The sequence below is a fragment of the Coptis chinensis genome, chromosome 4, assembly GCF_015680905.1.
Source record: "Coptis chinensis isolate HL-2020 chromosome 4, ASM1568090v1, whole genome shotgun sequence".
Taxonomy (NCBI): Eukaryota; Viridiplantae; Streptophyta; class Magnoliopsida; order Ranunculales; family Ranunculaceae; genus Coptis; species Coptis chinensis.
The window spans coordinates 89,711,949-89,784,037 of NC_141459.1; the positions used below are offsets into that span (position 1 = coordinate 89,711,949).

The 72,089-nt window shown below is 38.2% G+C and overlaps 4 protein-coding genes and 3 pseudogenes across 4 annotated transcripts; 2 read left to right on the top strand and 5 right to left on the bottom strand.

Moving 5' to 3' along the window:
- Nucleotides 1–6,228: 6,228 nt before the first annotated feature.
- Nucleotides 6,229–8,179, top strand: LOC147505524 (uncharacterized). The gene is made up of 2 exons (XM_086605574.1): nt 6,229–7,226; nt 7,494–8,179. The coding sequence occupies exons 1-2, from the start codon at nt 6,254–6,256 to the stop codon at nt 8,177–8,179; spliced, it is 1,659 nt and encodes a 552-aa protein (XP_086461700.1). The 5' UTR covers nt 6,229–6,253.
- Nucleotides 8,180–12,347: 4,168 nt separating this feature from the next.
- On the bottom strand, nt 12,348–13,358 carry LOC147505525 (uncharacterized). The gene has a single exon (XM_086605575.1). The coding sequence runs from the start codon at nt 13,356–13,358 to the stop codon at nt 12,348–12,350; it is 1,011 nt and encodes a 336-aa protein (XP_086461701.1).
- A 3,978-nt stretch (nt 13,359–17,336) lies between these two features.
- Nucleotides 17,337–18,428, bottom strand: LOC147505526 (phospholipase A1-II 1-like). Its single transcript, XM_086605576.1, has 4 exons — nt 18,141–18,428; nt 18,005–18,035; nt 17,795–17,920; nt 17,337–17,659 (listed from the first exon to the last, which is right to left on the bottom strand). The coding sequence occupies exons 1-4, from the start codon at nt 18,426–18,428 to the stop codon at nt 17,337–17,339; spliced, it is 768 nt and encodes a 255-aa protein (XP_086461702.1).
- A 4,440-nt stretch (nt 18,429–22,868) lies between these two features.
- On the bottom strand, nt 22,869–24,132 carry LOC147505527 (phospholipase A1-IIgamma pseudogene; annotated as a pseudogene).
- An 8,222-nt stretch (nt 24,133–32,354) lies between these two features.
- LOC147505528 (secreted RxLR effector protein 161 pseudogene) lies at nt 32,355–32,906 on the top strand (annotated as a pseudogene).
- Nucleotides 32,907–40,411: 7,505 nt separating this feature from the next.
- On the bottom strand, nt 40,412–41,215 carry LOC147505529 (uncharacterized). Its single transcript, XM_086605578.1, has one exon. The coding sequence runs from the start codon at nt 41,213–41,215 to the stop codon at nt 40,412–40,414; it is 804 nt and encodes a 267-aa protein (XP_086461704.1).
- A 416-nt stretch (nt 41,216–41,631) lies between these two features.
- On the bottom strand, nt 41,632–43,258 carry LOC147505530 (phospholipase A1-IIgamma pseudogene; annotated as a pseudogene).
- Nucleotides 43,259–72,089: the final 28,831 nt, after the last annotated feature.

Consider the following 72,089-nt stretch of genomic DNA (forward strand, 5'->3'; position numbering starts at 1 on the left):
TCACATACTGATCAGATTGAATGGAAAGTCGATTTGCATCGACGAAGTGCTTGAAGCACACTAGTTTGTGTCCAATTTAATAGATGTCCAGTAACTTAAATAACCACCATGGTCTTTGTAATGGTCTTGGTGCCATATGGTTTGGGTTTAAACAAAGATGGTTCAGTAAACATGGGTGGAATTAAAGTGAACTTGATGAAAAGGTGCGACTGTTTGAAAAGGCAAACACTTGGAAGCAGAAAAAAGATATTTCAAACAAGACACCACCCTGTTGGTAAGATAAGGTTCTAGACTTGGAGTTTTTATGACTCTTTGTGAACATAACCAATAACCAACAGAAGTACTAAATGGTTGACTATTCAGTCTTGTGAATGTCAACATACTTGTAAGCAAATTGAGGTCTTAGAAGTGTTTAGACACTATATGAATGATATGTGACATTATTTAACAAGACGCCTCACTCGAAAAACATACATCTAAATGGTTTTCCAATTTATTGACTTTTGTCATGAGAAATTGGAAAAATGTGGGGGATTATGTATCTCCTTAAAATTGGAAATTGTTGAAGCATTACTCAAAAGATATTAAATGTGGTGTTTTACTCTAGCAAAGATGCATAAATTTCAAGGAAATCCTCAAAACAAACATGCATAGCGAGGTCCACTATGGAATCAGAATTTATAGCATTGGACAAGGCTGGAGAAGAAGCAGAGTGACTTCGAAATTTCTTAGAGGATATTCCAAACTGGGCTAAACCTATGACAGCAGTGTGTATACACTGTGACAACCAATCTGCTATTGGTATAGCATAGAGTAGCATGTATAACGGGAAATCTCGACACATACATCTTAGACATAACACCATTAGACAATTGCTCTCAAATAGAGTTATCTCAATCGACTATGTAAGGTCAAAAGATAACATTGCGGATCCGCTTACAAAAAGTTTAACAAGAGAGCAAGTGGAAAGATTATCAAGGGGAATGGGCTTAAAGCCTTTGAGATAATCAACCAAAAGTCCTTCATAATGGAAAACCAACCTAGTTGACTGGAGATCCCAAGATCTAGGTTCAATGGACCAACTGAATTATGTCTATGACTCAGTTAGCACTAGAGAGTAATAATATACTCTAACCCATTCCTATATAAGATAGTGCATATTTGCCGCAAGACTCAGGATAAGTCAAGCTTTTAATGATTTACTATATCTTGGAAAGTTATGCTATCCAAGTGAAGTATTGCAGGATACTCTTTATAGAAATCACCTATGTGAGTGTGAAGTAGAGCCGCTTCTATGAGAATTTTAAGGCAAATGTCTCGAAAGCACTCTCTGAAACCAAGAAGTGTTCAAGGCCAAAATGAACACAAACATGAGAACCAACATTATTCGAGAAGGTACTGCGTGAAGATGATTGTCTAGGTTTATACAAACGGCTGACAGTTCAAGGACATTAATTGAAGTCTACTGATCGTCCAATTAAATCCGATCGTCTTTCACTAAGGCAAGTTCAAGGCCTCCCATGCTACTTGAACTGATGCGGTATCTTTTCATTTGTAAAAGAACAGAAATCTGATGTTTATGATAGAAGAAGCAAAATTTTCATTCATGTGGGGGATTATTAGAAAAATGGATTTACACAAATCCATTGAGATATGAATGAGTAATTTGTCTCCCACATTACCCAACTTGAGATGAAATGGGTTTCTCTTGAAACAGTATGTAAAGTAAGAATAAACCTTTCTGAAAGAGTGCACTGGTTTGAAACAATGCATTATGCCGAAAAGGTGCGACCTTTCGAAATGTGCACTGATTCGAAACAGTGCATCATGCCGAAAAGGTGTGACCTTTCCGATAGGCACTGGTTTGAAATAGTGCTTTATGCCGAAATGGTGTGTCCTTTCGAAACATGTGACTTTTCAAATAGTTGCTTACTTTTTCCCAAGAGTCACTGTGTTGTTTCGAAGAGACACCATACTAACCTATAAATAGTGAATGAATTTGGAGAGAAAGAGACACCAGATCACACATTTCTGATCTTTCTCTTCTCCCTTTGTTCTTAGTCAAATACTATGTTGTGTTCGCTGATTCTATAGAATTGAAGTGCTAGCTCTCTATAGAAGAAAATCCGTTCGATCTTGGGAGACAGTTTCCTATCAACCTTCAAGCACCGTGAGGGGGAAAATCTGTCTTAAGGACATAGTGATCATCACTAGGCTCGGATTTAATCATTGGTAAATTAAGTTCATTCGTTGAACTAAAGGTTTGTTCATGATATATTTGTCATATCAATTTGATTTTCTTGTTTACTTAACAATAAGTATATTTTTGGAATAAGTCTCCTACAAACTTAAGACAGATTTCTTGCCTTGAATTAATTTTGTTGAATTAATTTTGGTTATACTTATTGTTAATGCACTAACAATCTTGAAGCGGGTTTTGTTCACGTTTCGTTGAGAAGTGGTGGTCAAAAGATTGATATGTGGCAGAAATGTTTTCTTGTCGTAGTTCCTCACTATGATGTTTCCATGCACTGGGACAGGTATGTATTTCTAGTTAATTACACACTCAGAAATTATATTTTGGCAATTCTTTAGTAGTGAACGCTAAGGTGACCTTCAAAATTCCTTCAATCTATTTGAAGAGTTGTGAAAGAAAGGAATGGTTCACGTACTGATCAGATTGAATGGAAAGTCGGTTTGCATCGACGAAGTGCTTGAAGCACACTATATGTCCAGTAACTTAAATAACCACCATGGTATTTTTAATGGTCTTGGTGCCATATGGTTTGGGTTTAAACAAAGATGGTTCATTGAACATAGGTGGAATTAAAGTAAACTTGATGAAAGGTGCGATTGTTTGAAAAGGCAAACACTTGGAAGCGGAACCAAGATATTTCGAACAAGACACCGCCCTATTGGTAAGATAATTAAGGTTCTAAACTTGGACTTTTTGTGACTCTTTGTGAACATAACCAATAACCAACAGAAGTACTAAATGGTTGACTATTCAGTCTTGTGAATGTCAACATACTTGTAAGCAAATTAAGGTCTTAGAAGTGTTTAGACACTATATGAATGATATGTGACATTCTTTAACAAGACGCCTCACTCGAAAAACATACATCTAAATGGTTTTCCAATTTATTAACTTTTGTCATGAGAAATTAGAAAAATGTGGGGGATTATGTATCTCTTTAAAATTGGAAATTGTTGAAGCATTACTCAAAAGACATCAAATGTGGTGTTTTACTCTAGGAAAGATGCATAAATTTCAAGGAAATCCTCAAAACAAACATGCATAGCGAAGTCCACTATGGAATTAGAATTCATAGCATTGGACAAGGCTGGAAAAGAAGCAGAATGGCTTCAAAATTTCTTAGAGGATATTCCAAACTGGGTAAACCTATGACAGCAATGTGTATACACTGTGACAGCCAATTTGCTATAGGTAGAGCACATAGTAGCATGTATAACGGGAAGTCTCAACACATACATCGTAGACATAACACCGTTAGACAATTGCTCTTAAATAGAGTTATCTCAATCGACTATGTAAGGTCAAAAGATAACATTTTGGATCCGCTTACAAAAAGTTTAACAAGTGAGCAAGTGGAAAGATTATCAAGGGGAATGGGCTTAAAGCCTTTGAGATAATCAACCAAGAGTCCTCATAATGGAAAAACCAACCTAGTTGACTGGAGATCCCAGGATCTAGGTTCAATAGGCCAACTGAATTATGTCTATGACTCAGTTAGCACTGGAGAGTAATAATATACTCTAACCCATTTCTATATAAGACAGTGCATATCTACCGCGAGACCCAGGATAAGTCAAGCTTTTAATGATTTACTATATCTTGGAAAGTTATGTTATCCAAGTGGAGTATTGCAGAATACTCTTTATAGAAATCACCTATGTGAGTGTGAAGTGGGGCCGCTTCTATGAAAATTTTAAGGCAAATGTCTCGAAAGCACTTTCTGAAACCAAGAAGTGTTCAAGGCCAAAATGAAGACAAACGTGAGAACCAACAGTATTCGAGAAGGTACTGCGTGAAGATGATTGTTTAGGTTTATACAAACGGCTGATAGTTCAAGGACATTAATTGAAGTCTACTGATCGTCTAATTAAATCCGATCGTCTTTCACTAAGGCAAGTTCAAGGCCTCCCATGCTATTTGACCTAATGCAGTATCTTTTTATTTGTAAAAGAACAGAAATCTGATGTTTATGATAGAAGAAGCCAAATTTTCATTCATGTGGGGGATTGTTAGAAAAATGGATTTGCATAAATCCATTGAGATATGAATGAGTAATTTGTCTCCCAAGTTACCCCACTTGAGAAGATATGGGTTTCTCTTGAAACAGTACGTAAAGTAAGAATAAACCTTTCTAAAAGAGTGCACTGGTTCGAAACAGTGCATTATGCCGAAAAGGTGCGACCTTTTGAAATGTGCACTGGTTCGAAACAGTGCATCATGCCGAAAAGGTGTGACCTTTCCGGATAGGCACTGGTTCGAAACAGTGCTTTATGCCAAAATGGTGTGTCCTTTCAAAACATGTGACTTTTCAAAGAGTTGCTTACTTTTTTCCAAGAGTCACTGTGTTGTTTCGAAAAGACACCACTCACCTATAAATAGTGGATGAATTTGGAGTGAAAGAGACACCAGATCACACATTTCTGATCTTTCTCTTCTCTCTCTATTCTTAGTCAAATATTATGTTGTGTTCGCTGATTCTATAGAATTAAAGCGCTAGCTTTCTATAGAAGGAAATCCATTCTATCTTCGGCGACAGTTTCCCATCAACCTTCAAGCACCGTGAGGGGGAAAATCTGTCTTAAGGACATAGTGATAATCACTAGGCTCAGATTCAATCATTGGTAAATTAAGTTCATTCGTTGAACTAAAGGTTCGTTCATGATATATTTGTCATATCAATTTGATTTTCTTGTTTACTTAACAATAAATATATTTTTGGAATAAGTTTCCTACAAACTCTTGTATTGTATATGAATACCCAACATATCCATCATGAGCCTTGTTGCACTAGTGTTGTCTACTTCCTTGAGTGCCTGCTGAAGGTAGAGTTTCATTTTCTTCAGAATATCCTTTAGAACTTGAGAAGAAGAGTGGTATCTTTGTTTGAACATTCTACAGTTTCTCTCAGTCCATAGTGCATATAGCACTGCACATGCCATTGCCATTATCATCTCGGAATCAGTAGTGTTCTTTCTAGTTCTTCTGAATATCCAATACCATTCCTTGTTGGAGTCAATCACATTTGAATACAAACCCATACTTCTTTTAGTTCCAGACCACACCTCCTTAGCATATGGACAATCAAAGAAGAGATGGTGAGAGTTCTCTTTCAAGTTTCTACAAAGAATGCATTATGAGTGAGTAAGAATGTTCTTTTTAATGAGATGATCTTGAGTTGACAAGCTGCCGCTGAAGAGTTGCCACACCATGAAAGAGTGTTTGGGGACACATAGTTTTCTCCACACAAGCTTATACCATTTCACTCTCTCCTTCATTCTCTTAGGACCCACATAGCTGATTTAGTGCTATATTCCCCAGAGGGAGTAGCAGACCAAATAACTCTATCTTCCCCAAGGTGTCGTAAGATCTCTACATTCAAAATACTCTTTTTTAGGTCTCCTTCAAGTAAACTTGCGACTCTATAGGTCCACTGTCCTTAGTAGATCAAATCAGCAACTGTAGCTTCCTCTAGGAGTTGTAATAGTTGCTTTGCTTCTGTATTATTATGTAAGCACTCATGAGTGCTCTATGGATGATGCCAAAGGCTAGTACTCTCTCCATGGCCAATCAGATACTTAATAAACTTTACTGTTTTCTTTTTATTGTTAAGCCACACCCCACGAGCAATCAATTGGCATCTTGAGGGTCCAGAAATGCTTACCTTTCAATTGATACTCCCAAATCCACTTGGTCCATAACGTGTCTTCCTTGCTTGCAATCTTTAAAACAAAACCACAATAACCTGCAATATTCCAAGTCTTTGAATCAATAATGTTTAGACCTCCTTCTATTTTAATTTTTTCTATTTTACTAAACCTGAGAGTTTCATGGGCTTTACCTAGTTACTATAACTGTACTGGAATATTCTCTCTCTCCAAGAGTTTTGTTGGGGTTTTGGGCTTCTTGGGTTGTGTTGGGGTTTTGGGCTTCCACTTTGAATGAGAAAAAGAGAGTAAAATGCAACTGACACTCAACTGTTGTAGCCGTTAGCTCAAAATGGCGATGTTAATAAGGAGGGTTTCTTCTTCTGGTACTCTCTCTCCTATCTTGCATTCTCTTTCCTTCTTTCGTTTCAAAACTACTACTACTCCTACTACTACGTATCACCCACGTCAATCATCAACCACTTCTGCCGATAAAGACCACCTTCATTTTCATTTATTAGTAAATTTAGTAAGAGATCGTTGTAAATCTGGAACCCTTGAGCTTGACGAGGCATTGGGTTTCTTTAATGAGTTGATTCGGTATCGACCATTTCCTTCCATTCACCCTTTTACTCAATTGCTAGGAGCCCTTGTCAAGACCAAACACTGTTCTATTGTTTTGTCAATGTACAAAACAATGGGTTCCGTTGGAGTCCAACCGAATATTGTGACGCTTAACACCTTGATCAATTACTACTGTTCTATGGGTCGGGTGGATTTCGGGTTTGTTGCATTGGGGAATATTTTAAAACGTGGGTTTGATCCGAATGCGGTTACTTTCAATACTCTTCTCAAGGGTTTGTTTAAGGAGGGAAAATCAGCACCAGCTTTGGAATTGTTCGTCAAAATAGCCCGAAATGAAGTCACTTATGGGGTTGTCATCAATTGGCTCTGCAAATCATTAAATTCAGATACTGCCCTTCAATTGATGAGCTCAATGGAAAAGGAAAAGTTGAAGCCGAACATCCACATATACAATATGATCATTGACTGTCTTTGTAAGGAAAACCGGGTGAATGACGCCGTCAATCTCTTTCAAGAAATGATTGGTCGAGGAGTTGTCCCAAATGTTGTAAGTTACAGCTCTTTAATTCATGGACTATGCAGCATTCATCAACTGAAAGGAGCCATCAGCTTGTTTGAACATATGTTGAAAAGAAGCATCTCACCAAATGTAGTAACATTCACCATTCTCGTTGATGCCCTTGGTAAAGAGGGTAGGACCGGTGAAGCACTTCAAGTGTTAGAATTGATGCTTCAAAGAGGTATAATGCCTAATGTCATCACAAATAGTTCTTTGATTCGTGGCCTATGCATCTCCAGTAATTAGAACAAGGCAGCTGAATTGTTACATGATATGATTAGTCGAGGAGTCTGGCCCAATGTGCAAACATATAGTATTTTGGTCGATTCATATTGCAAAGAAGGGAAGCTTAGTGAGGCACATCAACTATTAGAGGAGACGATCGAAAGAAATATGGCACCTTGCAATGTCACATACAACTCTTTGATGAATGGGTATTGTTTGCAAGGTCGAATGGAAGAGGTTGTGAATGTTTTTAATTTAATGTTGAATGGAGGTTTGGAACCTAACATTATTAGTTATAACACTTTAATTAGTGGTTACTGCAGAGCTAAGAGAGTTCTTGAGGCTATGAAACTTTTTCAGGATATAAGTCGGAAGTGTTTGAAACATGATGTTATCATCTATAACACCCTTATAGGTAGCCTTTGTAAGGTTGGGAGAGTTGTGGATGCGAAGAAGATTTTTATAGACTTGCAAATTCGTGGGAAGAGTCCAGATATTGTCACATATAACATTCTTATTCACCACATGTGCAGGGAAGGAAATTTGTTTGAAGCAAAGGAACTATTTTACAGCCTTTCTTCGAAAGGGGTGCAACCCGACACCATAACATATACGACATTGATCAATGGCTTTTGTAAGGAGGGGATGTTCAATGATGCTCAAAGTTTGTTCATAGAGATGGAAGAGAATAGTGTAGCTCCAAATGACCTTACTTTCAATATCATGGTTCGAGAATTTCTCAAGGAAAAAGATACTCAAAAGGAACTCCAATTTCATAAAGCAATGATTAACAGAGGTTTCTCAGTGAATGCTGAAACTACGTCTATGATATTGCATGTGCTTGTGATAGATGTAACGAATGACGAAGATAAGGAGATTCTTCGTAAGTTCTTGTTGAGTGACAAATAAAGACGTTAGTATGCATGTTGATTGATGGCTCATTCTCCAAGGACTTATTCTTAATAACATTTCCTTGTGAAGATTCCAGCCAATCCCACCAGGATGATGAACTCTGTAAGTTGCTTTCTTCATCCGTTCTTTTGCTAATTTATGTGTCCACAGAAAGTGTATACTTGTCTCCTGTCTCCATATATAGGATGTGTATCTTTGCATAAATTATGTGCTTCACTTGTTGTATGATTTTTACTTATTATTATTATAATGTGCTTCACTTGTTGTCTAATTTTTTCTTCTTATTATTATAATTCTATTCTATTATTATTATTATTACTAGAAAACCGCAAAGGGCGGTGAAAACCGACGTTAGGTCTAGACTTTATGAAGGAAGAGAAAAAGAAAAAGAAAAGAAGTAAAAAAGAATAATTAAAAGAAAGTTTGCGGGAATTTGGTGGTTGGTTGAGAGAAAAGTAAAGAAGAAGAATTAAAAGAAATGTGTGTGATTTTGATGGTTTTGGTTGAGAGAAAGATAGGAGATTTTGAGGAAGAAGAGAATGAAGAAGAAAGTGTTACACATTTTTGTGATGACGGACAGACATTGAAATTTTGGGCCCCTGGACCCAAAAGACATCCTAACATCAGTCAATTATTATTATCGTTATTGTTGTTGTTGTTGTTGTTATTTTTTTTCGAGTAATGGACTCCCATATCATAACACATGTCACATGGGCACCTAAACTGCTATAGTGATAATTCCAACCATTCAACTTCAGTCATTATTCAAAAAAAAAAAATAGTTGTTTGCGTATGCGCTAATGGATGAATGTACCATTCTAACTTTTGTATATGGGATATTATCATCTGCTATATGAATGAACTCATTGATAAATTTTGATGACGTGTATACTTTTTATCTTTATAAATTCTGATATAGGGTTAGAGGGCAATACTTTTTCTAACATGTTTGCCACTCTATAGGAGTTTTGTGTGGTCCTAATTCGTAATACTAGCATACCGAGCACAATCACAAATTTTGTACCTATAGACAAAAAAATAATAATAAACCGGAACCACATAGTAGTTAAAAATTGAAGCGCGGTTAAAAAAGGGATGTGCGGACTTACTTGTGTAGGCGGGTATGGGAAATTTGGGAGTGAGATTGGAGGGAAAGGCTAAAAAGGATAGATCGTGTAAACTAGATAGAGATATCTGAAATCGATGATATATCTCGATATAATAAGAAATATCAACAAGTATCATTGGTTGTTGATATTTTGTACTATGTTACACAGTAATAAGATTTGGAAGATGCATTAAAACTTAAAAGAATGAAGAGCCCTTGGCAGAGGTGCTACCTTTAACGTATGCACCTGATGACCAAACATGCCATGCAAATCTTGATGATGAGTACTTCTTTCGGCACTAAACTTCTTATGAAATAGAGGTCCATAAGTTACCCGAGAGAACGAGACTTGTACATGAGGTTAAATTTTGTTCTTTTTTTTTTTTTTTAAAAACATGTCTTATAAAATCATAGCATAAGGGGTACAGTACTGCTGTTCAACAAAAAGTCGGGGAGAGAGTTTAGATCTTGATATCTAGAAGCCCACTTGGCTAGCTCATCCGCTTCACCATTTACTTGCCTACTGATCCAACTAAATCTACAAAAAGTAAAAGTGTGGCATAACCCCTGAATATTACATCTAATGGAATCGAGTTTCCAATTTGTGGACTGTTGCTCACTCAAGTTTTGTGTAGCCAAAATAACTTGACGGCAGTCTCCTTCAAACAGTACTGATGTGCTTCCCGTGGTCCTAGCCAGTTTAACAGCCACTTCCAGCGGCACCATCTCTGCCTCTTCTGCAGACCCAGCTTCAAAGAGTCGTGTAGCTGCTCCCACCATGTTTCCTTCCCTATCCCAGGCCAAAGTTCCTGCTGCTACCACCCTTGTTTCTCTGCAAAAAGCCGCATCGAAACGGATTAGCATAGTATTTTCTTCCACAGTAGGAAAAATAGGATTGTTGTTCTTATCAAGCCAAGTCTTAGAAATGTAAGAGTTAGAAGAGACTACTCCCTGAGGTTCTCTGTAAGCTTCCGTGCTCTGTCCAATCGAGCATACGCCCTCTCAAAGATGCTATCTCTGTTGGGCACTTTGCCCTCAAACTTAGCTTTATTCCTTGCTTCCCAAATATCTTGTAAGATATGAGTTGCTATCAGTCCTTTTTCTACAAGTCCTTGGTCTGTTATTTGTGTCCACCCCAAGAAGACATCCAGCCAGTCTCTTATAGTGTGATCCGCATGTTCTTCAACTCGCCCCCTAACTCCGGGCTTAACCAAACCAGTTTTGTCCACTCACATTGGAAGAAAATATGGATGGGTTCTTCTGGGGCCGACCAACATAAGGGGCAAGTATGGTCCCCCTGAATATTTCTGCTTTTCAACACATCCCCTGTGGCAAGCATATTCATATACATCTTCCAGAGGAACATCTGTGTGTTAGCTGGCAGCTGCAAACCCCACAGAGTTTTTATACTCTTAGTATTAAAGGAGGAGGTACCTCCTTGCCAATAAGTTCTAGTGACAAACTTATATGCAGATCTGACTGTGAGGAGTCCATTATGTGTGTGCACCCATCTAATCTCATCAGTGGCACTACTGTTAGGTCTGATCACCACTTGAGTAATCATCGTCACTATCTCAGGTGGAAACAGAGACTCCACCTTTTGACAGTCCCAGCTTGACCCATCCCTTAGCATCAGGTCTCTTACTCTTAGATCCTCCAGCTCAGGTCTGTTAGGCATCACTTCTTGCAGAGTTATAGGAGCATTGTTATGGAGAAGCCAAGGTTGTTTCATAGCTTCCACCTTGTCCCCTTTCCCAATACTCCAAATAAGCCCTGGAAGAATGTCTCGGGCAGTTCTATGCACCCCTTTCCAGAACCAGGAGGCCCAGGGTGGGGGTTCTTCTTTACTATCAAACCACTGTTTTCCATACACAGCTATAAAGGTCTTTGCCCATATAGATGTTGTGTCTTTTACAACTTTCCAAGCCAGCTTAGAGAGCATTGCCTTGTTCATGTCCCCAGATTTCCTCAATCCTAAGCCTCCCAAGGCTTTAGGCTTACATATGCCATCCCACCCGATGGTGTGGAGGCTTTTGCTATCCTCCGTACCATGCCACCAGAAGTGTTTGTATGCTTTGTCTAACTTATTGCAAGTGGATTTAGGTACTTTGTAAGTTGCCATAGCATAGAGAGGAGTAGCTTGAGCCACAGCTTGGATAAGAGTATTCCTCCCAGCTTGGCTCAAGACTTTAGCTCTCCAACCTTTTATTTTGCCATGGACTTTGTCAACTAGGTAATCAAAGTCATCCTTTTTGCTCTGAGATATGACAATGGGTACTCCCAAGTATTTATCTCTCTTGTCAAAGATTCTCATCTTCCAGAATCTTTTTATGCATTCTATGCACATTTTTACTACAATGGATGCTAGACTTGTCATAGTTTATCCTCTGGCCCGAGGCAGCACAATACTTTTCCAAAATGTTCTTTACCTTGCCACTCTCGGCCAAACTGGCCTTAGTGAACAAGATAAGGTCATCAGCATAAAGGAGATGTGTGATTGCGGGAGCATTTCTCCTGATTTTGATACCATGGATCTCCCCATTACTTTCAGCCTTTGCTATCATTCTAGAAAGAGCTTCAGAGACAATGATAAACAGGTAAGGGGAGAGAGGGTCTCCCTGTCTAAGCCCTCTGTCAGGACTGAAGCTTTCTAGGGGAGAACCATTCAACAAGACTTTGTATGAGACAGTAGATATGCATTGGGAGATGAGCTGTCTCCACTTAGCATTAAAGCCCAACTTATTAAAAAATATTGTCAAGAAACGACCATTCTACCCTATCATAGGCTTTTGCCATATCCATCTTCAAGGCCACAAAACCATGTTTTGTTTTCATGCTCTTCATATTATGAAAAATCTCACTAGCAAGCCCAATATTATCACCTATGTTCCTCCCCTTTATGAAAGCTCCTTGGAAAGGGGAGACTATCTTATTAATATGTGTCTTAAGTCTATTTGCTAGGATCTTAGCTATAATTTTGTAGCAGAAGTTACACAAACTAATAGGTCTGAACTTAGACATATGATCCGGATTAGAAACTTTAGGAATTAAATTAAGCTAAAAAGTTTCATTAAATCTAGGGTTCATGCAACCTTTCACAAAGAAATCTTCAACACAATCAATAATATCTTTTCCGACCACCTCCCAGCAATTTTGGTAGAAAGTTCCTTGGAAGCCATCTAGTCCAGGGGCTTTCAAGGCCCCCATCTTCTTAACCACATGCCAGATGTCCTCCTCAGAGGGGCAGGCAGCCAGGATCTCATTTTCTCTATCAGTGATGTAAGGGGAAAACAAGTTTAAGATCTGATCATCCTTACAAGGCATATCCGAAGTAAAAAGATCATCAAAATACTCTTTAACAGCATACCCCATCCCTTGTCTTCCTTCTTTCCACACCCCCTCACTATCTTTAATCCTATCAATATTATTCTTTCTTCTCCTATATACCATAGACAGATGAAAGAACTTGGTATTCCTACCCCCCTCTTTAATCCAATGTTGACTAGATTTCTGTTTCCAGAAAACTTCCTCTTTGTCGTACCATTCGAAAAGCCTTGCCTTGAGAAGTTTTGCTTTTTCATGGTTCTGGTAAGAGAAAGGTTTCTGGAGCACTCTATCCAGATCTTTTTGAGTTTTCTTAATATTATAGAAGATATTACCAAAAGTTGTCTTATTCCAAGTTTTCAGGCATTGTTCAACACTCTTGAGCTTATGGACCACTTTCCAGTTAGGAAGATCATGAGTGACTGCCTTCCAAGCCTGATCAATTACAGGCTTACAAGACTCATCCCTTAACCACATATCATAAAACCTAAAAGGCCTATCAGTAACCTCCATTTTGGGCATAAGATTTATCATTAAGGATAAGTGGTCCGAGGTAGCATTCACCACATTATTAACAAGCATGTTAGGAAACAAATCCAGCCAATCAGCTGTGGCCAGAGCTCGATCAAGACGCTCAAGGATGTTATCTTTAACTTTCCTATTATTGTTCCAGGTAAACTTAGGTCCCCTATCCCCCAGATCAACCAGGCCAAGCTCATCAATCAAAAGATTAAAATCAAGCATGCATTTATTAAACGAAGATCTACCCCCCCACTTTCTCATCCAGGGATCTAATGGCATTAAAATCCCCAAAAAGCAGCCAAGGCCCAGGGATAAAGGGGGCAGTTTCTCTTATCTCAGTCCAGAATCTATGTCTACAACTAGCATTTGGCTCTCCATAGATGAAACTGAAAAACCAAGGATTATTACTATGAAAATTTGAAAGTTTACCTGTGATTTGATTTGACGTGGCTCCCAGCACCTCAAGGTCTACTCCTGTCTTCCAGAAAAGTGCCAGCCCACCTCAATGTCCAGCAGAAGGAACACAAAAATGATTATCAAACTTTAGTACTTTGCTTAACATGCTAACTTTACCCTCCCCCACTTTGGTTTCAGATAGACAGATGATATCCGGTTGGTGTTGCCTCACTAGATCCTTTAGATTTTGAACTGCCATGGAGGAACCTATTCCCCGGCAGTTCCAGGCGTGTATCATTTATGTTAAGGCAGCTGTTTGGGGACAGCTGCCGCGAACCCTGGAGGAGGACCACACAGACCTCCACTGCTTGCAGACTTACCACTCTCACCATTAGAACTTCCATCACCACTATACCCACTTGGGGGACCTCTCCTCTTTTTGGCTCTTGCCTCAGAAACTTGTTTCTTTCCTTTTTTTTCCTTTGTTTCACTATACTGTGGAGTCATCCACTGCCAAAGGCTGGGGTTGTGCAAGTTGAGAGATACTCACATCAGAATCAAACTCACCCTCATCGTGACTTCCTTGACTGAGGTCCAAAGGCGTATTATCCACAGATACTTCCTCCTGAGAGTCAACATTAAAAACCACCATATCCAAGTCTTCGTCTTCTGAAAGATCCTCCTCTTCCTCATCAGTGAATGCGTCAGATGGGATATCCTCCTCTGGTATCTCTGGTCCCCATTGCTCTGAATGAACGCTTGAGTCCAGTGATTGGTTTGAGTTTGATGGTTCCACTGAATTTCGAGAATCACTGGAGATGGAGACAATCTGTGCTTCTTCCGGAATCAACAGGTGTCCCAACCCTTTTGCCCTTAAATCATCTGCTTCTCTCTTTGCTTTCTTCGAGAGTCTTTCAGCCACCTTCAAATTGTGTTTTTTCCAGCCATCATCATCCATCTTTTCCAAATTTCCTTCTAAGACCAGCTGTTTCCTTTTGCTTCCCACCCTTAAACTTATCTCTGTATTCAAAACTCTCTTAGCTCTTCTTCTTATGGGACCTCGAGATGCAAAATTTTTGTACCCTTACCCCTTCTTGGTAGCCCAAGAAACCGAAAAGAGTGATGTCCACCCTCAGCAAAACATTTGGCTTGATAGCTCCCATCGGTTTTGATAAAATCTAGAAAAGGAATGATGGCCTGGGAAGTAGGAGAGCCAATATTCGGCGCGGCGTGATCTTTCATCAGATCTATTCGAGTTCCCAAAAACTCACCTCCAACAGCTATTGTCTCTAGCCTGCCAGCTTTGCAGCCCACTTGTTCCCATCCTACAACACGATGAATTCCAGAAACTTCATCTCTTATGGGTTCGGTCCTTTTTCTACATCCTTTGGGTCCCCATCTAGGTCCATATTTGCAACCCCCAACCCTGGTGTCCAAACCACAATTGATTTATCATGGGCCTCAGGTCCACCACCCTTATCCAGACAAAAACCTTTGGGGCCCAAAACTTGGCCTATTTCCTTTGCACCCCCGCTCTGTACTTGATCTAAGGGCAAGGTCCCATCCAAATTTGAATTTGAACTTCCAACGGTCACTGACAAACCAGTCCCATCTTCGTTTCTAGCCGTTCTGAGTTCCGACACTGAGGCTTCTCTTTCTTCCGTATTCCAAATCCTGACCTCCGACATCTTTCCAGCCGACTTGTCTCTTACCGGGGTTGTTAACAAGCCTGTCCCATTCCATGTCCTACGTATCGGAGAGCCCCTTTTTCTTGCCGGCGTGTGGTTTGGTCTAGGTTTATTTGGGGTTCCCGATATTGTTACTGAGGCTGGCCCTGAGTTGGCCACTCCGTTGAAACAAATCGTTGCTCTCAACATGAACGAGAAGTTATTCTTAATGTCTCTGGGGGATCCTCCATATTTGCGCAAATCCATGCTGTTTGTTCTCTCTACTTACAGTAATGGATATCATGTCCAATGCAGCCACAGAAATAGCAAAAATTTCCAGCTTTTCATATTTAAAAGTGACTGGAAAAACTTCTCCCAGTTCAGTCCGGAGGTCTAGACCTTTCAGCAGCCGTTCCTTAATATCCATTCGAATTCTAACTCTAGCTACTGGGCTTCTGAACTCCCCTCTGTAGCAGAGATCAACCTCCTTGAGTTTGCCAAGGTTTTGCCCCACCCTCCGAACATTCTCCTCATTTATGCGATCACTTGGGAGTCCATGAATCTGTATCCAAAAGTCCACCAGATCGAACTTCTGTGATGTAGCCCAATTCTGTAGATGTTTCCCTTTCTTTACTGAGAAGATGAACCATTGTATCAACCAAGGGCCATTTGCTTTGACGTGCTCCAGTTTTCCATATTTTCAAACTCCATCTTATAGAAGCCTTTTGATAGCATTTCCACCTTTGTGTTTCCCCTAGTCTGCCAACCCCTGTGTAGTTCCTCAGCCAGATCTTGTAAAGAGATGGTTTTTCCTCCATACAGCTTACCGAGCAGAGTAGTACTTTCACCTATGTTTTCCACCATGTTTTTACAGCCAATGTCCACCACTTTTTTCTCTTTAGAGCAGAAGAGATTTTGCATTTCGAACTGGAGTTCCTCAATCTTTTCTCTAGTTGGTCCTCCTTGCATTGGAGAACTAGCCATGTCCCCGTGAAAAAAACTCCCAACAACCACTGAAAGGACAGCACTTGACAGGAAAAAAAGTTAACAATGAAACTAAGAGAGGGGGGGAGGGGGAATTGGGGGGAGAACTCAAAGCCAAAAACAAATAAAAGGTAAAGGAAAAAACTAAGGAAGTTTTGAATTATCAAATGGAACAGAGGGGGGGAAATGGAAGCTCACAAAGTGGTAACAGCTCCCCTATTACACAAAGTAAACCTATCTATGTTTCAGATGACCACTATCAAGATTGCCCAATCCAAGGAGATCACAATATCCGGCGTTGAGAAGAAAGGGAGGGGAAGAGAAAATCAGATCTGCTTTAAGCCGCAGGAGAGCCTTTTGCATATACTCAAGACGTGTTTCATGAGATAGCTTTAATTTTGTTCTTGGTACATTTCTTATGTGGAAGGTTTTTTGTATCAATGGTGAAGAAATTAAAGCCACTTATGAATAATCTCTATCTCTTTTGCTAAGCGCGTAAGATTTTGTTGAAAAGTTTAGAGCTTATTAACAACTTTAGAGAAGATGTACAGATCGAAGTGGCTGCAAACTGCAAAGTGACTCAGAGACTGATGGTAGGACGCACTTGTGGATCTTTAGGCATTGTCGCTTTCTTGTTATAGCGCGTGGTGATGGATCGATTATGAAACAATCGAGGTATGGCTTGAATTCTGTTGTTGAATGACTTGAATCGTTTGTTTTACTGTTTTTAGTGTTAAATTTGAAGTTTAAATCTAAATCTTGAAAAGAGTTTGTAGTGAGTATGTATTTAGAAATGGTACATCAGAATCTATTGGACTTTTATTTTGTCTCTAGGCTGGAAAAATATTCATGGTTAGGCATGTATCCTAAGTCCTAACTCTGTTCCACCTATTCTTTTTATATAAGAAAAAACGATTAACCACCTGTTCTGGCAATAATGCCTGTTTACAAATCATAGGTTATAACCAAAGAGTTATTCAACACACCTCAAGACAAATACATAACAACATATATAAGTCCAAATTTTAATAACATCAGGATGAGCATCTCAAATACACCTTATAAAATTACATATATACCTTATTACATAACCAGCCCAATTATTAACGTATTATATGGTATGTATTCCAATAAGTTCCTTGATCATATTGAATTAATCCGACGTTTTTTCGTCGTCACTTGAGATATTTTGATGGTCACTTGAAATGTTTTCATCATCACTCATCATATTTTGGTCATCCTCTTTCCATGTACGATCAGCCATTTGCCAATTTGCAGTCGATTGTTGAACCATTCCCTTGTTCGCTAAACCCCACCATTGTTGTGGAATAAGATATTTATCCTTCAATCCATCAATATGTTTGTTCACCAGAGAAATGTCGCGATTAGTTTGAAACCTAAAACCACCTCGAGACCCTCGTGTTCCTGCAATTGCATGAAGATAAGACTCCATAGCATGAGCAGTAGCTAAACCTCCTGGGTTTTTCAATTAAGGAGACTGTGTACTATGGACGAGTTGTTGTTGACCTACATCTGCGAAACCAACAGGTGTACTCCGTGGAACTGGTTCGAAGCGATTAGTTGTGCGCCTAACATGTAAATTTTTCAGACCTTCAGAAAATTGCTTGAAAACGCAATCCCCATGTTTAGGGCAGGCATATGGGAATGCAGTCACAGGGATATTGGGGCTCACTACTTTCTTGGCAACAATGTCAGTCGAATTTATTATGGAAAGGGCTGCACCCAAACTGTGGCCACATACAGTTATGCTCATATTGTTTTGTTCTTTTTTGTACTGTGCAACAGTACCTCAGCGAAAACCTGTGTTTCCATTCAAATAAATATGAAGGGACTGTTAATATAGAAAAATAGAAATAAAAAAAATTGTAATGAACACGCTGTGGTAGAGTAACATGTTTGAAACTAATTGAGATAAATTGCGGAGTTATCAGAGTACCTGATCCCTGGCACTGGTCTTGTTAAATTTAGATTTAGGATCAGTTGATGTATAGATTGAATAAAAGCCTTGGTGCAACATTGGATTTAGTTTGGTATTCAGCATCTTAGCACCTGAAACCTTCCCAGCTTCAAAATCATCTACCCATTCCAAGGTCGTAATGGTCCCTCTCCATGCTACCACAATATCCCTCCTTCCCAACAATTTTTTCCCCTCATCAGTAACTACTGCAACATACCCTATCCAATTAGACTCCTTGGACCATGCATTGCTTGCATCGGACCTCATCATGAACCCATCTGGGAGGTTAACTAGATGTCGCGTACAAGTATTTTGTAATTTTATACTTCATTAATGGTTTGTTTTGTAAACCAACCTTATTGAGTAGGTCGCCCATGGGGTACATACTGCTACCTGCATATTGTGAAATTTTTTCTTTTATAAAAGCGTGGTAGGTTGTGTAATGCCCGTATTTAAAATACGTATTTATTTATTTATTTATTTATTTATTTAAAATTCGCTGGATTGGATTTGGGACATGTGGCCTGATTTCTGGGCCCGAGTCTGTGTTGGGCTTGGGTTTCAAACCCAAATATATAATCACATTGTTCTAGAGAATATGATTTTTAGAGAATAAAAAATAATAAAAATAGAGGCAGAGATAGAAACTCGTTTGCTGGAGAGTGGAGCGCGACGATTCGGATTAGGAGGATTCGGTCGAACTGTTAATAAAGGTGAATAGGTAATTTTTATACACCGTATGATTTTCGCAAGTTTAAATATAATACGTATATTGTCGGTTGAATATATATATATATAGTGGGATTTAAATTTTTTGGTGACTGTTTCTTCATTGTCGGCCGGTTCTTGATCCTGTGAATCTTAAGTGGACATTGCTAATTGTTGGCATATTGAGTATATCAATAGAATTTTTATTGATCCCTTAGAGTGGTAATTCAATACCGTACTTATATTATTGGGCTTCATACGGATATGGAGTTTGTTTGATTAAATATGTGTATGATAAGGTCCTAGAATGGTATGATGAAATTAGGCTCTTAAATCCACTGTGTAAGATCCTTAGCGACCAGAACATAAAGTGGGTGCGAGAAAGCTCCCAAATGGTTCGTTAATGGCGGCGACCAAAAATCGCCCAGTTTAAATTAAACTTGGTTGTTTGGGTTTTGGTTGGGTATTTGGATGTTGGGTTGTTGGTGATGGGATTAGGAGGATTGATTGCGGGGATGAGGGCTGCGACTGAGGTGCTGTCGAAGCTTGAGTGTTCATTAATGGCGTCCAAACACGATGTTGGAGGAGTGATGGAATTTAAGTTGGATAGTATCGGTATGTTGGGTTTTTCAGGGGGTACAAAACCGAGTTGGTTAGGTTTGGTTTGGACGGCTGGTGAGTGGTGGATGGTGGCTGGAAGGGGTGGAGGTAGCTGCTGGAGGAAGAAGAAGTCTGAAGAAGACAACCTGTTCCATCTGTTGGGCTGGGCCGAAATGTTTAAGTTCTTTGGGCCAATTTCTATTTTTTTGTTTGGGCCGAACCAAGTTAAGTTCTGGGCCAGTTCTCTTTGTTTTGTTTGGGCTGAAATCTAGTAGTATGTTGGGCCAGTTCCAGATTAAGTTGTGGACCAGTTTTGGTTTAATTTGGGCCCAGTTTAGGTTAAGTTGTTTGGGCTAAAACTAATTGTTTTTCTTTGGACCAGTTTTAAGTTAGTTTTGGGGCCGGTCCATATAACTTAAAATAGATCTAATTGGGTCTTTAAATGTTCAGACTTTTGGGTTCTAAGGTTTGGGGTTTGGGCTCGGCTAGTTGGGTCCGAACCGTTTCCTTAGTCATAAGCCCATGAACCATGCATCTTTGACCTTAGCCATGAACCATGGCTATGACCCTGAACCTGTTAAACATAGAAATGACAGTTTGACTTTGACCATGATGTGTTGACTTTGACAATGATGTGTTGACTTTGACTTTGACTTTGACCTTTGACCGTTGACTGTGGAATGTTGACTTTTCCAGTTTTTCACATATTTAAGTATATGGACAAATGTAGTAATAAAATATTGTCAAAAAGGGTATAATTTTGTTGTCATTATCTAAGTAAGATTTGACGTTGATATTGTGTATATTTTGACACGTGACAAGATAGAAACTTTAGGAGATATAATATTCCAAAAACGCTATAAAAATGTATGCATTATGTTTGAAACAATTGTGATATTATATAATATGTTGGGATATATATATTGAATGCAATAGTTTTGGAGACATAAATGTATAAACGCTCCATTATTTTATATGTGAGATGCTACTATGAGGTAGTATAGTATGTGTGGATATTTTCCCACGGGATTATGGCTTAGTGCAATAATATATTGGCACGTGAAAGAATGAAAATGGTTATGAGATATATTGAGATATTTCTAAATATTGTGGCTTAGTGCAATAAGGTATTTGACCTGCACGTGATAGTGTGGAATTTTTATGAGTTATAAATGGATGACACTTGAATAAATTACGTAACGAAAATCCTAGAACCTAGCTACTACAACTCATGTGATTTGGCCCTTCTGGCGTTTCAGTGAATCTGAATGGCCTTCGGGCGTAAGTAATGTGACTGGCCCTTTTGGCGTTTCAGTGAATCTGAATGGCCGGCCGTAAGTAATGTGATTGGCCCTTTTCCGCGTTTCGATGAATCAATGGCCCTTCCGGGCGAAATTAAATATTGGCTTGATTATTCCGTTCGCAAAATAGAACGAGACGCGCGATATTTTATGTCGAATAGTGGCAGTACTTACATAATGGCTTTCGTGTGAGGGTTACCTGGTGTGCTGCATCCCGCTCATGGTAGTTACGCACGGAGTGGTACATTATGTAAGGGGAGGCATGTGGACGTACATGTTTGGCGTTAGGAAACGATTGTGGTAGCCAGGGAAACTAGGTAAGACATAGATACGACGTGATTTTAGGGACACGCAAATAAAACCTTAATTAATATAATTATGGTAATATGTTGGTTAATGATATATCTTTAGATAGATGATTGTATATGCTTGGCTGGTTATAGTTTAGTTATAACTTAAAGGCCTCATGGGAGGAACTAAATGCCTTTTATTATCGCGTGGTGGTTTGTTGTGTGTTTAGTGGGAAGTTAAGGCGCCTCAGTAGAGGAACTACCTACTTTAATTATTGTACTTAAGGATGTCGTATTAGTTGTTGAAAGTTAAGGCGCCTCGATGGAGAAACTAACTGCCGTATGGATTGTGTATATATATGTATAATTATATGTTGTATTTTAAAGCTACTCACACCAAAGATTTTTATAATGTCAATGACCCGATTTGCATGTTTGCTTATCAGGTGTGTTCATTAAATGAACATAGTTGATAAGTCTTAACAGGTTTAGTCTTGAAGAAGATTGGTTGCTGCTTGTGGTTTACGTTAGCGTCGCATTTCAAGATAGGCTTTGTTTTCCTTTGAGGTGATATATATTTTCAGTTGAGATAAGTTTATTTGCATTTTCATTTGTTAATTTTTGTAATGAAGAGGACTTTTGTTTAAGTTAAAAATTTTATTGGTTTTTAATTATCCGCATATTTAAACTGTTTATGGGTTTTTGGAAGTGGAGAGTGCGTCACACCTCGGAGATCGAAGAGTCGGGAACAAATAATGTTTTTTCCGAATTCTGTCGAAATTCGGGGTGTGACATGTTGCTTCAACTAGGTCTCCATAGTGAAGGAGATATGTTCGGAGATCATTGTTGGGAGGTTATAGCATACCCTTCCAGTGGTTTTGACCACTTAGTTGCCTCCAATTTTTCGCAATGCTCGCAGACATACTTGCTGAAACTAAATGAAGTTTGTTGACAAATAATACTAGTGTGCTTGATCACTTGGGGTGGTGTCATATATTCGACTACCAGTCATATTTATAAGCCAAGAAATGAAATTTTGTCATGGGAGATTGTTCGGTAAACAAAATCCATCTTTTGTGTCAACACCCTGCTAGCACCTAGTACCATAGAGCGTAGCATTCATGCAAGATGTATGATAGTTTATAAAACATATTACTTAAAACCATTTCTGTTAAACTTCACCTTGAAAAGGTTTAAGGGAAAAAATGTGACAGTCACCTCCTTAGTTTCAGCCACTGAACTCTGTTCTCTAAGGCATGTTTGTTTTTACCACTTACAATTGGTTGCAGCTCAAAGCTACGCTCTTTGACATGCAATCCTATTTGCCTAATTGTCCAAACTTGATCTTCCGCCTCTTCTTCCTTGAACTCTTACCATTTACTGTGAAGTGGCATAAATGTTTTCCACAGGTGGTAACTTTTGAAGATGAATAGAGTTTCTAGAAAATTGGTTAATTTATAATTTTCCAATCAACTGTAAAAGATGATTGCTCTAGGTTTTTATGCTTTTCCATATAAACGGAATAAAAATGATAGTCAGAAGAATGTACGTGGTTATGATCGAAGAATGAATTGCAGGAAGGCTATGGAGTTTTTCCAAAAATACAAGGAAAGGAAAAAGGCTGTTGATAGATAAATTCCAGTACTAATAACATCACGGTGTATATACACCTTATTACAATGAGAAATCTTATTTGTACATAAGCCAATAATTTTCTGTAAGGTATGTCTATATACGAACACACTCCTTCATGGTTGCATTATCATTCAATCTGATTTCTTATCATCGTTTGAAATATTTCCATCGTTTTAAATGTTTTCAGCATCCATTGAAGTATTTTCCTTGTTAGAAACATTTTCATCATCCATCCAAATACTTTCATCTTTCGTAACAATTTTGTCATCCATTGAAACATTTTCATCATCGTTTGAAATATTTTCGCCATCCATTGAAATACTTTCATCTGTTAAAAAATCTTCATCTTTCCATCTACGTTGAAACATTTTCCATTGTCCATTTGGCTGTTGAACCATTCCCTTGTTTGCAGTACTCCACCAGCGTGGTGGAATAAGATATTTATTTTTCAATCCGTCAATATATTTGTTAACAAGAGAAATGTCACGGATATTACCAGCTCCCGACATAAAACCAGCTTGAGCCGACCCTCGTGCTCCAGCAATGGCATGAAGATAGGACTCCATAGCATGAGTAGTGGAGAAGCCTAGGGGATTTTTCAAATAGGGGGAAGCTGTACTGTCAATGAGGAATTGCTCACCTACATCTGCGAAACCAATAGCTGGACTCATTGGAACAGGATCGAAGCGGTTAGTTGTACGTAGTACCCGTAAGTTTTTCAAACCTTCTGCAAATTTTTTAAAATTGCGGTTGCCAGGTTTAGGGCAGGCATATGGAAATGCAGTCACAGGGACATTGGGGCCGGCTACTCCATTGGCGACAATGTCAGCTGAATTTAGTACAGAAAGGGCTGCACCCAAACTGTGGCCACATACCGTTACACTCATGTTGTTATGTTCATTTTTGTACTGTCGCACCAGTCTACGTACCTCGGTGAATACCTGCATTCGCATTCAAGTGTCCACTGAACGTGTTTATGGAATTTTAAAAAATGTACTAACACAGAAATCAGAAAACACGGAACCAACACTGTATAACAGTCTAACACGGTTAGGACTAACTGACCAATAATAATATGAATACCTGATCCCTGGCACTGGTCTTATTATAGGCAGATTTAGCATCAGTAGACGTATAGACTGACCAAAAGCCGGCATGCACCATTGGGTTTAGATTGCTACGATACTCCTTAGCAGCGGAAACCATCCCCGCGTTAAAATCGTCTATCCATTCCAAGGTTGTAATGGTCCCCCTCCATGCCACCACAATATCCCTTCTTCCCAACAATTTCCGCCCTTCATCTGTTGCTACTGCAATATACCCAATCCAATTAGACTCCTTGGACCATGATTCCCTTGACAAGGACCTCATCATGAACGCTTCTGGGACTGGAATACTAGATGTTGCATACAAGTATTTAGTTACTTTGTACTTCATTAATGGGTTATTTTTGGTTTGTAAACCAACCTTACTGAGTAGGTCGGTTGGAGGCCACATACTGCCGCCTGCATATTGTGATACTTTTTCTTTGATAAAGGTGTCGTAGGTTGCCTCAACTAGGTCTCCATAGTGGAGGAGGTATGTCCGCATATCGTTGGTGAGAGGGTTCAGGAGACCCCTCCAATGGCCTTGGCCACTAAGTTGCCTCCAATTTCTTGATAAGCTAGCTGACATTCTGCTTTGTTTTGTTCTTCAGTTAATGTTGGGAGGTTGTCATATTATTTATACTAACAACTGAGCGACGAAATGGAATTTCGTAATGGGAGTGTTCTCTTAAACCAACTCCATATACGTTTCGTCTCAAAAACCTGCTAGCACCCAGTGCCAGTTCCAAACAGCTTTGTATTTCAAGTACTTCAACTGTCCTACTATAAATCTAGCAATAATAATTCCTTCTTATTAGTCATGCTTATATTGTGGGTTTATTTGCTCAGAAATTGGTAATAGTACGTAGCATTTTCGTGCGTTGGCAATTACAATAGAATGCATATAAACACGCAATTATTTGGTATGAGGAAGTTGAAATATTGAATGCACTTTGGTTTTTCTTTTAATTATGATAAATATAATTCTGGTTGTTATCTTGAATAAAGCTTGGGCAAACATGCACACTTGGATGTGCACTTGCAAGTTGCAACCACGACCAGCACGTACGGTCAACATATTGGTGTTGCTTCTTCACATTTTCTCTGCGTTCTATGACATTCAATCAGTACGTATGTCATTTTTAACATAATACGTACAATACAATTCATAAAATCGAGTTGAGCTACTAAAAAAGTTAATCACCCAAAGAAGTTGAACTTATTGATTTTCAAATACTGTGATATGTTACTGAAAAAATAATCTGGTACCTAAACAAATAAAAAAAGAGTTCACTAAGAGTCTAACTGAGATGTACAGATTGGAAATTTTTATTGTTTAGGTGTGTAGAGAAGGCAAAACTGTACCCATATCATTCATACAAGATGTATGATAGATAGACAGTTTAGAAAACAAAATAACATCAAAAAGAAAAACTTCTTGTCTTCACCATGAAACGGTACATGCAAAACAAAGACTAATTAAACCACTTATCTTTGTTGAAAAATAACCAGTAAACTAATTAAAATTTAGGAATTTTAGAATGCGCACAGTGTGCACGCGTACATTCTAGTATGGTAAAAAGACAATATTAGCTCAGCTCCCCTGTATTCAATATGTTTCCAAATAACATATCCACATTATGTTAGAACTTTTCTTCTTCAGGTGTACCTACATAGATCATACACATTACACAGTGTTAATTGTCGAACTACGTATGTGTGACATTAGGAAGACTCACTAAACCGTGATCTTAAAATAACATGACCGAGTCATTTACATGTCTCAAATCACACGTGTCAGGTCATGACACATGTATAAAGTGAGTATGGGCTTAACCATATGTGTAGATACTTTTTGGGCTTAAGTGTATTTCTATTATCATGATGGGCTATAATAGAAATACACCCACAATATATAAGTTGAGGTCCCCACCCCAAACCCGAGGCTGAGTCTCATAGTTTTCCATCCATTGTGAGAGAACACAAAGAAGGATTTTGGAGTGGAAGACAACAACGTTCCGATGCTTATAGGACTTGCTTGATCAACACTATAGCTTTTGGTATGTCCTATTACAATTAGGTTTTCTTTATTGATTGACATGCGATTCTGGGTTATGGAGAAATCTTAACAGATTAATCTTGCAGATCCTACAATATGTAGATCTTCTTCATAAAGCTTAACTGGTTACCTACTTTTTATTTGGATTGTCTTGATCATATCATTTGGATCCTTGTTAATTTCTCGATATCAAGGTTTCAATCAATTTGGTCGTTTACGTTCAATGGAGAATGTCACTGTTAAGAATCGGTTTTAAAATGTAATACAACCCACGCCAGTTCTGTTTCCTTTTTCCTTTTTTGTAGCTAGGCTGCTAGGGTATCAAATTGGTCGCAACATCCCATCCCATCCCGATCCTCAACCTCAAAGTCGATATGTGAGCGCCTGGATGGGTCAGGCAAGCCTAATGTGTGCTTAGGCATGTCAATTCAATATTGAGAAGTCTACATAACACTCACAGCCCGTCTTTTGCTCGCTGTTTGAGAATTTCATGGTCTTGTATCCTCGTTGCAAGTTGTGATAATTGTCACCGGATAACAGAGGAAAGACGAGAATAGCTATGGGACTATCTGAGTGGTGTACAAAGAAAGGATCATCAGAACCTGGAGGAGAGTCATTATTGATGTTTGAGGCGTCAGCCATTGAAAATTGAGAGGAGGCGGAAGCTTAGAGTGGTTAGGGTTAGGGTTTGGATCAAAATTAGGCTGATACCATGAGAAATTAGATAGAAAGATTGATTTGAAAGAATATTTACTTGATTGATTTCTAGGTCTCATACAATGGTTTATATACATATTACAAGTTCTTAAGATTGATAGAAATCCTTACTATACACGTGAACAGGAAAATAGAATTGAAACAAATAACAAAGATCTCATGCAGCTTTTTGAAGAGGTGGTGCGAAGTGCGCTTCTCGGAACTTCGCGCTGGCGCGAAAGAAGTTATATCGATGTCGAGCGCGTAATGCGCTCTTACTTCTAATAAGTTGCAACAGTAGTTCAACTCATGGACTTTGTCTTTGTAGATACTAGATAGGCCTCGCTGTTTGTAGAAAGACATTACCTATGGAGTTTAGCTACTGCCATATGCTGTCTGGTGGATCATGTAAATGCTCTTTTTAGGATAAGCTTTACGATCTAATTGATTGAGGGAGACTGGTGTTTTGGTATGATTTTGACTGAGTTCGCGATAGATGCAGACTGCCTACGTATCAAGTTCTTGGTTGCAACTTGAATCAAGTCAGACGTAGTTCCTCTTCCTCTTTTATAAATGAAGTCTTCCTCCTTCCTTTTCTCCTGCGTCAGGTCAGTTCTCCTCCAAGGGGGAATTGAATGAGCTTTGATTGCGAGTTATGGAGGCTCATTGATGAGCACTTCTGGAGTTGCAACGTAGCTTTGAAGGATGCAGTTGTACGTGATTGAGTGTTACTTGCCGTTACAAGTGTACATGAACCTATCAGTTTGAGAGTATGTACTCGATCAAACTGATGGGCGACCCGACCTATGATATGAGATCGTGACCCATGGGGGATCGATTCGAAGTGTGGCAAACTGAGGAGAGGTCGTTTGGCTCATGCGGGACACGTGAATAATATGCCTGAGTATATTAGTACCTCACAGATCATGTGGAAGAAACGTAACGATAGTATATATATTTATCGGGCATCTCCTCAAGGCCTTGTTTTGGATGTTAAAGCTTAGCTTTGGCAAGGTGTTGTTTCGCGAAAAAAAAAGTCTTTTTCCCGGCATGAGCGCGTGCGCGCCTTGGGCCAGGCATATCTGAGTGCGCGTGCACCCTCTTCTTGACCAACTTCCAGTATTGTTGTTTCGCAAAAACTATAAAAAAAAAAAAAAAAAAAACTTCTTTTTCCTTACATGGCGTGCACACTACCTATTTGAGCTTCACCTCTCTTCTAAACAAACAATACCGAAACAGCCAAAACAACACAAGGTAATAGGGACAGAGTGTAAATTCAAAGAGTTTATTATCAATTGGGATGGCATCATTAGGAGCTTTATTGCTTAATTCATCCTTTCTTTGGCTTTGTATCACTATATCGGGGATCTAACTATAAAAATGAGCTGATGCTACGATCTCCCTCAATTACCTCCATATAGATTTATCCAATTCTTTCCAATTAATAAAGTTTTATTGATCGAAAGAGCAAAATGGAAAATAAAGGACTTTGTCATTGTGAGACTTGGTCACTTGGTGTTTGGTTTGCAAATATGAGAAATATTCCACTGGGAAAGCCGCTTTCAAGTTTAAATTTTAAAAAATGGGAGCATGATATATAGACTTTTTTTAAAAGAAAGGGGGAAATGGAGATGCTTTTACAGAAGCGTTCAAATCCCAAAACTCTTGCAGGTCATAATGAACACATTTGACACAATGACCATACCTGCATATTTATTGTTAAAGTATGTAAAGTCCCACAATATTATAAGTGTGGACACGTCTTTAATAGTTTTTATTTTGGTGTACAAGAGAAACTTATCACCCAAGATAAGTTTAGTATAAATATATGAACCGGTGGGTAGAGAATAATAACTCAAAACCCTACCTTCTTCTTGTGCCTCCTCCTCCTTCTCCCACCTCATCTCCTTAACCTAACCAGCTAACAACTATATAACTCTCCTAGTATAAAATAACATGGTATCGGAGCCGACTCTGTTTAGAGAATGCTAGGAGAGAGATCCGCCGTTTCAAGGTTCCAGTTTTAGTATTAATTGCCGTCTTAGTATTATTTTTCCTTCCAATCTCTCGGTATTGATAAAGAGGAGTACATCAGGTTTTCAGAGGGGGAAGGCGTGGTATCACCATCTCTCTATATCTCTCAATTTCTAAGTGCAGGCATGCACACGCTCAGTTTAAGGCTTCTTCAAGGCGCGACGCGCTCTGGGCCTGTATCTCGCAGTTTCTTGTGGCAGGCGCGCACGCGCTCTGGGCTTGTATCTCGCAGTCTATCTTCCTTTTCATACATTGAGTTTTTCTTCTCTTTATAATGACTAAAGTTGTTCCAAAATCCGATGAATTTGGTAATTCGTCTGTTTTCTCTGTTGGTATGACCTCTATCAAATTGGAGGGTGTTGCCAATTACTTTCACTAGGCAGAAGTAGTTACTGTTTATCTTACTGGAAAAGATAAGGAAATTCATCTGACAGATCCCCCAGATGATAAAGTAAAGACAACCTGAACGAAAAATGACACCTTAGTTAAGAATTTTCTGTGGATATACTGTGCGGTTTTTCAAAACCTCTAAGGAGATTTGGGAGTATCTACAATGCAAGAATCATACTCTCAATCTCAGAATACTTCACGTATCTTTTAGTTGTATGAGAACATCTTTGATCTAACTCAAGGCGATATGTCTATCTTTGAGTATTATAATTCTCTTCGTAGCAAGTGGGAAGAACTGAATATTTATCACTCACTTACTACAGACATAAATCAGTTGAAGAAACAAAGAGAAGAATTTCGAGTATCTGGGCTACGTTCCGAGTTTGCTAATGTGAAAGCCCAAGTTCAAGCTGAATCTAAGCTCCCTACTCTGTCTGAAGTCTACTCTCGTCTTTCTCGTATTACTGCACCTCTTCTAAGGCACAATGACAGTACGACTTTATTGATCCCTCCAAGCAGCAATAATTATAACAACCCCTCCTCTAGTCGTGGTAATGGAGGTAGAGGGGGTAGAGCCAGTCGTGGACGTGGAGGTGGTCGCAACCAAGGGAGTAGTCGTGGTCGTGGTATGGGCAGTTTTGATCCTTGTGAGCATTGTGGGCGCACAAATCATAGTTCTGATTTTTGTTGGGATATAACAAGACGCCCACCTTTGCACAAAGCCAACAATGCCACAGTAGTTAATCAGAAAGTAATCGACTTTCAACAAGTTCAAGAAGACCTTGCAGCCCTGATGAAGTAGATACAAGCTATTCCAGTCAATTCATCGAATCTATCTAACTAACCCACTACAACCCTAGCCGATTTAGGTAAAACATGTCTTCATACAAGTGGTAACAACTCTTGGGTCATTGACTTAGGAGCTTCTGATCATATGATAGGTAATCCCCAGTTATTTTCTAATCTTGAGTATACTCACACACCATCATATGTCATATTAGCAAATGGGGCTAAGGCTAGTATAATTGCTATTGGTTGAGGTACTATTCAGTTAACTCGTGATGTATCACTTGCCTCTGTCCTGCTTATTCAAAATTTTCCCTTTAATCTATTATCTGTTCATCGTCTCACCTAATCTCTTCAATGTAATGTCAATTTTTCTTCCACTCATGTTGTGTTCCAGGATCTACAGACAAAGACACTAGTTGGTTGGGGGTATGAGCACTGCGGCATCTATTACTTTCAAGATGGTTATGGGCACTCTCACCAGAAGCAAGCTCTCATAGTCTCAGTCTCTCCTGTTCAGTGGCATAGACGTCTTGGTCATCTTCCTCTAGCTAGTTTGCAAAGTTTAGTTCCCATTATTTTTTCTAGTATTTAGTCTTTAAGTTGTGAGGTTTGTGAGTTAGGTAAACATCGTTGTGCTACTTACAAAAATAGGTTAAATAAGTGTTCTAGTGTTCCTTTTCAGTTAGTTCATTTAGATGTTTGGGGTCCTTGTATAACCACGCCTTTTTGGAGCCAAGTACTTTATTACATTTATCGATGATTTCTCTCGTGTTTGTTGGGTATATATTATGGAAAATCGTTCTCAAGTATTCTCTGCCTTTCAAAAATTCTATGTTGAGATTACTAATCGATATTCTGCACACATGCATGTTTTTCGAACTGATAATGCCAAAGACTATACCTCTGCCATATTCAAGTGTTTTTAGATGACCATAACATTACACATCAAACCTCATGTGTGGATACACCTCAACAAAATGGGGTTGCTAAGAGAAAGAATATACCCATTCTTGAAGTTGCCCGATGCCTAATGTTTCAAACAAATCTCCCAAAGTTTTATTGAGCAGATGCAGTCCTTACTTCCACATACTTGATTAATCATATGCCCTCTTTAGTGTTAGGTGGAAAAACACCACACTCTGTTAGTTTTCCTGGTCAACCTTTTTTCCATCTTCCCCCTCGTATTTTTGGTTGTGTCTGCTTTGTTCATAATCTTCAACCGAGTCGTGATAAATTGGACTCTCGTGTTATTAAGTGTGTTTTCCTTGGGTATTCACTTACACATAAAGGGTACAGGTGTTATAGTCCTCATATATGCAAATCTTTTGTCTGTGCTGATGTTACTTTTTTTTAAGATGTTATGTTTTACTCTTCAGAAGGGAAGGTGTCCTCTGAACCATATCATTTGTGGATTGTGTTCTGCCATCTAGTGTACCCTTAACCCCTCCAATGTTGGTCGATGGTATTAATGAGGAAGCTAATGATCCTGTCACCGCTACTGATGTTGGAGAGCCAGCAGACAAAGCGCGTGCGCGCCCCTTTCCTGCAGCTGATGTTCGCGAGCTTGAGGCCAAAAGTTCAACTGCTCCGCTGCCCTCACCTCTTCCCACTGTGTATGTAGATCCTATTGTCATTCCGTCTGACCTTGATGTTCCTATTGCCCTACAGAAACTTGAAAGTCCACCTACCAATATGCGTCTTCCTAGTAAGTATGCTCAGTATTATATTTCTCAGTATGTTTCCACTTATCATTTACCACCATTTGTCAACTCTTTTGCTACGTCCTTGTTGTCTGTCTCTGTCCCTTCTGACTACAGGGACGCTCTATCCCATCCTAGCTAGAAGCAAGCAATGGAAGAGGAGTTAAGTGCCTTGTATTCTAATGACACTTGGGTCCTTACAGATCTTCCTCCGAGGAAGAAAGCGGTTGCTTGTAAGTGGGGTTTCACTGTTAAGCAAGCATAATCCGAATGGTACTATTTCTCGTTTAAAGGCTCACCTTGTTGCAAAAGGCTTTACCCAGACTTATGGTATTGATTACTCCGAGACGTTTTCTCATGTTGCAAAGTTAGCCTCTGTGCGTATTTGTTATTTCTATTACTGTTCATCATCACTGGCCTCTGTTTCAGTTAGATGTGAAGAATGCCTTTTTACATGGAGATCTCCTGAAGGAAATCTATATGGTACAACCTCCTGGTTTTGTTGCTCAGGGGGGGAAAGTCTATCGATTAATGAAGTCTCTTTATGGGGTCAAGCAGTCTCCTAGAGCTTGGTTTGCGAAATTTAGCCAGGTTTTGATGGCTAATATAATGACTAGGTGTGAATATGATCATTCTGTGTTTTACCGAAAGACCCAACAAGGAATTATTATCTTAGTTGTGTATGTTGATGATATCATTGTCATAGGGTCTGACAAACAGGGTATTACTCGACTTAAAGTCAATCTCTCAAGACAGTTCCAGACCAAAGATCTAGGATAACTGAAGTATTTCTTAGGCATTAAAGTTACAAGGTACCTTGGTGAAATTCATCTCTCACAGAGAAAGTATGTATTAGACCTGCTCAGTGAGACAGGTAATTTAGGAGCTCGCCTAGCAGAGACTCCTATGGATTCGAACAACAAACTCCAATCAGATGTTGGAGAGTTGTATGCCGATATTGAGGGGTACTGTAGACTGGTGGGAAAGCTTATCTATGCTACTATCACTCGCCCAAATATCTCGTTTGTCGTTAGTGTAGTATCTCAGTATATGCATGCACCACGGATTCCTCACTACCAGGCAGTTATTCGTATTGTGCGGTATTTGAAAGGTTATCCTGGTCATGGATTGGTATATCGTTCTAATGGAAATTTTGATGTTGTTGGATATTCAGATGTTGATTATGCAGGATCAGTCTCAGATAGACGATCCACCACTGGGTATTGTACCTTCCTTTGTGGAAATTTGGTGACGTGGAAGAGTAAAAAGCAAACAGTTGTGTCAAAGTCTAGTGTAGAGGCTGAGTATAAAGTTATGGCTCAGGGGACTGGTGAGTTAATATGGATTCGTAATCTGCTATATGAGTTAGGTTTTAAGGTACAGCTACCGATCCCACTTCATTGTGACAATCATATCGCCTTGCAAAGACTCAAATTCTCATTAAGGGTATTTTCGTAAATTATATATCAAACCTAGGGACAATTAGGTACTTGGACGGTCGGGTTTACATTTCAAACTTACATAACTTAATGAAACCTAACTCCGACTCATAAGCCACGTGAGGTAAGCAACTCATATGCGAAAATTAGATAAAATGTCGGTTAGCGGCTTTTCTGCGTTAGATGCTGGCACGAGTTAACAACTTACATGCATGAGTGGGTTATCGTTATAGCATGCGGTGGGATAGAATGTAGGAAATTAAATTAAGCTGGATGGGCCGAAAAAATATTTACGACGCTAAGTCAAATTAGTTAGTGGTTAGGAGTTTAATTATAACTTTAGGCCTAATTTAGACATTTTGGGCTTGGGCCTTAACTAACTAAACAGGTAAAGACAAAAATAGAACAAAATCGCACAAACCAAAAATCGCCCAAAAATCTATCGCACCCAATTTCCCCAATTTCGCCCAACACTTAAACCCTAAGAGAGAGAGAATCAATTCTCCCAATTTCATCGATTCAAACTCAAATTTCTCACACCCAATCCTTAGAAACCTTAAACTCAAGTGTGGGAGTTCGAATTTCCAGTGTACCAAAGTGAAATCAAGCAAAAGGTGAGTTTAATTTCGCCTCCAGTAAATAGTTTAAACTCGATTTCGATGGAGTTGGTTGTGTTGCTGAAAGATAATTGAAATGGGGTGGTTTTTAATGTCGGCGGCAGCTATTGGAGGGATATGGCTTAGCGAATTTGTGGAGAAGAAAGCTAAAGGAGCGATTCTTACTGACTTGGTAAGAATTTTGATTATCCACTCCATTTTTTAGCAGTTCATGTCGGTTTATAATTATTTAAGAGTAGATTGAGTAATGAATGATTGATAAGGAATACAACAGTAAATATTGCTAGAATTAATGTAAATTGAAGGGGTGGAATTTGTTGTAGTTAGAATTTGGAATGGATAGGATTGGTGTTGACGTGAGGTACAGTGCTAGAAATGGCTTGTAGCTCTGCTAACTGTAGTTAGAGGAAAAATTTCCTGAAACCAAATTCTTAGCGTCGAGATTCTTTTCGACTTACGTTAGATAAGAAGTTCTCGTTCGTTCGATAAAATAACCGTCGTATATATATATGATGTTATAGGAGTTAAATAAGAGTGGATTCGGTGAAGCGGGCTTGATTCGGTTAAGTGGGCTTGACAAGAATGGAGCTTGCTAAGGTAGGAACCTACATACCAATATATAGCCTGCTTATTTTCATGCATGATTTGAATTGTTTAAATTGATAAGAGATAATTTGCGTATCAACCATGCATGTATATGTGATATTCATATTTTGCATTGTATTTTCCCCGATATAAACTAGATATATGGATAACTTTTGTGTGAAATGAATTTTTGTGAAATCTAGGTAGCTGGGATTGTTTTCTTTCGTTAAAAGAGAAAAAAACGGGTTTTGGGAAGGGTTCTCGTCTCTTGTCTCAACAAGGAGATAGAGAGATGGATTTTGTAATGTGGGTAAGGATTACCCGGTTGTTTGTAACTATGTGTGAGGTTCTGGATTGTTCTATGGATAGTTCGTTATTATTTACGATGATTCGCCATTTGGGAATCATCGGTTGTCATTTACTATGACTGGCCCGTTTGGGAGTCATAGGTTGTATTGAATCGACGGATGGGAATCCAGGAACTCACACATACAGAACCAACAGCTTTTAAAAAGAAAAACTAAATATGTATCTATAGTATTTGGAAATAACCGGTAATACGAGTATATATATAGATATTACTATGCTTATCACGAGGGGATTTAAAAAAGGAATTGTGAATTCCTATAAAGAAGGAACTGTTGTCGCATTTTCAGAGACGGCAGTTCACTCTAGGATTCCAACTGTGGTATACACCTTCCGAGGTGGTGGACCACCTTTAAAGGGATGCATCACTGGATGTAGTCCGGGAATTCCTTTTCTACTTTTCTAGATAACCATGTTTGAAGTGTCACGCTGTATGGTGATTAGCTTGTGTGAGGTTACATGTTACCTCGATGAGGTTTAGACGCGAGGAGTGAGAGTTTAGTCTACTCCTGGATGTGTGTCAGGATCCTGAGCAGTCTGCAGTCATCGAACGGTTGACCATCGTAAGTTAGGTGACAGCCCGTATGGGGGCCATGGTCACAGGGCCCACCTGAGCCCTAAAAGCTTTGAGGATTTTGTGTGTACGAACACAACAACGGCATTTCAGCTCCCTACCAGTAAAATCAGGAAAACAACGGTGCATGGTTCACACTGGGAAGTACTGAACCGAGATATGCCTCGGAATGAATCGGGTCGAGTACCGCATACCCTCACCATTCTAATAGGATGCAGCGGCCACAACAGTTGTATGATGTTTGTGAAAACTATATTTTGAATATTAATGAGGCATGTCGAAATGATTTATGCTAGTTAGTGATGTATTATATAGTCACGATATTTGGATATTATTATGGAAACCTGTATGTTTTAAATGTTTTGCTATAAGTAGTATATTTATTGGTTATGTGCGTTTCTACTGGGCATAGTTGTTTGCTCATCCTACATTAACATTTCAAATAGAGCGGATCATGGGAGGAGGGTTTCCTACCACTAGTGAGGATGGTTATGGGGATTTGGATGGTTTCCCCTATGCTTGACGAGGGGCAGAGTCAAGTTCATTTTGGGTTGTATAGAGTCTAGTTCATTCTTTGGTTGTATATATTGAAAGCTAGCTCATTTTGGATGTAATAACCGATGTATTAGAGTGTAGTTAATCTTAAACATTTTTGGATATGTATATGGACATCACTGTTGTGTATAAAGTTAAGATTTTACATATATATGGTTGTTGGAAGGGTATTATGCGATGTCCAGGTTTTATGACAAGTTGATCGTATACGAAACGTCGATTAAACAAAGGAAACTCCGCCAAAATTTCAATAGAATTGGGATAGCGACCGCCTCGAGATTCATCTCCACGTCTTTGGGATGCGTGATGGGTCTCGGGGCGTTATACGCCTCTAATCCAGTATTTCATGAGCGAACTAAGCACATAGAGGTAGATTGTCATTATGTCCGACATAAGGTTGAAACAAAGGAGATAAGTACTCCTTATGTGGCGTCTCAAGATCAATTAGCTGATATCTTCACCAAACCAGTGGTTCGTCCAATTTTGAATTATATTGGTAACAAGCTGGGCATGAGCAATATCTATGTTCCAGTTTGAAGAGGGTGTTGAAGTATGTAAAGTCCCACAATGTTATAAGTGTGGACACATCTTTAGTAGTTTCTATTTTGGTGTACAAGGGAAACTTATCACCCAAGATAAGTTTAGTATAAATATATGAACTGGTGGGTAGAGAATAATAACTCAAAACCCTACCTTCTTCTTGTGCCTCCATCCTTCTTCTTCTCCACCTCATCTCCTTAACCTAACCAGTTAACAACTATATGATTATCCTAGTATAAAATAACATTTCTTAAGCACAATTTATGAGCACTCAAAAACAGGGCTAAACTGTTGGTTGTTGGTCATGAATCTAAAGATTCGAACGTCAAGTTGAGACATTCAGATACCTCATCGATGTAGTGAGTTTGAGCTCTGACTCAAACTGTCTATGTGTGCACTAGGCGCAACCTCAAATGTTCTTTTATGTATCCAAAAAGGAAAAAGGAGAAGTGAAAAACAATGATTTAAAATAAGTCATGGATACTGATAAATTAGAGAGAGAGATAGATTTTAGAGAATATTTACTTGATTAATTTATAGGTCTCATACAATGGTTTATATAGAGGTTACAAGTTCCTAAGATTGGTGTCAATCCTTATTATACACGTGAATAGGAATATAGAAACAAATAACAAAGATCTGTACAGTTTTTAGAAACATACGGTGCAAGTCTGCTTCCTGGAATAGAGGCGCAAGCACGCTCGAGTTATACTATGTCAGAGTGTGTGCGCGTTCTTACTTCTAATACTCCCCCTCAAGTTGGAGAGTGAATGCTAAGAACTCCCAACTTGCGAATTAATCTCAGAAAGGTGTCATTGCCGAGAGGTTTAGTGAAGGCGTCAACCACATGATCTGAGGATGGAATGAACGTAGGAGATAATAACTTGGCGTGTATCTTGTCGCATAAGAAATGACAGTCCAATTCAATATGCTTCATTCGTTCATAAAAAATTGGATTTTGAGAGAGATGGAGGGCGGCCTGATTGTCGCAGAACATGTTCATCGAAGAAGGGTGAGAGATGCCTAAGTCATGTAGAAGATACTTCAACCATTGAAGTTCACATGCAAGGGTAGCCATGGAACGATATTCAGCTTCAGCTAAAGAACGGGATACAATGCTCTGTTTCTTTGTTTTCCAGGAGATAGGGCTAGAACCAAGAAAAATGCAATAACCGCTAGTAGATTGACGAGTAACAGGCAGCCAGCCCAATCAGAGTCATAGAAGCCAGAGATATGTAAAGAACTATTAGCGGATAAGAGAATCCCTTTGTTGATTGAACCTTTAAGGTAGCGGAGTATACGATGAGCAACATCTAGGTGTGGAGTCCATGGGGACTGCATGAAACAACTGAGATAATTAACAGAATAAGTGATATTTGGACATGTAACTGTGAGATATAAGAGACGCTCAATCAAGCGACGATAGACAGTAGAATCTTGAAGTAACGTACGTACCATCATCAGTATGGAGGTTGATGTTTTGTTCCATATGGAACTCAGAAATACGACCACCAGTGGTACCACAATCAGACAAAATGTCCAAAAGACATTTGCACTGTGTAAGAAATAATCCTTCTTTGGAACGAGCCACCTTAGTATCCAAGAAATATTTAAGACGTCAAAAGTCCTTGATATAGAACTTTGCCTTTAAAAATTGCTTCAAGTTCTGAATGAGAGAAGGATTGTTGTCTGTGATCAGAATTGTCGTCCACATAAACAAGGACAAATGTAGAATTAGAACCACGAATATTAGTGAATAGAGAATAATCAGACTTAGACTGAGTGAAGCCGGCAGTGACATGAGTGGTAGATAGTTTGGCAAACCATTGTTGAGAAGCTTGCTTGAGTCCATATAAGAACTTATTGAGATAATAGATCTTGTGCTCCCCCTGTTTGGCAAAGCCAGGAGGTAAGGTCATATAGGCAGTTTCATCCAAATCGCCTTGGAGAAAGGCATTGTGGATATCCAGCTGATGAAGGGACCAATGTCTGATAGTAGCAATGGAGAGAAGTAATCGAACAGTGACTAATTTAGTAACGGGTGCAAAAGTGTCATGATAGTTTTGGCCTTCAATCTGATTGTAACCCTTGGCAACAAGATGAGCTTTGTAATGTTCAATAGAATCATCTGAATGATATTTAATCTTGAAAACCCATTTACAACCAATAGGCTTATGATGAGAGGATAATGGAACCAAAGCTGCAATTTCAGCAGCCATAGCAGCTCTCCATTCTGGAATTTTGACAGCTTGAGAAAAAGATGTAGGAACAACTGAAGAAGACACTTTAAACAAAACAACTTTATGACAAGTAGAAAAGTTAGTGTCAGAAACATAGAAAGCCATAGGATATGGAGTAGAATACCGTGCTACCTTAGAGTCCGATTGGATGAGGTTGGTCGAACGAGGAACTGTAAGTGCCTTGGTGAGAGTAGGGTAGTGATAATCTTTTATGAGAAGTGGTGGGGGGGTGTCGCACTCTAGTAGATCGAGGTGAAGTAGGAGGGTTGAGTTGTGTTGGCTGAGAGGGTTCCAAAAAAGTGACGGGACAAGATGTCTGAGGGAGGCGGGTGGAAGATGTTGGATCGAGGGAGGGTGCATGCTCTTACTACTAGAGCGACTGGAGGGAGGGCGCGGGCTCGCTCGATTTGCATTGGATCAAAGGGCGTGCACGCTCTGACTTCAGGAGCTACAGGAGAAGAGTTAATGTCGAAAGTTTCATTGTCTGGGATGGGTAAGGGATAAACAGGCATGTGGGATGGTGGGGAAGAGAAATGTTGATAGAGGAATGCATGCTCAGGGAAAATCACGTCACCAAATGTATAAATTTTTTTGGAAGATAGATCATAAATACGATATCCTTTTTGAGCATAAGGATAACCAATGAAGATGTCAGGTTTACCTCGGTGATCAAACTTATTTTTAATGGAAGTGTTATGAGCAAAACATAAACAAACAAAAACACGAAGATGGGCAATAGAAGGAAGTGTTGTAAACAAAAGCTCATGAGGTGATTTGTCATTTAACAAAGGGCTAGGAATTTTGTTAATGAGATAGCCTGCGGTGAGAATGCATTCACCCAAGAAAGATAACGAGAGATGAGCTTGAAAACGTAATGCTCTTGCAATGTTGAGTAAGTGACGATATTTTCTTTCAACAACAGCGTTTTGTTGGGGAGTAGCAACACAACTACATTGGTGGATAACCCCATGTTTGGAAAAAAAAAATTGTTGCATGTTATGGGATATAAATTCAGATCCATTGTCGGATCAAAGGACTTGGATTTTATGAAAATGGTCATTAGTGTTGCCATGGCCAGATATGAGCGAATCTATTGTAGAATGAAATTGAGTATGAATCATGGCAAAAAAAAAATAAAAATGCATGGCAGTTTCAAATTTGACAGTCATAAAATAAATCCATATAGCACGACTAAAGTCATCAACAATAGTTAAGAAAAACGAGCATTGGAATAGGATGGTAAATGAAAAGGACCCCAAATATTACAATGAATCATTTGAAAAGGTTTAATAGTTTTTATTGAACTATGAAAAAAAGATAAACGTGTTTGCTTAGCTAGAATCTGCAAAGGAGTGGAAGAGAGATGTCCTAAGTGATAATGTCATAAATTATTGGTGGTGGAGTTGTGGGATGAGCAAACGGAAGCTAGTTGAAGATGGTAGAGTCCCCCATTAAACCGTCCCAATCCAATATTCTTCTTCAATAACTAGTCCTAAAAAAGGCAAGAATCATTAGTGAACATGACAGAGATAGGGTGAGACATGACTAGTTCACTAATGGAAAGTAAGTTAAAATGAAAAGTGGGAACAAACAGAACGTTGTCAAGACGTAATAAAGGAGAGAGAATAACACTACCAACATGAGTGATTAAATGATCGGTTCCATCCGAAAGTTTAAGAGTAGAATGTGTTAAACAAGTATGATAATGAGAAAACAGATGTAACGATGAACATACATGATTGGTAGCACCAGAGTCGATGATCCATATGGATTTAGAAAAACATTAGAGAAAAATACCTGTCAGGTTTGTTTGTGAAGTGGTGCTACCTTAATCGAGCAAATTTAGAAGTTGGTTGTATTGTTCTGTGGAGAAAACAGGAGAATTGGAGTCCGTAGCAACCGAATTGGCTTGAGCAGGCTTGGGGGGATAATCGTGTAGTTTGTAACATATACCAATATGATGTCCAACTTGATTACAGTGATTGCAGAATGGACGAGCGCGTGCGTGCTTTGGTTGCCCAAGATCTGAGGGCGCGCGCGCTCTAGGCTATTGCGAACCAATGTTGTGCTGCAGAGGTTTAGACGGGCCTGATTTCGAAGAAGAAGTCCAATTGGTCTTTTGAAAGTGGGTACTCAGGGCAGCAGCGTCTAGAGCATATGGCAAAGAGAGTGCATGAATCTCTTGTTGCTTCTCTTCCTGTCGGATTAAAAAATAAATCTTGGACATACGAGGAAAAGGATCCATTAAGAGAATTTGACTGCGAATGGATTGAAAACGAGCATCTAGGCCTTGAATGAATTTCATAGAACGACCATCTTCAATCTCTTTAGCAAAATTAGATGCATGACCACAAGTATAAGCAAGCATAGTATACAAAGAACTTAATTCATCCCATAAAGATTTAAGCAAAGTGAAGTAAACAGATACCAGACGGTTGTTTTGTTTGAGAAGAGTGACAAAATCCTTCAGTTGAAAGACCTTGGGTGCATTAGTTTGTAAAAAGCGATCACCTAAATCTTTCCAGATTTCGGATGCAGAGTCGGCATAGAGGATGGTTCCACGGATATCTGGAGTAACATAATTAAGAATCCAGGAAGCAACGAGATCATCACATCGCGACCACTTGGCTTTCTCTTTGGGAGTAGTGGGAGGTGTGATAGAGCGATCGACAAAACCAAATTTATTCTTTGCTCGAAGTGTTCTAGAGATAGACCGCAGCCATGTCGGATAATTGTCACCGGATAATAAAGGAGAGATGAGAACAGCCATGGGGCTATTGGAATGGTGCATAAAGAAAGAATCATCGGATCCCAAAGAAGAGTCATTGTTGAAGGTGTTGGGTTCGGCCATCAATAATGGAGAGAGAGCGGAAGCTTTGAGCGGCTAGAGTTAGGGTCGAAATTAGGTTGATACCATGATAAATTAGAGAGAGAGAGATTTGAAAGAATATTTACTTGATTGATTTCTAGGTCTCATACAATGGTTTATATAGAGATTACAAGTTCCTAAGATTGGTGTCAATCCTTACTATACACGTGAACAGAAATATAGAAACAAATAACAAAGATTTGTATAGTTTTTCGAAGCAGTCGGTGCGAGTCTGCTTACTGGAATAGAGGCACGTGCGCGCTCGAGTTATACTATGTCATAGCGCGTGCGCGCTCTTACATCTAATAGATATTGCAATACAAGATGGCAATAATATGTAAACATCAGGGTATAAGCAATTATTTGTATCATATTGTGCTGTAACTTAAATATGATCTTTAATTGTTTAAGTAACTTTGATCCATGTTTTCCTCGTGGTCGTTTAATTTCCAAGATCCATTTTCTTGTTGAACCATTCCCCTGTTCTTTTCACACCACCACTGTGCTGGAACTAGATATTCATTCTTCAGTACATCATATGTTTTGTTCGCAAGAGAAATATCCCTATCCACTTCTAACTTAAACCCTCCTTTAGACCCTTGTGTTCCTGCAATTCCATGAAGATATGCTTCTAATTTATGCCAACTTGTTATACTTCCAGGACTCTTTAGAAATGGAGACTGTGTAGTGTCAATTCGCAATCCTTCACCTATATCTGAATAACCAATAAATGGATAATTTGGAACTACGTCTAAGGCATTAAATATGCGTAGCACTCTGAGATCTTTCATATTGGAACAGACATGTTTGAAATTAGGATCACCAATGCGGGGACAAGCGAAGACGAATGCAGTAACAAGGATAGGTGTAGCACAACCAACTTTAGGTTTGGTAATTCCGCTTGCAACAATATCGGCTGCATTTAACGTCGCAAGGGATGCACCCATACTGTGTCCACATACGCTTATGCTAGTCTCTTCATTTTGGAACTTTTCCACCAGCCTTTGCACCTCCGGTAGAACCTACATTTCCAATTAAATGCATTAGTTTTACTTTCTGATAGGCAAGGGGAACTGGGGCATCTCTCATGCATCCAGACCAAAGAAGCCCGACTTACTGTAAAAGCTTAACTATGGCTGGAACACTTACAGCTCGATCTACTAATGTAAAACATTTTACAGGTTTTAGAGTAGATCGATATGTAGATGTTGTAGTCAGAACCGTCGAAACTTGAAATAGATTCCATTGACAACGTTGAAATCAAGAAGCGTGTTTCTCCTTGATTTGTAGCTTTTTAAACTCAAACCAATGAAACTATGTCTGAATGAATTATTTTTTTAGTAGTGTACATTATCTTATCTCGCAATTCTCTTTTTCGTTTTTCTTTAAATCGGTGTACTTAAAGATCATTGAAACTCCAAGTTTCGAATAATACCTGGTCCCTGGCACTGGCTTTATTGTACGGAGATTTACGATCATCTGACATATAGATTGAAAGCCAACCTTTGTGCACCATAGGATTTCCAGAGGTCCCTAGCAACTTATCAGCTGAAACCAACCCAAATTCCAAATCATTAATCCATTCCAAGGTTCCAATAGTCCCCCTCCAAACTACAAGAATTTCCCTCCTTCCCAACACTTTCACCCCTTCATCTGTTGCTACTGCAACATAACCAATCCAATTAGACTCCTTACACCATGCTTCCCTTGAGAAAGACTTCATAAGAAATGCGTCTGGGACTGGAAGGGTAGAGGTTGCATAGAAGTATTTAGTTACTGTGTACTTCACTAGTGGATGATTTTTAACTAGACCAACCTTTTTAAAAAGATCAGCCTTTCCATATCGACTACTTCCACAAAATTTTGATGTCTTTTCATTATTGAAGGTGTCGTATGTTACTTCCGACAAGTCGCCATAGTGAAGGATGTATCGTCGAAGATCAATGTCAAGAGGATCTAACATGTTGTTCCAGTGATCCTGGCCACTGAGTTGCCTCCATGTTGTTGCTATGCTACTTGACATAGTTTAAATCAAGTTTAAGTTGTTAACGAATGTTGGTGTGTTTGTTCACTTGCGCTTAATGATCATATATATTATACGAGTCATGTATATGCGAGGTGTATGTACGAGGACACGAAATTAGTGTTCTTTCCCCTGAGAATTCACCCTCTTCAATCAAACAAACAGTAAGTCATAACCGCCAAGACAAGCAACCAAGGACGAAACATTGTTTCTCCAGAAAATGTGTTAACAAAACCACACAACTACACAAGATACATGTTGTATGACCACGGAGAAATAAAACTTGCGTTTGCAACTATCATACCATGTTCCACAGAAGAATGATAACAGGCAAGTAGGCAACTACTATATGGCATTCCTTATATTAAGATCAATTTGCTGGGCTAGTCTACGGCCCAAAGCTTTCTGGGCTCTGCACATTTTAGGGAAGTCTGAAGCCAGCAGAGTCCATCTTTACAGCAAACCATGTCTTGGTTGGATCCCGTTGTGAGACAATAGCAAGGCCCATGACCCAGCACCGAGTGCGCTAGATCTCTTCAGCGCTAGGCTTGTAAGGTTATGTAAAATTGTAAACTGTCCTTGGTGTGTTAAAGTGTGAAGTCGTGTACACACAACAGGGGTGGCTACTGCACTAATTCACACTGCTATTTTTTTATTTTTTTTAGTATAAATTATGAACAGTTACCAACTATAAAAAAAAATTAGCAAAGTCAAGGGGGTACAGCTATGGCAGGGAATCAAGTCGGGTAGACCCGAATCCGACCCAACCCGATTACCGAATATATCGGGTTCGAGTGTATCTTCGTATCCGTTTATTTATTTTGGTCGGATTCGGGTTCGGATAAAAAATTTAAGGTTTTTTTTTTAATTTTTAGTGTTATCCGATCGGGTCGGTCGGATTCGGATATTGTGAAACTATTTGGGTTCGGATTCAGATATAGTCATATCCGACCCAAACCCAACCCGATCCTGCCCTAGCTACAGCCTAAGTTGGCACCCCTTCCCCCTAATTTTACTCAAAAACCATAAATTCAGTGGTACTATTCACCCAAAAAAACAAAAGAGTAGTGAAAAAATAGTAGCCCCCTATTGTTGAATCCTGCATCCCCCCCTGTGTACACATAAATGGCAGTACTAGACACAGAATTTGGAGAGTGCAAATCTCGATCAAAAGGGGTTGGTCCTCGGCCTTTCTTTGTAGAATGAAAGAATTTGTAAGTTAATTTGTAACGTTTTTTCGTAGAACTGAAGATATCAAGATAAACAGATTTTGTAACCAGAGTACCAGACCCAAGTGTAATGAATGAATACGACCATATTCACAAAAAGATGTTCATGAGATCTGAAATGGGACCCTAAAGGCTAAAGTGTTTGTCAATATTAGAGACTAATACAACAACGACATGTCCCAATCAACAATATAGAATCAGCCGTGACCTGCAAGTCAAGCCAAACCAAAATGCTCACGAGAATAATAACCTCCCATAGGGGACAAATGGTCATGAAGCTCTAATAAGCTCCTCCTTGGTCCACACTAACTCACACACCAACCTGGCAACCTCCATCACCTACCTCTTTACGCTTTACTATTCTAGCTTCAAATTTCTTAGCAATATATGAGCCTAGCTAGCAGCCTACATCCTTGTGGTAGTTAGAAATTTCTGTCAAGTGGCAGTCAATGAACTTTCTTTTTGTTTTTTTGGTAAAGTCAATGAACTTTCTTAATAACCAAAACAGGTGACATTTTATGTGGAGCGCGGCTGTCACATTGTCATAATATATATCTAAGTTCTAAAGCAAGTGATGGGTGATCCAATACACTTCCAGAAGTGTATTGGATGGATGGGCTCATCCATATAGGTCTGTCAAAATGCTTTTAGGATATGATAGATTTCTTGAGCTATGATATAGCCACTGCACGTTCCTTACCCCGAAAACAAAAGTGTTTAATTCCTTCCTAAGCAATAAGCATATGATTCGACTTTGCAAGCAAGCTAAAAAAAGTTAAAAGATGGACTACAGAATTAGGATTTGAACTCTACTAAAAACATATAGAAGTTTAGGGGTTCTTCGCTCTATTTGGAATTTGAATATTCACTCTGATTAAAAACAAGAATCCATATATAGCTTTTCTTATAAGCAAATGGACTCGTGCTAAAAATGTTGCTTGAATGAAGATTTGAGTGATTATTTGATCAATCGAAACTTTTGACATGTCGTTCAATCTTATGACGTCTCACACCAAGTAGTGTGGTGTAGCCGATCCTTATGCAGCTACGTCCAGTTATTATTGTGATCGCACTATCGCAGAGCTAAGACCGGCCTAGTCCATTGGATAACACAACTTACCTACTAGGTAATTGATCAACATATATGGGTATTAATCATAAGATAATTGCATCACTCTTTCTTTTTCTTTCTTTTTTCTTTTTTCTTTTTTCTTAATTTTACAAAGAAATTATATATAATTATTCGACCATATGGGTCGATATTGATATTATAGCCGGGCCTTGGTCATGGCAAACACACACACCACAAGGCCACAAAGAGCCAACCAGTCAGGAATATTTGTTCTGTTTGACATCTGCAATCACATTTTCAATACCCTACTAATGAAATGTTGCTTTCACTTGCACAGTTGCATTGATAACACCTATATATGCATCACTGCATGTTCATACTCCCGTGAGATCGTCCCTATTACTGCATTTGAATAATATCACTGTTACATTGGTTTTCTACTTTTCTGTCCAGGGAATTCGGTAAGAAAAGGTTTAAAATAAATAAAAATAAAAGTAGAAAAAGAGAGAAATCAGAGAACTATCAGAATCATTAGTTATAAATTTTGTTTGCTGGAGGAATGTTAACATTTAAGTTTGGTGCTTGTTGTGGTGCACTGTCAAGAGATCTTTTCTATAACTAGATTGCCGTCAGAATTGAGAACCGGTTACCAGGAATCAAACCGTAAAAGCTGAACAAATTCTCATGCAAAAGCAGGACATTTGGTGCACAAGCAATACCATCCGAATCTCATGAAAGTTGTCCCGTGAGATTCTAAGTTGGTGATATGAAGTTATGAACTACTTTGAAAGTAATGTTCTGTCACAGACTCACAATGGAAGTGTATAACGAACTAACAATAGCTTGTAGCGGCACTCATTAAGTTAGGTGACATTTTTTAGGGTTATAAACTTATAACCTGTAGACACAAGACAATGATTATAAAATTCACATGAAGAAGCTATTAGCGAAAAAAAAATGGATTTGATGGACCTAGGAGCCCAAGTGACATAAACATTGACCTTTGAAATCTTGGCATAATATATCCGTGTCAAGTGTCAACAGTACAGTCTACAAAACCAAAATATTGGCAGTGCCGATTATTGCAAATTTGAAATACTACAAAATATCATAACAACTCCCCATCTTTCGGCAAACAATACAAATACACGATATATATTTTGTAACGGACTTTGTACATTCTACTAGGTTAATGGGCCAACATCTCTTAGGGCATCTCCAATGGAGGGTGTAAAATTACACCTCCACATAGGCGCCACCTAGGTGTCATTAGGATTTTATAACTCCAATTGTAAATTATTGTAGAGTCTATAAAGGGCATCTCCAGTGGGAGTGTAAAATTACACCTCCACCTAGGCTCCACGCGCGTAGGTGCCATTAAGATTTTACACCTCTAATTGTATATTATATATTGTATAATCTATGAATATCAATACTTTATACTCTCCAATGAAGAAGTGTAAAAAATTAGATTTTAAACTCGAACTTCACTTAAAGTGAAGTCTTCTTTAATTTTCCTCTTTAATTTAAACTGGGACGTCACTTTCGTCCCTTAAAGTGACGCCCGAGTTAAAAAATTACTTTAGAATTAGAAAAGTACGTTACTTAAAGTAACGTCTGAATTTTTTTTTGTTCGGACGTTGGTTAAAGTGTCGCCCGAGCTATTTATCAACTGATAGCGAGATGGAGAATTCCCCACCTCCTCTATCAACTAATACTCTATTATCTACGGTATACCACCCCCATTGGAAAGAGTTTTTTGGTATTTGGAGTGTAAACTTTACACTCTATACAGTTTACACTCTCCATTGAAGATGCCCTAAATATCCACTCTCTATTGTTCCCAATAGAGAAGTGTAAAAAAGTTCAATTTTAAACTTGGATGACACTTCAAGTGACGTCCCTCTTTAAATTAAAGTCGGATGTCACTTCAAGTGTTGTCCGAGTTTAAAATTTTCAAATTGTGACTTTAGAAATAGATAGGGACGACACTCCAAATGACGTCCGAATTTTTTTTTCTCAGACGTCTGTTCGAGTGTCGCCCGGGCTTTTTATTAACTGATAACGAGAGAGAAAATTCCCCACCCTCTCTATGAACTAATACTCTATTACCTACAATAACACCCCCATTGGAAAGGGTTTTTTGACATTTGGAGTGTAAAATTTACATTATACGGTTTACACCCCCCATTGGCATCTCCAATAAAGAGTGTGTATATATACACCTCCACATAAGTGCCACATAGGTGTCACTAGGATTTTATGGCCCGTCTTACACATTAATAGTTTTCACATCCAAAATGGTATCCAATGCAACAAAGTTTAAGAGTGTAAAATTAAAAAATGAAAAAAACCGACGGTCAAAGTTCGTCGCAAGGGGTTTAACAAAAAAAATAAAACGCACGTCACTTTAAGTACGGACCGTCGCAAGGGGTTTAACCAAAAAAATAAATAAAATGCACGTCAGTTTGAGTAACGTCCGTAGTTTATTAAAACTTGGCCAACCAATAAATGACGGTATTTATCCGTCGCAAACGTTACAATTCTAAAAAAATAAAATAGACGTGAGTTTAAGTAACGGCCGAATTTCTTTTTAATTGGGACATTACTTCAAGTGACGCCTGAAATATTTATTAACTAATAGCCGGATGGGAAATTCCCCACCTCCTCTATTAGCTATTAGCTTATCACCTGAGATTTATACCCCATTGAAAACATATTTTTGATATTTAGAGTGTAAATTTTACACTTTAAACAATTTACACTTTCTATTAGAGATGCCCTTAAAAACTGTAGTACTTCTCAAGAACTGTAGGTACTGTATGCATGCCCCACTTCACCATGTGCATTAGCCCCGTTCAAACCTACCCCTTCACACAACTTGTGTGTGCAGTGTCTCCGTCCAAAATTGAATTGCTGATTTTACATACCTTCCTCACAACTCATGCTTTGGTGGCTTTGCATGTGTACTGTTGTGGTTCCTATACACATTATATATGAGAGTTTGAGATAGAAAAGGGGACCGCACTGGAAGGCCATTGTCATTCATCCCACCTCTTTATCTTCGTTTCGCTCACATTCCTTTCAAACTTGAAGGAAGTCAGCGAGTCACCGCTCTTGTGTTCAATATATACTTGGGATGGTGCATTTGTGAAAGAGTCAGGCTATGTGTAAAATCTGTAACCACGTGCCTCTTTACTTAACTTCCGTTTTCTTTTTTTTCTTTTTTTTTCACTTTTCAATTTTGAACACCCATAAAAACCAACGAAGGCTAAAACCCCAGACAAAAAAAAAAGGAAAAAAACTCACTCTCTTCCACATATCTTCATCTAAAACTCCAGGATAATAAGGATTCATACATTCTAAAAATCGAACGGCAATAATAGATATTAAATCACTTTTTATTTATTTTGCTTATTTTAAGAGAATAAAATTGTGGGTGCCTCTGCCCTCCAGAGTAGTCTAACAGAGGCTAGAAAGAAAAAGAAAGGATAAATTTCTGATTCGGCCATGATAATGTTATTTTGTTTTTAATCTGGCCATTGTCAGTAACTCAATGCAAAAAGTTGTTGACATTAAATGTGCTGAGTTGCAATTTGTAGCCAAATTGAAAACACATTGATATTATCAGTGGCCGAATCAGAAATTTACCCAAGAAAAATTTGTAGAAGTTGACAGGTCCATTTGCTGATTCTTAGTTGCCCTTTTCATTATAATTTTTCTTGGTGATTGTCAAATACAAACATTAATAGAGAGATGTTTATATTAATTCAAAATTTTCTCTTCCAAACCAAAAACACCTATATATTTAGCACAAGGGCGATTTTTTCTTTTTTCATTCTTGTTGTTTGGCTTTAAATAGCATATGTATGGACATATGGCGATTGTTCCGTTTCCATGGCAGGAAAAAAAAAATCATGTTTTGAGTATGCTTAACTTATTTTTAGGTGAGGCTGAACTATATACGCACCATAAATTATTGTGTCAAATTTTAAAGACCAGTACACAAAACTCAAAATTAGCCATAAATTACTTGTGATAAAATTTGAGTTAATCACTACCCCGAGTATTATTTGGGTTTACTCGATCTGCTCAAAATGAATATTAGGGTAAGCATTAGGGAGCTGATTTTTTTTTTCATTCGCTAATCATTAGGGAGCATTAGGGAGCTGAATTAGCTGAACATGCAAAGTTAAATAATGTTGTACAAAAGGGCACATCATGATCCACACAGCTAATTGATGTACCCTACAATGCACAAATAAACTTGGGCGTAATTGTACATTATATTTTGCCTCACAAGAAGCTGGAATCGCGTGGAGACAACCTTCCTTACTGGAATATGTAAAGCTCGGATTATATAAATAAAATTAGCTTCACAACAACAAAAAAAAAAAAGATGACCTTCGTACAAAATGCCCTTATCTATTACTATTTCGTCTTGGCATCTACACACGGCAGAGATTTTATGTATTGTTTTTTTTTTTTTTACCGGCCTCTCTAAGAGTTGGATCAGTAAAAGGAGGCAGACAGAATGACACAAAATCAACAGGCTTTAATCCTTACATACATGGATAACACACTAGACATGGCACAATCAAACCTAGGAAAGTAGAGATAGAAATTTTACTTCCTAATGTGTTGGTTAAGTTGGTTTCATCAATTGTTTGATTTGTTGCTGAGTGCCTGATCGAGTGAAAGCAACCTGCAATACTGAATCCTACGAGTACTGGAAATATTGAATCATACGAGTACAGGATATGAGCTGGTGTAAAAAAATGCAAATTAATATCAATTAGCGGTGAAAATTGATTTCAGGCCACAATGCTTGAATGCCAAATGAGACAGAAATGGGATCGATGAGTAGTGTTCCGATCTGCTATCAACATTCCTTTAATTGCTTCCATCTCACAACTACAAATTTTTTTCCACAAAGGTGACACAAAAACAAGTATTTTATATTGATAGGTACTAACGTACTATTCCCCGACCAAGTCCTTCTCAATAAGAGATTAAGGAGTAGATAAACCTCATAAAGCCAAACTTCTTAACTGGCTGAAATCCTTAAAGAACTGAGTTACATACTTACATACCAGAATGAATTAAGCTCACTTGTGAAAGATATTCGATAGAATTTGACATCGTCCATTATGTAATTTCTTGGGAGCCAAATGTCGACACATTTTTTGGATTCCTCTCCTTTTCAGCCGTAGGACTTGGTCAACAGTCCAGTTTCCAGATTTACAAATATAGGAAACCCTCGCTCGTTTACTGGAGGGCCCTTTACTGGATGCTATGTCTCTAAGTTCAACTGTTCAACACAGCGAAGACCATTTTGTGATTATCGAAAAAAAACCATTTTGTCGACGAATACATATGCCAACTAGTGACAATATAGGTGCAGTCGATATACTTATGATTCGCCACGTATGATAACAAGTTAGCCACTCATGACGTTATGCGCCTTTGGCCAATTAGCGTAGGTCTGCCTGTGCCTGTGCCCGTGCCCATTCGTGTCTACATACGAGCTCAATTTGCAAGCGGAAAGGAGCTGGAGTAGCATAAGTTACTTATGGCATATCAGTAAATGTTGAACAGATAAAATGGTTATGTGCCTCAACATATATAGGCAGAAATGCAACGGATAACTGATTCAATTCGATCCTCTAGTCAATACCTTATTTCCCAACGGCTATAAGCCTGGAACTGTCATAACCACGCCGTGATTCCATTTCCATACAAGCACAGGTTCCACCGTTCACGCCATCTTTCTTATGGCAATGGACCCACGCTCCTCATTCCAATCGCATTTATAATAGTTCATGGTAGATTGATTTTCTAACTGCGATTACCATTTAAATGGAGAAAAAAATTACCAATAAAAAAATAAATATAGTGTTCTGAATATAACATTGTGGAAACAACGTTACCCATTACAATAGATCAATTCTACACAAGGATCAATCATTTTTACTATACAAGACTTCAACACCCTCCAAACAATATCCCAACATTTCTCAATATCAAATAACAAGTATATAAAGTAAAACAATTAATGTAAAAGAAGAACAAACCACAAGACGAGATATATCGTGGTTCGACAATTTGCCTACTTCCACACTGCGAGTTCCAAGCTTTACTAGGTGTCCGGAGTAACAAATTACAAGTCTCTCAATCCACTCACAAAAAATGAACACTCAACTCACAAAGAATTGTTCTCTTTCTTAGTTTGGAAAAGTTAGGATTCTACAGAAAAAACCTATATTTATACAATTTCAAAAAACTTCCGAAAAAGGGCAAATTCGTGCTAAAATAACTCATGAGCGCAGGTCGCGCCCTCGACTAGGCAAAGTGGAGCGCGGGTCGCGCTTAAATCACTAAAGGTCAAAACCTCATGAACGCGGGTCGCGCCTTGCCCAAGTGGAAACTGAGCGCGGGTCGCGCCCTTCACACCAAATAGAAAAAAACATCGTTTTCTCTATAATTCTCCACCTCGGTGAGGTTTTAACACATAAAACCGAGCCGAACACATCCAACAAAAACACATCCATCCAGAAACTCGCAGTCCATCCGCCCCTAAGGGCCATGCCCACAAAGGGCTCTATCAAGCATGTAGGATTTGGAGCAAGTCCAAACAGTGTTGGAACTTAACTCCGGTGACAACCTTAGTCAGCATATCAGCAAGATTGTCATGGGTGTCCACTTTCTCAAGTGAAACATCATCATCCTCAACGACATCCCGTATAAAGTGATAACGGACATCAATATGCTTGGTCTGAGCATGATGAACCTAGTTTTTCGCCAAATGAATAGTACTCTGACTATCACAATGCAAAGCAATACTGTTCTGCTCAATACCCATATCATCTAGAAGACCTCGAAGCCATAATGTCTCTTTCATTTGCCCTCGCCCGCCCATATACTCGCCTCGATAGTAGATAGAGCAACAATTTGTAGCAGAGCATAGACCTCAAACTAACCGGTGCACTATGCATCATAAATACATAACCAGTAGTCGATCGTCATCTATCTAGATCACCTGCATAATCTGAATCTGTTAGGAATATACAACTTAATTGTACTTACTCTTTACCAATTACCAAACTATACAAACCTTTTGTCTTGTAAGTGTCTTGTACTTCTTAATTAAATCCGAGCCTAGTGTAGATACACTATGTCCTTAAGACAGATTTTCCCCCTCACGGTGCTTGAAGGTTGATGGGAAACTATCTCCCAAGATAGAACGGATTTCTTTCTATAGAAAGCTAGCACTTCAATTCTATAGACTCAGCGAACACAACATAGTATTTGACTAAGAACGGAGGAGAAGAGAAAGATCGAACTCGTGTGATCCGGTGTCCTTTTCTCTCAAATTCATCCACTATTTATAGGTGAGTGGTGCCTTTTTCAAAACAACACGGTGACTCTTGGGAAAAAGTAAGCAACTCTTTGAAAAGTCTTCTCATCTCTAAAAAGGACAAAATCCCCACATTTTGAAAAGGACACACCATTTCGGATATAGCAATTTTTTCAACCAATGCCTATTTCGAAAGGTTGTACCTTTTGGCATGATGCACTGCTTCAAACCGGTTGCATTTCGAAAGGTCGCACCTTTTCGGCATAATGCAATCGCTTTTAACAAATGCATCATTTTGAAAAGGTTTTTCTCACATTACGTACTGTTTCAAGAAAAAACCCATTTCATCTTAAGTGGGGTAACTTGGGAGACAAACTACTCATTCATATTTAAATGGATTTGAGCAAATCATTTTTCTAACAGAATCTACATATCCACTGACATAACAAGTGCCTCCACCATAAACTAATCCCACATCCAAGGTACCCGTCAAGTACCTTAATACCCATTTCACTGCCTCCCAATGCTACTTCCCAGGATTAGCCATATACCTTCTTACAACACTAACGGTGTCACGCCCAGAGACCCAACACACATCCCGAGGACGAGGAGTGAATCTCGAGGCCGACACCATCCCAATTCTTATGAAATTTCGGCAGAGTTTCCTTTGTTTAATCGACGTTTCATATACCAAAAACCTATTATAATACTTGGACATCGCATAATTCATCATTCCAACAACCATATATATGCAACCAACCTTATACACAACAGTATATACATCCACCAAATGTTTAAGTGTAACAGCTAATCAATTACATCAAGTATTACATCAAAATGAGCGAAGCTCTCTCTATACAACCAAAAGGAGCTAATACTTTCTATAAACAACAAAAGGAACTAATTTCACCCTATACCACAAAATACTTGACCCTGTCCTTCGTCAAGCATAAGGGAATCCGCCCAAATCCCCATAACCATCATCACTAGGGTTAGGGAATGCCTCCTCCGCAACTGGCTCGGCTGAAATGTTAATGTAGGATGAGCAAACCACTATGCCCAATAGAAACGCACATAACCAATAAATAGTCTACTTATAGAAAACATTTAAAACATGCAGGGTTTCCATAATAATATCCAAATATCGTGACTATATAATACATCATTAACTAGTATAAATCATTTCGACATGATTCGTTAATATTCAAAATATAGTTTTCACAAATATCATACAACTATTGTGGCTGCTGCATCCTATTAGAATGGTGAGGGTACGACTGGTACTCAGCCCTAGTCACATGCATATCTCGGTTCAGTACTTTCCAGTGTGAACTATGCACCGTTGTTTTCCTGATTTTACCGACAGGGAGCTGAAATGCCGTTGTTGTTTAAATTTACACACAAAAATCCCAAAGCTTTTAGGGCTCAAAGTGGCCCCGTGACCCGCGACTCCCATACGGCCGTCACCTAACTTACGGTGGTCAACCGCTTCGATTACAGCAGATCTTTCGGGATCCCGACACACATCCGAGATTTGGACTAAACTCTCACTCCTCGCGTCCTAAACCTCATCGAGGTAACATGTAACCCACACAAGCTAATCACCATACATCGTGACACATACAAACATGGTTATCTAGAAAAGTAGAAAAGAATTCCCGGACTATATCCAAATGATGCATCCCTTTAAAGGTGGCCCACCACCTCGAAGGTGTACACCACGCTTAGAATCTTAGAGCTTAACCGCCGTCTCCGAAATTGCGACAACAGTTCCTTCTTTATAGGAATTCACAATTCCTTTTCTAAATCCCCTCGTGATAAACATAGTAATATCTATATATATACTCGTATTACCGGTTATTTCCAAATACTATAGATACATATTTAGTTTTTCTTTTAAAACTGTTAGTTCTGTATGTGTGAGTTCCTGGATTTCCAACAATCGAGTAATGCAACCTATGACTCCCAAACAGGCCAGTCATAGTAAATGACAACCGATGATTTCCAAATGGCGAATCATCATAAATAACAACAAACCATCCGTGGAACAATCCAGAACCTCACACCTAGTTACAAACAACCGGGTAATCTTTACCCGCATTACAAAATCCATCTCTCTGTCTCCTTACTGAGATAAGAGACGAGAACCCTTCCCAAAATCAGTTTTTCTCTTTTAACAAAGAAAACAATCCCAACTACCCCGATTTCACAAACTCATTTCTTTTCACACAAAAACTATCCATATACTTAGTTTATATCGAGGAAAACTACAATACAAAACATGAATATCATATATATACATGCATGGTTGATACGCAAACAATCTATTACCAATTTAAACAAATCAACTCAAATCAAATTATGCATGAAAATAAGCATGCTATATATTGGTATGTAGGTTCCTACCTTAGCAAGCTCCGTTCTCCTCAAGCCCACTTAACCGAATCGAGCCCGCTTAACCGAATCCACTCTTATTTGACTCCTATAATATCATATACACGTAGGTTATTAGAATTTATCGAACGAACGAGGACTTCTTATCTAATGTAAGTCGAGAAGAAATCTCGACGCTACGAATTTGGTTTCAGGTATCTTTTCCTATAACTACGGTCAACCGTGCTACAAGCCATTTCTAGCACTGATACTCTGACAGGGCTCGGTAGTCCGTTTATAGCCACAGTAGGACCTTATGCCCACACCACTCCTATCCATTCCAAATTCCAACTACGACGAATTCTATACCTCTCAATTCACATTAATTCTATTAATAAAATCGGTGGGTGTTCCTTATCCCTCGATCATTACTCAATCAAATCTTAAACAGTTATAAACCGACATGAATTGCTCGAAATTGGAGTGAATAACCAAAAATTCTTACCAAGTCAGTAAAAATCGCTCCTTTAGTTTTCTTCTCCACCAATTCGCTATGCCATATCCCTCCAATGAGCTACTGCCGACATGAAAACCACCCCATTTCAATTATTTTTCCTCAATACAACCCACTCCATCGAAATCAAGTTTGAACTATTGATTTGAGAAGAATTTAACTCACCTGTCGGTGCGATTTCACTTCGGTACGCTGGAAATTTGAACTGCCACACTAGAGTTTAATGTTACTAAGGATGAGGAGGTGCGAATTGAGGTTTTAATCCCTGAATTTTGGGTGAATTTGAGGTTTCTCTCTCCTAGGTTTTGAAATTGGTGAATTGGGGGAAAATTTTAGGTGAGATTTGGTTCTGTGTGATTTTTGTTTTGTGCGATTTCTAATTCCTTTGCTAAATGACCGTCTTACCCCTTACCTTGTAATTTAGCCTCCAACAAGATTTTGAATCCCCCGCTCTCGCGTGCAACACCCAAGTTTGCGCACGCGATACCGAAATTACGACGCTGTTGTCGAATGACTTGTCCAGTTTTAAAGTTTCCGGTTTACAGGCGACAGACTCTTATTGACTATGCAAGTATTTAACTATGCAAGGTATTTCTTCTGAGATACAACTATCCGTTGATTCTGCCTGTCTCTGCCAATCTCCATGCCCAATATCTTCTTGGCTCCACCTAAGTTTTTCATCTCAAACTCAGAGCTAAGTTGAGATTTCAACTTGTCTATCTCCACCATACTTTTGGAAGCAATAAGCATGTCATCCACATAAAGCAGGAGATAGATGAAGTCATTACCATGAAGCTTATGAAAGTAAACACAACAATCATACTTACTTCGGGTGTACTCATGTTGCATCATGAACGTGTCAAAGCGCTTGTACCATTGCCTGGGCGATTGCTTTAACCCGTACTATGACCGATTCAATTTGCATACATGATCTTCTTTCTCAGCAACGACAAACCCTTCAGGTTGTCTCATATAGATCTCTTCCTCCAAGTCCCTATGCAAGAAAGCAGTTTTCACATCAAGTTACTCTAACTCCAAGTCGAAGTGAGCAACTAAACTCAATAACACACGAATGGACATATGCTTGACCACCGGGGAAAATACCTCATTGTAGTCGACTCCTTCCTTTTGTGAAAAACCCTTTGCTACAACTCTTGCCTTGTACTCAGTACTGTCGGACTCAGGAAGGACCTCTTTCTTTCTGAACACCCATTTACTGCCGATAGTCCTTTTGCCCTTTGGCAATAAAACTAGGTCCCATGTGTGATTTTTATCAAGAGATTCCATCTCTGCTTGCATACCTACCAACCAATCTCGTAATGAGCATCTCGACAGGCTTCCTTGAAGCTATCGGCTCATCATCTTCGATATTCGGTCGTATGCCACTAAATCCACGACCATAGTGTTTCACGGCTTCGTGTGCCCATACTTGTGCACTTTTAACTTGTCTCTTTGCCTGTGGTTGACCACTATGCTCTTGCTCTTCTTTCTATTAACTTTGTGTGGTTGCATGATTTTGTACATCATCATGATCTAACCACCATCCTGCGCATCGGATAACTCAAACTTCGGTAAGCTTGAACTTCTATGGACTCACCATTCCTCGCCTGAAATTACTTCCGACTTATTGAACGATAACACGAAAGTCTCATCAAAGGTAACATCTTTGCTGAATAGAAACTTGTGGTCTTCTAGACACCACAATCTGTATCCCTTTACCCCATTTGCGAAGCCTAAGAATATGGCCTTCTTAGCTCTAGGATCTAGCTTGCTTTTTCTCACATGGTAATAAGCTGTCGATCCAAACACTCACAAAATACTATAATCAGCTGGGTTACCTGACCACACCTCATAAGGTGTCCTGCAATCTATAGCTGGTATTAGTGACCTATTGTATAGGTAACACGCCATGGACACTGCATCTGCCCAATACTCTTTGCCTAGACTGGCATTAGACAACAAACATCTCGCTCTTTCAAGCAAGGTTCTATTCATCCTCTCTGCCATTCCATTCTGCTGTGGCGTGCCCCTGACAGTCCAGTGTCTGGCAATTCCTTGTTGTGCACAAAACTCTTGGAAATGTCCATAGGTATACTCAGTACCATTGTCAGACCGTAATGTTTTTACCTTCCTATCTGTGCGATTCTCAACCCTTGCCTTCCACTTCTTAAATGTCTCAAACACTTCATCTTTCAATTTCATCATATACACCCACACATAGCGACTATGATCATCAATGAATGAGACATAATATCGCAGTTACCTCCCTTTGAAACCACCCTAGAGGGTCCCCAAACATCTGTATGCACATAGTCAAGGATGCCTGTTATCATGTGCTTGCTTGATTTGAACTTGACTCTGCACTGCTTCTCATAGACGCAATGCTCACAGAACCCTATACTTGGCTTCTTCAAATTCTTCAAGAACCCTCGCTGGCACAACTCAGACAAACCCTTTTCACTCATATGCCCTAAACGCATATGTCATATCTTAATGCACTCAGAATCATTACTACATGCACCCACTGCTACATTGTCTATCATCGTACTACCTATCAGAGTATACAAGGTTCCATGTTTTTGACCCTTCATAATAACTAAAGAGTCATTAACAATATTTAGGACTCCACCTTCGCCCACAAACTTGTGGCCTTTGAAATCCAAGGTACCAAGAGAAATAAGATTTTTCTTTAGCTCAGGAACGTGTCTCACATCGGTTAAAGTCCTCACTACACCATCATACATTTTGACCCGTATAGTTCCAATTCCTACCGTCTTACTAGCAACGTCATTACTCATCAAAATAGAACCACCATCAATGCTCTCATAAGAAGTAAACCACTTTCTATTCGGGCACATATTATAAGAACATCCAGAATCAATAATCTACCTTTCGGTCATATAGTCTTGTGTGGACACACAGAGACTGAACTCATCCTCTTCAGAGCCTGAAGCATAACTTGCCTCAATTTTTGCCTTACCTTTCTTTTGACTATCTCTCTTGTTCTCTTTCTTCACGTGAGGACAATTACTTGCGTAATGTCCCTTTTCATTGCAATTGTAGCACTGTACATGTTTTAAATGCTTTTTTGACTTGGACCTAGAATTCTCATTAGTTGTAGAATTCTGTTCATATGAATTTCCTCTTGCCACTAGCCCCTGACCTGCATTAATGCTATTCTCTACACGTGTCTTCCTTATCAACTCATAAGAAAGAAGTGCACTATGAACTTTGTTAAGATCGACGACTTCTCTGTTCATAAATGTAGTCATTAGATGCTCATAGCTTTCTGGCAAGGAGAATATCAAACATGCCGCTTGATCCTCATCATCCATCTTCATACCAACATTCAAATAATCCGCTAGACGTCGACGAAACTCACTAACGTGCTCTTGCATCGTTGAATCATCAACCATCATGTACCGATAAAGACGCTTCTTAAGGTACATCTTGTTCGTCATGCTCTTGGTCATATACATAGACTCTAGTTTGAGTCAAATACCGGCAGCGGACTTTAGTTTGAGCCAAATACCGGCAGCGGATATTTTCTCCCATCACACTATACATGACCTCATTAGCAAGACATAACCGGATTGATGAACAAGCCTGAAGATCAAACTCTTCCCAATCATCATTACTCATATTCGCCGCCTTAGATTTAATCCCCTTTAAAGCATTGTGCAAACCCTGTTTGATGAGGATGTCCTTTACTTGGACCTGCCAAATCCCAAAGTTATTCTTTCCATTAAACTCCTCTACTTCAAACCTTACGTTTGACATCTTGGGAGCCATCTTTCAAGTTACACACAATAACTAAAAAAATTTCACTTTGGAATTTAATCGAACACCTTGTCTACACAAATTTCGAGCCCTAAACTCAAAATCCTAGGTCATAAACCTACGCTCCGATACCAATTGTTGTTAATATAACACTACGGAAACAACGTTACCCACTACAATAGATCAATCCTACAAAAGGATCAATCCTTCTTACTAGACAAGACTTTAACACCCTCCAAACAATATCCCAATACTTCTCAATATCAAATAACAAGCATATAAAGTAAAACAATTAATGTAAAAGAAGAACAAACCACAAGACGAGATATATCGTGGTTCGGCAATTTGCCTACTTCCACACTACAAGTTCCAAGTTTTACTAGATGTCCGAAGTAACAGATTACAAGTCTCTCAATCCACTCACAAAGAATGAACACTCAACTCACAAAGAATTGCTCTCTTATAATCTCTCTCTTTCTTGGTTTTGGAAAAGGTAGGTTTCTACAGAAAAAACCTATATTTATACTATTTCAGAAAACTTCCGAAAAAGGGCAAATTCGTGCTAAAATAACTCATGAGCGCGGGTCGCATCCTCGACTAGGCAAAGTGGAGCGCAGGTCGTGCTTAAATCACTGGAGGTCAAAACCTCATGAGCGCGGGTCGCGCCTTGCCCAAGTGGAAACTGAGCGTGGGTCGCGCCCTTCACACCGATATAAAAAAAACATCATTTTCTCAACATATAGAAATGTTGAATCAAATCTTTGTCTTTTTGCAGTTTGCTGATATCTTAGACTGTCTATAAATCTATAATGTCAATCACCTAGTCACACATGTGAGTGTGAGTGAATATCTGTCCAAAAATAAATTTCTACGTGTCCAAAAATATATATATTATAGTTCTCCCCTCCTCAGTTGAGAAAGCGTTGCTAGAGTGTCCACGTGTCCAGACTAATTACGATAAATCAAGAGGAAAAAACTGCATCTCCACTCACTCATTCAAAACCCCAAAACCTTATTGTTCGAATATGTCAGTATTAGAATATGTCCAATATGGAAAGTCCCACGTTTCTATAAGTATGGACATCCATATCTAGTAGTTTCTATTATCATGTTTGAGGTTAGTATAAGTATGTAACTTTGGGAAGAGAACAACTCTCTCAAATATAAGAACTCTCTAACCCTAATCAATCTCTAGTCTTCTCCATTGTTCTTCTTCTTGGTTTCTATAATATATCAATGTCACAACTCTCCTAGAATCACCACTAACATAGAATTTAACATGGTATCGGAGCAAGGTTCAGTAGTATGCTAGGAGAAGAATCCTTCACAAACAAAAAAAAAATCAAGTCTTTTTAAGTTTTTCAGTATAGTATTCAAGTTAAGTTTCAAGCTTTCTCACAATAAGAAGTTCTTATATCTCAATTGAAGTTTCAATTTTTCTCTATTCGCGGGTTTACTGTTCACCTCACTGTTCACCGACACTATTCACCGGCACTATTCATATGCACTGTTCACCGATATTGTTCATCGACATGTTTAAGTACTCTAAGTTCAGGAATCTCTCATCTCATTATTCTCTACGGTTCGAAGTAAGTTTTTCAAGATTTCGCTGGTGTTTAAAGTTTGTTTGAAGTATGCTAGGAGAGATCCGAAGTTTCTCAGTATTGGTTTATTAGTATTGTTTTGCTTCCTCAGTCTACGTCTTTCGCAATCTCTCTATCTTAGTGTTGATAAGAGGGGCACAACCTCTCTATATCCCGGAGTCTCTAAAGTTAATATTGGATGAGGCACGCATGTGCTTAGTCTAAGCCTTCTGCTAGGCGCGCACGCCAAAGGTTTTTTATTCAGAGAAGAGGGCGCACGCGCACTCAAGTATAGCCAGGCCCAAGGGGTGCACGCGCCCTGAGTATTGGAAGTTGGGAGAGTAGAGGGCGCGCGCGTGCTCCAATATGAGTTGCCAAGAGCGTGCCCGCGCTCTAGCCTCCACACATCAGGTTTCGAGATTTTTGAAGTATCAAGCCTTTGGAAGGTAGTTTACACTCTCATCCAGGATTGGAGGGGTCGTATTGTTTGTATGCCGTTATGGATGTTTGGGTTTCTAGCTTCCGCGCAATTGATATTGATGCCGTCTTTTGTTTCAGTTTCTAGAACATGATCAAGTTGTTTGTTTGAAGTATTATAGAAGCACATGACCTCTATCTCACGAGGAATTATTTTTTCCATCTTCCACTGTTCTAGAAGTTCGCAATCATAAAAAGGTGCGACCCACCCTCCACCCTATATAATGAGTATTGTTTGATGCATGTTATGTTAGAATTTTTTTTGTGTATTGGAGTATGAAGTATTGTTTTTTGAAGTGGGCATTGGTTGGCTGTATAAGTTGGTATTTAGTTTTCTCTATTTCAAATTCAAGTCGGAATAGACAAGTCTTTGTATGTTCCTACTCAGTCTTGTATATTCCAACTTGATAGGGGGAATAGGGAGATATGAAGACATTCAATAGTATATGAGGGAATGAGAATATGGAGACGTATGAGAAAGAGTACTCATGTCTCGATATTCTAGCATGCCTTGACGAACTCTTCGTGACAAGGCATATCCACCATTCAGTCTTCAGTATGACATCCCCACTATTCAGTCTTCAGTATTCAGGTAGCAGTCAACCCTAAACTGCAAGTATTTTTCAGGTACCAATTAAGCCTAAATTGCAAGTATGTTTCATGTAGCAGTCAAGCCTAAACTGCAAGTATGTTTCAGATAGCAGTCAAGCCTAAATTGCAAGTATGTTTCAGGTAACAGTCATGCCTAAACTGCACATATGTTTCAGGTAGCAGTCAAGCCTAAACTGTAAGTATGTTCCAGGTAGCAGTCACGCCTAAATTGCACGTATGTTTTAGGTAGCAGTCAAGCCTAAACTGCAAGTATGTTTCAGGTAGCAATCACGCCTAAACTGCACGTATGTTTCAGGTAGTAGTCAAGCCTAAACTGCAAGTATGTTTCAGGTAGCAGTCAAGCCTAAACTGCACTCATCAGTATTCAGGTAGTAGTCAAATTATAACTGCACCAGTATTCAGTATTCAGGATTTAGGAGTACCCATAATAGTATTTTATTAACATTAACAGTGATATTTATAGTAGCAGCCAAAAAGCGTACATCAAGTCAGTATTATTGTTTTCAATTTATATTATAACAACCATAATAACGAATGGAGTGAGTAGTAGCCAAGCAGCACGCCACTAAAACGGTGTTATGATTTCAGTTTGTGACTGTAGTACACCTTCAGTATTCAGGTTAGGCCATTGCCTACACTGACAGTTTCACCTCCATAACGTCTCAACAGTTGTTCGAGTTCTTCAACTTAAAATAGATCTATATGAAAGGGGGAGCAGTATTCTTATCTTTTGTTTTTTGTAATCCAAGCTGTAATTTGCATAGTTTGCATAATTACAGCTTGAGGGGAAATGTTAGAATATGCTAGTATTAGAATATGCCAGTATTAGAATATGTCCAATATGGAAAGTCCCACGTTTCTATAAGTGTGGATATCCATATCTAGTAGTTTCTATTATCATGTTTGAGATTAGTATAAGTATGTAACTCTAGGAAGAAAACAACTCTCTAACCCTAATCAATCTTTAGTCTTCTCTATTGTTTTTCTTCTTGGTTTCTATAATATATCAATGTCACAACTTTCCTAGCATCATCTCTAACATAGAATTTAACACTTATTAGATTTAAAAAAAATCGAAGATCCATACCGACAAGAACGGGTTGGATATGATGACCAAAGTCTTACCGAAAGGTAAGTTTGATGTTTGCTGTTCTACTGTTGGAATGGTAGCACAATCCTCCTATTGATTTGGAAATTGCATGGAGGTAACCCCCCTCACTGTTCGGGAGGAAAAGATTGTTGGAGTTATCCCTCACATGAGGATGAGAAAGAAGTGTTGTTCGCGTGAAGAGGTCTGAGCGCGCGTGCGCTCAGATTGGTCGGGGAGCCCTTGTTAATTACTTGAAGTCACAAATAGGCACTTGAGGGCGTGCGCGCTCGGAATTGGCCTTGCCGAGAGCGCGCCCGCACCCATGCCTATATTTGCTTTTTCTAATTTGCTACAATAACTGCGAAATTTGAAAGGGCAGTATAAAACCAAAACAAGGTTTTGGAAAACCTAAGTCTTGAATAGAAACCCAATTTTGAGAGATATCAAAATTGAGAGAAACCCCTTGCAAAGAGAAAAGATTGTAAGGAGAGATGAGTGATCTAGTAAGGTGGAGAGACTTGAGAGGAGTGATTGTAATCTTCTTTCCCACGTTATAAAAGGATTAGCTCTTGTGGAAGTAGGCACCATTGGCCGAATCACGATATATCTTTATGTTGTGGTATGCTTTATTTTCTTTGCATTAATATTTGTTGTTGATAGTTGTTTAGAGAGTTAGGTATGCTAGGTTGGTTGTATTGGATATTTATAATTTTTCTGGAGTAGTAGTGTGTTCATATTACAAGTTATCTATGTAGTGGGGATCAATTAGAATCGTTATTCCCCAACAAGTTGGTGATCGAACCTATGTGCTAAGTGTCAATGGCTTTGCTGACCAAACCAATGAAGAGTTTGTAGCATCTCGAAATGGATACAAGAAGTCCTCTGAAGAACGAAAGCTAGAGACATCTTTCAGGTACAAAAATGTTGCAGCAGTTCCATCTAGCATGGATTGGAGAAAGAGAGGAGTTGTTACACCAATCAAGGACAAAGGCCAATGTGGTAAGTGAAACATACACTTCTAAGTTCTAATAAACTATATACTAATATGAGTTGCTCTTGGTTTTTGGCATATTGAGGTTATTAAAAAGACACCCCTGTACCATTTTTCTGTTTGCTAATAAAATTTTTATATGAAAATACACAAAAATTCAGGAAGTTGTTGAGCATTCTCTACTGTAGCTTCTATGGAAGGTATAACCCAACTCACAACAGGTACATTGATATCTTGACCATGGTTGTTGAGCCAAGTTTACCATTAATTGGTATTATTTCATTGATTGATTGTTTAAGCCATGGGTTTTTAATTCTAACATGTTTTAATTGAGTGTTATTGCTCCCAAGCATCGTCTTTCTCCTCCCAAACATGAACCATACCCTCATATTCTCTAACACATCTCAACATGTTATTGCTTTAGAATCTATGGTCTTTTCTTTGTTATGTTATTGGTTGTCGCCAAAATGATTTTCAACTATCTTCTGCTGCTGCAGGTGAATTTTATACTTCTCCAGGAGTTAAGAGTCAGGTATATTATTGACACCTATTCTCTGGTTTGTGTTTCAGTTTCTTCTTTACTACTCCAGTATTGTTTTTAGCATATGATTTCCATGTACTTTCAGTTTAGGACTGGTTTCTAATTTGTTTAGGAACAACTTGATATGTGCTACCAGTTCAGATCGTATGAACCGAAAGCAATTTGGATGAACTGAAAGCTATGTTTATGACAGATATAATTCATAAATTCCTATTCTTATACTTGCACTCTAAGCCACAAAATAACATAATCTCATTTATAAAAGGTGGTAAACATTTAGTAATCCTTAAGATTTACGTGCTCACTTTCTGGATCAGTTTTTGTACTTAAGGTTATCTATATGTTTGTACTTAAGGTTTTAGTATTGTAAAACCCGTTAAATAGGACCCTATCCACTCCGAGCTCTAACTGGAAAGTGTAGACACTTATACTTTTGTCATATATTTAATTCTTAAAGAATATCTTTAATCAAGAAGTGGTTAGAATAGATTACTGGAGAAGCTCCAAGATAACCAGGTCACTTTTAATGAAATTACAAATGTTTGTCGTATATTATATGATGTTACGAAGTTTAAATTTTTAATCTGCTTTGTTGCAAAACTCTACAATAAGTTAATTTAAAATTTTACATTGTTATATGTATATCTAACATAACTATTTTGGAGCATACTCCATGCATTATACGTATTCAATTCTCTCACCCTCCTTTCATTCTCAGATGCAAACGTTCTCGCTATAAATAAAATCCAGGATGGTAAGATAGGTTAAAACTCTTAGTTTAATACTTTAACCCCCTTATCTCGATTGAGCTTATAACTCACATTGGGTGGTCAGAGAAATGAACCTCACTCTTAAGTCCCAAACAAATGAAAGGATAAGTACAGTAGCACAAGTGGAATATGGATTTGTATTATTTAGACATGGACTTAACCATAGAAATCGTAGAGTGCGTAGGCCTTCTGACCTCAAGGAGATTATGCTTATTGGGTTTTGAGGTACTTCTCATGAAATCAAATTAACAAACTATTTGCTCCGCAATAGCCTAGCACTTTTGTGAAAATGACCATTATCTATGAGCATAAACACTACGATTATGATCATGGCTTTTATGATCCAGATGACATGGGAGTATTTTAAAAAAAAACAGATGGAAGAATGGGTAGCAGAAGATGCTAATCAAAGGAAGAAAATGGTAAAGCAAGTCCATTCACAGCTTGGGAACGTACTAAGCCCTGGTTTGCAATTACAGTTTGTGTAGTTCGGATTTACCTGTTTATGTGTTTTTTTTTAAGCTTACAAATATTTGTTAGTTTTGGATATGCTGAACTTATTTGTTTATATGGCATGTGAGAGTCTCTTCACTTGCTGTGAAACAAATATTTATTTGGTTTTGATTATGAACCATACCATATTTCATATTGTTGTATTGAGTTCTGCCTATTAAAATAGATGTATACCGGATCATAATTATTTAGTTCGTTTCGTATCATGATTCGTGATGCAATTTTCATTTGTCAGTGTTATATCCTGTTTTGCCTATTTATTTGAAAACAATTTGAAATTTGGAAGTTCATCTGTCAGGGCTGTGGCTGAGTTTTCTAAATTTGCTTCTTGAATTGCTCCAAGATAAACGAAGCAAGCATTTATGCATTACCGAGTCAGGAAACCAGATTCGAGATCAAATGTGCAGCTATGAGGATGATCATGCCATTGGAATCCTTGAGTCAATGCAGAATCAATTCAATATAAAAGCTCACCTTTTGACGTAATCACTTTCCAATTGAATATTTTGTCGAAATATTCAACTGTAAAGTAATATTTAGTTTACACAAAATGCCAAAATGTTCTTTCCATTATCTTCCTAACTAGCACTCTATTCCTACATCTATACTGCGACACTTCTTAACTAGATGTTTCTTCCAATCCTCTTTACTTTGTTCACTAAATGAAATGGAATTTCTAAGTCCCTAAATTAATCACAAACTGGATTGAAATAAGATAAAATCCTTGATGATAGTTACGCTGTTCTTAGGCTGCTTACGAGCTGCAGGTGTTGATACCGATACCGATGGATCATTTTATCAACTCCTTGGCTTGGCTTGGCTGTATGGAGTGACAAAATAAATAATTTTAGAATGAGGAAAAATACTTCATTCTCATTGAAGTTGGTTCCTATTATATGTACTAGATTGATGCACGTTACATAGAAGGATAATATCGTTAATCTCTACTAAAAAAACAGGGGTAAAATAATCAAAAAAAACCAAGAGATTTAGAGATGCATAAAAAAAAATTATCACTGTTGTGGAACTATAGATGAGGGTCGCGAATTTTGAAGTAGTTTAGATATACAACTTTTACATGCATTGTAGGACATCTAAAGTACAAAGTTGGAGCTTGGAGGCATTGAAATGAAGAAAACTACTGCCTTTGATTTAGTTTCTTTTAATTCACTTTGGTCTTGAGTAGTTGATTTTTTCAAAATGAACAAGTGCATTTTAATATTTTTTTCAAAATGAACAAGTGCTGAAGGATGTGTTGCACACGGTGGTAATTTGTGGTAGGTGTGAGTGTGATGCCAAATAATATTTTAATTTATGCAAGACTAAATAGGTTAATTAGTGTTGTATCTTATTCACCTTAGTTATAATATTACAGAAAAGTGAAAAAGAAAAATGTAATAAGTACACATTTGCTCCTATGCAGCCTAAGATTTGTCAACTATGAATTCTATTAATCAGTTGTATGTTCTAATCCAATTATTTTGTAAGGTTACATAAAGTTATGAGATTAAAGGCAAATTTGTGTGGTCTTGACTCCTTTCAAAATGTTTTTTCCTTGGATTTACTTTATTATTATATTTATCTTGCTTAGTTGCTATTTTCCCCGCTATTTTTAAGTTTTCTTTATTTATATGTAAAAAAAAACACCTATATGGATTTGACCACTTAATATCTATAGTTTTATTTTGTTGGTGATTAAAAGTTGTTTTTTTTTTATGTGATGGTTTTAGTGGATCAGATCAAACTATTGAAATAACTCATCACATGTCATTTCAATGTATTTTTATAAGTTTTTGATGATCCCAAATAGTTAAAATCATATATAACTACAATATTATCATTTGATAACTAATAGAAGCATTTGTGAATTTGATTTTTATTGCTATTTTACAATGTCTAAGGTTCGAGCTTATTGTATCCAACCAACCAAGAAGGCCCAATGTAACAAAATATCAAGTCTTTTTCATACACATTGTCCATTTGAAGTTTTGGAGCAAGCTAAACCACTAATGTGTTTGTTTTATCATGATTTTACCATGTTTCTTGAAGAATATTATTGTTTGAATTGTACATGAGGTACTAATTATAGCACAAATTTCAATTGTATCATGACTTTCTTCTAATGGAAATTGTCTCTTATAAAAAATATAAAAGATGGAATTTCAAACGGGATCGTTACCAAAAGTCCGATATAGATAGTCTTACTCAAAGAACAAATAATCCAAACTCACTCACTCTCTTTCTAAAAAGTCTGAAAGTGCTGATAGAAAGACGATTATGACAATAAGCAGGATTAATGCACCATAAGTATGCAAAAACTGTAAATACGCGTTATTGTGTGTAGGACTTCAACTCAATCTTGAAGGATGAAAGACTTCTAATTTATATTTTAAAATAATATTATTAAATGGTACCTGTTCGTAGGACGGATTCGAAAACTAGTAACATTTGATAGATGCTCGATTTGTTTTTCACTGAGAGTAAGTGAAAAGGGCCAATGTTTGCTTTGAATAACTTATAAAACCAGTCGTTACTCAAAAATCACGGAAAAGAACTGTAAAAAGTCAAGTTTACCACCCTTTATGTGAATTAATCAGGGAGTGACTCTCCATGACAGAATAAACGGCCCGGCCCAACCGAAACAACCCGATATATATAATATGAACAATGATTGTTTAATGATTGTTCATACCTTAACATAATGTATGATCAGTAAGAACATCTATTGGAGTATGAACAATCACTGTTCATATCTATTTGGGGTATGAACAATCAATATTCATACTTCAACATAATGTATGATCAGTAAGAACACCTATTGGAATATGAACAATCATTGTTCATACCTACCTATTTGGGGTATGAACAATCAATGTTCATATCTCAACATAATGTATGATCAGTAAGAACACGTATTGGAGTACGAACAATCATTATTCATACCTCAATATGAGTTATGAACAATTAATGGGGTATGAACAATTAATGTTCATACCTCAACATAATGTATGATCAGTAAGAATACCTATTGAAATATAAGCAAACACCTATTGGAATATAAGCAAACATTGTTTATACCTCAACATGAGCTATGAACAATCATTGTTCATACATTAATATATTGTATGACGTTCACCTATTTGGGTATTACATCAATATGAGTTATGAACAATTAATGAGGTGGTATGAACAATCAATGTCCATACCTCAACATAATGTATGACCAGTAAGAATACCTATTGAAATATAAGCAAACATTGTTTATACATCAATATGAGCTATGAACAATCATTGTTCATACATTAATATATTGTATGAGGTACGTTAACCTATTTGGGTATGAATAATCATTGTTCATACATCAACATAATGTATGAACACTCATCGTTTATAATAAACGACAGAAAGAGTAAAATCGGAAAATATTTATTTTAAATCGGTATGAATTGGTGTGTGGACTGTGTTACAATTGGAGGCGAAATTTGTTAAATTAGTATCTCTATCTAGATAGTCTTATAATTACTAACCGTTTGACCTTTAAACTGTTAAGATTATTAGCAAGTGATCCACAAAGTCATATCTTATCCTACTAGTTGAATTAAGGAATGATACTTTGTAGATATGATCTCCTCACCATGAATAAATTGCACACTAAATTTGGACTCATTCAAATATGTTTAGGTTAATCAATGTTATTATAAAATTGGAAAATTCTGATCCGTTAGATAAACGTTCAAAATTGAACACTAATTTTGGCAAGGTTAAAAATATTCAAATAGAATAAAATTTTGTGGGCAGGTGATAAGAGCCCAAAACTGTAGTTTTAACCCCTTAATAATCATACTGTTAGACCAATTATGTGAATAATAAGTAAGAGTTAATACTGATTAAGTGTTTTTATGCATTTCAGGCTTCAAAGTCCATTATAAAAGAAATGTGCCACTTTAGCGAGATAAAGGAGCAAAAGTCAATGAGAACTTCCTAATGCCATATCTTTGGACTTAGACCTCGGATTGAGGCCTACCTTATGTCAAAACGACCGGCTCGGAAAAGAGCTTTGCAATGGTCCAAGCCTTGACCCAATCAGAGGAGCAGAAGTGGACGAAAAGTCTGTGGAAGCCAACTGCAGCTGAAGAGGCCTTTTGAATTTGAAGAATTTGGGTTTTGGGCCCGATTCTCGCCCAAACCATGGCTCCAAGCCCATGCACGATTTTTGATCTGAATGTATAAAACAAAAGCTTAATTCTTTGTTAATGGTAGATAAAATAGTAGAGAATTAGGGTAGATAGCTTAGAATAGAAAGTAGCCATTAAAATAGCTTCTAGATCTAGATTTAATTGTTTTATTTAATTAGTTTCAAATCCTTTATTAGATTAAACCCTTGGATCTTGTTCTTCAATTTGATTAAATCAATAAAGTAGTATTCTTTATCAATTTCGATTTTGTTAATCCAATTCTAGATCTAATTTCAATTCATGTCCTTATTTCAATTTAGTCATTAAATTAGATTTCATTATTGTTAAATTAAGTAAATTTCAATGCTTTATATTATGTTTAGTTTTAATCTAAATGGAAATGATTATGAATGATTCAAGGCTAAACCTCCATTAGAGAGGGTTGTGAAGCCTTGATGAAAGCTTGAGTCCGATTATCGTAGTCGTCGCCGTATTTTCTATTCCACTCTAGAAATGATTAGTTCACCATGAGAATGGGTTTAATTGTTCACATGCTAGTTATGATTGGTAGAAATGCCATGTATAATTAGGGGATTAGGAATAACCAATTGTTCTCAAGGGCGATTCAATTCGATTACTGACGATTAAATCGTTAGTGGATTAAGTTGAGTTAAGGTGGAATCAATCCCCCTCTAACTCCTTATCATAGAATCAACGTAGCCTTCCCATAATTATTTAGATAACCGACTAGTTGCATCTTGTGGGTAGTTGCATCGTAGTATAATTCCCTTCGTAAAACTCTCATAGACTTAAAAACGACTAGTTAGATTAGAAAACATCCATGCTAGAGCACTAGGAGTGGAACGAACTTATCTACTCCACTATATCTCATAGGATTGAGAGTAGAAATCTTTGATAAAACATAGACCCAAAAGTTTAAGTTTAGTTTTACTTGCGTTTAGAGTTCATCGCTTTATTTCGTAGGTAAGACTATTCATTTTATAGTTATCAAATGGCGCCGCTGCCATCTTAGTTGCACTTTAGCATTGTTTTCACAATAGAATTAGTAATTTTAAGTCCCATTTCACCCACCCACCCTTGTTTGATTCATACCGTGTTGCCGCTTTCAGTTTTGGAAAAATTCGAGAAAAAATACAATCGAGCCACGCTTCAAAGAGAGCGCGACCAGCTATGTTACTGGAATTTGATCAATACAATCGAATCGAGCGCAAAAAAGAGCGACCAGCTAAGTTCTTCGGACTTTCGAATTTACAAAGAAGCCCCAGCTAAGATAGAGCCAGCCTTAGCTGAAATTTCCGGATTTCCACAGTTTGATTCAACTTCGAGTTGTCAAGTTTTTCAGTGTTTTATTCTCTTATATACACCTAACACGCTGCATACAAGACGCTTATTCATAAGCCGGGCAAGGACGAATCGGGTATTCCTTTCTTCCACACCTCGCATCTCCTCGTTAGAGGTTTATACTAGTACATCGTAATTGTTTGGAGTGTTGCATGTTTAGTTAAGCTCGACTTAGCCTTGCATGAGATTAAGGTCTGGCCGAACAAAAACACCTAACGTAAATACACAACAACATTAACAAACAAGTCTATCTAGTATACCACAAACTACACCTCTAGCTAACATCACACACACCATACCTGACATAATGGGTGAAGAAAGAGAGACTCCTCTCTCCGACTTCTACAAAGCTTTGAGCGATAGCCCTAAGTCTTGCATCGTTCTAGCAGACCCA

Excerpts from the sequence above, each read along its gene's own strand:
- LOC147505524 (XM_086605574.1), top strand. The coding sequence starts at position 6,254 with ATGGCGATGTTAATAAGGAGGGTTTCTTCTTCTGGTACTCTCTCTCCT. Across the intron at positions 7,227-7,493 it reads AGAATTGATGCTTCAAAGAG|GTCGAATGGAAGAGGTTGTG; the intron begins GTATAATGCCTA and ends ATTGTTTGCAAG.
- LOC147505525 (XM_086605575.1), bottom strand. The coding sequence starts at position 13,358 with ATGCTTGATTTTAATCTTTTGATTGATGAGCTTGGCCTGGTTGATCTG.
- LOC147505526 (XM_086605576.1), bottom strand. The coding sequence starts at position 18,428 with ATGAGGTCCGATGCAAGCAATGCATGGTCCAAGGAGTCTAATTGGATA. Across the intron at positions 18,036-18,140 it reads AGACCAGTGCCAGGGATCAG|TCCCTTCATATTTATTTGAA; the intron begins GTACTCTGATAA and ends CTATATTAACAG. Across the intron at positions 17,660-17,794 it reads TTTCAAGCAATTTTCTGAAG|GAGGTTTAGCTACTGCTCAT; the intron begins GTCTGAAAAATT and ends TGAAAAACCCAG.
- LOC147505529 (XM_086605578.1), bottom strand. The coding sequence starts at position 41,215 with ATGGCCGAACCCAACACCTTCAACAATGACTCTTCTTTGGGATCCGAT.